We start from the raw sequence: 56,066 nt of genomic DNA on the forward strand, positions 1-56,066 counted from the left end.
AGTGGTGTAGAAGCCAATTCCTACAACCAGATGCCAATTAGGAAATATCAGTCTGTCTAGATGTGCTAATGAATATGAGGTAAATACCATTTTCCAACCTAAAAATAGCTCTGAATAGCAAGCAGTTATTACTAGAAGTATTGTTTTTGTACTTGAAAAAAAAAAGTTTTAAGGGATATTAGAAAGATATCAAAATTAATCAGACTATAAAATGAAATCATGTTTGAAAGCTGAAAGGTTTGCAATCACATGAAAGCCAAACTTCATTATGATGATATTTGCAGGAGAGATATAAACTGATCAGGCACGAGATTCAAACCACCTGGCTATTATTGTGTCAGTCCCACTTATACCACAAAAACAGCTCTAATGCATGGAGAAATGGACTCAATTCCTGTGAGGTGGTTCCTCCATGTATCATGTTTGTCCAGCACATCCCAAAGATACTCGATCGCAACGAGAGGCCTAGTCAACACCTTGAAGTCTTTGTCATGTTCTTTAAACTTTTCCTGAACAATCTTTGCAGTGTGTCAGGGAGCATGATCCAGCTGAAAGAGCATACTGCTATTAGGAAATACTGCTGCCATGTACATGTGTATACTCATAGGCGGTACATGTAGTAACAAAGAAAAGTCCACTTGAATGCCAGGGCCAAAGATTTCCAAGCAGAACATTGTCCAGAGCATCAGATTGCCCAAGCCTTCTTCCCATAGTGCATTTTGGTATCTTCTTTTCTGCAGTAAGTGACACACACACCCCATGATCAAAGTTCTGATGTTCATGTTCCTATTCTAGGTGTTTAAATAGATGGACTGGTTAGTTGTCATAGCCACATGAACCTATTCAGTCTTCACTATCTGATTCTAACAGAATACTATCAGATGAACAGTCAGCGCTTTTGAACTCTCACATCTGGTCAGAAGATGATGATTTATTTTCCATAACGTGCTGTGTAACTTAAGACTAATAATAAACATATACTATAAAAAATTTGTATTAATTATTATATAATTCTTTGTGGGGAGCACGGTGGATTAATGGTTAGCACGTTTGCCTCACTCCTCCAGGGTTAGGGGTTCGATTGATGCCTCCGCCTTGTGTGTGTCGGGTGTTTCCTCCGGGTGCTCCGGTTTCCTCCCCTGGTCCAAAGACATGCATGGTAGGTTGATTGGCATCTCTGGAAAATTGTCCGTAGTGTGTGAGTGTGTGAGTGAATGAGAGTGTGTGTGCCCTGCGATGGGTTGGCACTCCGTCCAGGGTGTATTCTGCCTTGATGCCCAAAGACGCCTGAGATAGGCACAGGCTCCCCGTGACCCGAGAAGTTCGGACAAGCGGTAGAAAATGAATGAATGAATGAATGAATGAATGAATGAATAAATAAATGAATGAATGAATGAATAATTCTTTGTTTTGTAAACTAAAAACTAGAAATTGTTGTCAAACTGCTGTGGGATAAGAGTTGAAAAATAAAAAATGACTGGAAAAGTGTACAGAATTGGTGATATTAGAAAATATTGAACCTGAGGGTGGTGACTATTTGATTATTGATTATTTTCTTAGCACAGCACACACCATGTCATGCTTTATTCCTTACCCATCATGTTCTGCATTATTGACATGCACTCAAAATTATTCACTTCTTTCAACATGTCCGTGAGAGAGATGTTCAACGTGATGTGAATATAATGTGAAGATATGTTGCTTAGAGACCGGTATTATTGTTTTCATGTCCTTTATTGCTCCTGCACTCACTCCTAACAACACATTATTGGGGCAGATTGCAGCTTCATTTGGCTTTTACATTAAACAGTCTGTGTTCGAAAAGAGTCTTGTCGAATTCAGCGCTCTTCAGTCACCCCTGAGGCTCAGCTCAAGTTGCTGATGCTTGCTGAAACTATCAGTAAAATTTCTTTAGAATTGTGTGTTGTGATATTTACATACAAAAGGAGCTCACGTGTAATAATCCCAACACCACGACACGTCTAAAATCATAACAAGAGCCAACTAATATGTTCATTTGCTCACTGATTATATATTCTGGATATAGGCTCATAATTAAAATACCTTAAAACACTTAAGAGTTTGTTTGTTTGTTTGTTTTTTAACATGAAAGCTGAAAAGCTTTTTTTTAAATCGACCCAAATCTAAGCAAAGACACTTTTAAATCATTTTCCCACCATGTATGATTTTTGACATGATTATAAATGAAGCTGCATTTATAAGTTACACCAGTATGTGACTCCAAGGAAAATGAGCAGTGCCTCTAACAACATAGTACTTTTACACTTTAAATGGCAACTTTGTCAGTGACCCAGAGAATAAAGAAGGGTCTATTTAAAATGGTCATATTCTGGCTTGGATGTAACCATGGTTACCAGAAGAGCAATTATCTTCTTTTTTGCTCAGGCAGTTTGGGACTTTGATAAAGAGAAGTGCCAGTCATTGGCTCCACAAGAGCATAATGCATAGCAAAGTAAAATTACAAAGAAGGGAAAAAAGCACTTCAAGGAACAATACAAATCTTTCTCTTTAATCCCTGACAAATGATCAGAGATATCATTGCAAATGAAACCAGTAGTGATCTTACACACTGACTAGCATAAAGCGTAGCGAACCAGTAAATTGCCCCCGGGCAAATGAACAGCAAGTCTGCTAATGGTCTTGTTCCCACCGCCGTATTGATTTAAACTAAACACAACACTAATGGACCTATATACTGTACATGACTATTAAATATCTAGAACCCACTTACTCCCCCACCACCACCACCACCACCACCACCAATATGTTGTGAAGATGGTGTTGCTAAGAGACTGGTATTTTTCTGTAGTGCACTTTATTGTTCCTGCACTCATTTCTCTCTAATGTAAAGGATTACTGGGGCAGACTGCAACTTCATTTGGCTTTTATGTTAAAAGGTCCGTATTAGAAAAGAGCCAAGTGTATTTCAGCCTCAATTCAAGTAGCTGATACTTTCTTTATGTACATATTGAAGCAACACAAGAACAGTTTATTTAATGAAACCATCGCTTAAAGGCTAAACAGAGTTCTTCAAAGTTATCGTGATGTTTATGCAAGAAAGGAGCTCACGAGTCCGAAACCCAACGCTACAACACGTCTAAAAACATCATGAGTCAACTAATGCTTGTTTTCTCGCTAAATGCTTGTTTTCTCGTTAAATAAGCGAGTTGCTAAAATAAAAGTGTTTATTAAACAAACAAGGCTGTGAAGAAGAAAATGGTATATCTGACTCAAATCTGTGCAGAATGTAACGCAATATATTTCCAGTGGTTTTATAGATACAATCTCTACTATGTAAATAGATGTAAGGTTTATATAAATATTTGGGGCGAAAGTACAAAGAGTTATGAAGGAGCGGAGAGGAAAACATTCAAATGTCAGTCCATATGAGAGAGGAGAGAATGAAAGAGAGGCAAAGAAGAAGAGAGAGAAAGAAATATAGGTAGGAGTGTTCTCATGCTTTCGTAATGACCTTGAAGTGTGAATGCAGGACCCTGAATGCTGCAAGTTTGTTTAGAGGCTGTGACGTTTCTATGGCAACCAGAGTTTACTTGTAGAGCATCAGGAATCTGTCAGTTTAAGATTTTATTCCAAACTTCATGTCCTTGATCTGTGAGCTGAATAGTGGCTGAATAAGTGATAGAAATGAGTGCAATTACAACTGGTGCTTTGTTAATTAAAGACTGTAGTCTGGGGGCGACACACTATCCGATCCACCGAATAAAGTTAAATGTGGGAAGAAGATTTGATTTCGCATTTACTACAGTATGCTTCAGAAGAGAGAAAAGCACAAAAACATCTGCACAGATATCTTGAAGCTGTTAGCCTGAAGCAGTGTCAAAAATCTTTAACTACCATCTCATCACACAGTCACAGATTCAGACAGCATTTGGCTCAGACGTTTATACGCTATAATATACTGTATGGTCAAAGGTTTGTGGACACTTGGCATCACGCTTATACTGTATGTAGGTCTTCCTCAAACTGTTCCATAACGCAGGAAGCACACAAGCCAGTTTCTTCCCACAAGCCATCAGACTTCTCAATAACCGAACTGTACTATACTGAGCACAACATACACACACATCATCTGTATGGACGGCACAGACCCTCACAAAACACACACACTGTTTTGCACACTTTTCTGCTGTTTTTGCACATATTGGACAATATCTCAGTCATCTGCTGTTTTTTGCACAACTCCATATATAATCCAAAGGACCTGCTGCTAAGAACCTGCTGCTGTTCATTCTTTTACTGCACAAAATACTGTTTGAACATTCAGTATTTACACCGGTCGGTCGGCGCTGTTTCTGTTACTGTGTATTGTCTTTTGTTTATTGCATTTTTTGTACTTTTTGTATTGTCTTGTAACTTAATGTCTGCACTGTTTTTTGTCCTGCACTGTCTTTTGTCCTGCACTGTCTTGCTTGTCTTGTCCTGCACTGTTTGCACCAGGTTGCACAGTTGCACTTTATGTGGCTAAGACTACTTACATGTCCTTAGCCCTGTCTTTGTTTTATGTAGCACCTTGATCCTGGAGAAACGTTGTCTCATTTCACTGTGTACTGCAACAGCTATATATGGTTGAAATGACAATAAAAAGCTTCTTGACTTCTTGACTCTTGACAATTGTCTAAAATGTTGTTTTATGCTGTAGTGCTACAGTTTCCCTGTAGTGTTACTGTTCCAGCATGACAATGCCTTTGGACTGTAAATAAAGCCAGAGCCACGAAGACATGGTTTGTCGAGATTGTAGTGAAAGAACTCGAGCATCCTGCACACAGCCTTGACCTCAACCTCACTGAACACCACTGGGATGAACTGGAACACTGACTGCACACCAGATCTGATTATCCTACTGTACATCAGTGGCTGATCTCACTACACCTTTTGATCACAATGATCACAAATCCTCACAGTCACACTCCAACATCTAGTGGAAAACACTTATTATAACAGTTAAGTGGACTAAATCTGAAATGAGATGTTCAGCAAGCACATATGGGTGTGATGGTCAGGTGTCCACAAGCATCTGGCCATCAAGTGTACAAAATAAGGTACTCCACATTGAGTAGCGGACTTACTACACACAACATTTTAAGGTGTAATTATTTCCCATACCTAAAGGACAAGAGGCACTCTAAAAGAGAGCAAGGTAGCCATTATGGACCAAGAAAAAAAAACTGGTGCTCAATCTGTAAGCTTGAATGGCCACATGTAACCAAATCCATTCATATCTACTGGATTTGGTGACATTAACAAAATACAACTTAAATTAAATTAGATCAAATATTTCATGTCTATTCCATAAACTGTATGAAAATGGCAATATTTGGGCTATGGTATTTCATATGTTAGATACAAAATAAAACATGATGAGGACTACTGCTATTGATATTCATCAAAAAGTTTATTAATTTCCAATAAGAGAATGTCCTGAAGTTTTATTCAATATTTCTTTATTTTAATAAAGAAAGATGCACTTTTACCTCATCCGGAATTCATCCAGAAAAAACATCCAGTGCAAATTACCGATTTGTTATGAGGACACAAGAGATTCCTTCCATAAATGTTTAATAAACGTATCCATCCTTTTTCTCTCTCTCTCACAAAAATGATCTGCATTTTGTAGTCAGAAACGCTAACTTCGTTAAGAGTGCACGGATCTAAGCCTATGAATCACCAAGCAATCATTAAGACTTTCAGAGATGTTATATATAAAATGAATCTAAACTCCTTTGACCAATCAGATTGAAGAATTCGACAGCACCGTAGAATATATTTTTATGAGCCATTTACAACAGTAATCAGAGCATCAATATCACAGATCAACATCTATGCTTGCACTTGTTATTAATGTTGAAAAAATATTCATTTCACCCCGTGACAGTGACAGATCCGGTGATGTGATTCAGTCATAAGTCTTAAATACACAAAGGATAATATTACCTGTGTTACTATGTCAACAATCAGGGACGTCAGTCTCTGCTAGTTCTCCTACGGCTAGTAGAGGATGAGAAACGTATTGATTCCCATCACGTACAGTGCGCTACTGAGCAGACCTGCTGTACAAGTGCAAAATATTCCAGGCAAACAAACACACTTGATCTTAAACACATTTATATTTGGACCTTCTTCAAAGCTTTTCACAAAGTCACACACAATTGTCTAGAATGTCTCTATATGCTGTAGTGTTACAGCTTCTCTTTACTAGATCTAAGAAGTCCATTTTTTCCAGCGTGATAATGACTTTGTGCACAAAACCACCTCCATGAAGACATGGTTTGTGGAGGTTGGAGTGAAAGAACTTGAACCTCTTGTTCAGAGCCTCAACCTCACTGATCTCACTGAACTCCTCTTCAAGAGAGTCAAGAAGAGTCAAGTAGCTTTTATTGTCATTTCAACCATTATAGCTGGTTAGTACATTATAACAACATAGTGGAATGAAATTACTGCTACTGTGCTGAAGGTGGTGATTAATATCTAACAAAGACTAATCTAAATGTCCTTCCTTTAATACGTTATTTAGGTTTTCCTGAGAGTCAGACAACTCTATCAGGCTTTCATGTACATTCAGTCAGCGTGTCTGATCGTATCTTGTATACAAATGCACCGCTCTGAAAATCACCACTATATACAAGGCTGAACATTACACATGCCATCTCTCAAATTTCTCACCATGTCTTCTTCTTCAAGGAAGCTGAAAATTACTGAAAGTAGAGATACTTTGTTCAGTGGCTTCGAAACGTGATCAAAGTCCTCCTGTGCGTCAGACTAGCACAAAGCAAAAGATGGAGCTCTCACTAAAGCCATTAGCACTGATGGTGCAATAATGGAGGCCCAATTTATAGACTCATACAGAGTGGAGCTGACCCTACGTCCATTTCAGTGAGAAATGGAGGCTCATCTTAACCTTTTAGATCAGGTATTACACTTGCTGGAGCATTTATGAAATACTGTCACTGGTTTCATTGTTGTCTAAATATAAGGTTAGATTAAGTGGACTGCACATTTTATAGGAATATATTTTGATTATTCATGAGGTTCCTAGTAATGTTTATGGTAAGAAGTGAGCAGGAATACTGACATTTGGGTTTTGCTCTCTACAGCACCTTTCAGTGACTGATGTTCTTTGTTAAAGCTGTTTTTGTGCTCAATTCATATGAAATACCACTGATGTCAGTAATCAGGATCTAAATAGGAACTCCCGGCGGTATTGAAAGGTTCATCTGAGCGAGAAGTGGCTCGGCTACAAAAAAACGCCAGGAGGACCCAATCACTCGCTTGATTGTAACACAGCACAGTAAAGACGTATTGGCGATGCTGCACTGTCTAAAGAAGTGCTGTGGATTATACTTTAAAAGATCTTCAGCATTGAACCTTTTGTAATGTTTGTAGTCAGGGGATTACAGTTAAGAGCACAGAGAGATAGTCACATCATAGTGTAATAGAGGAGATTTTCTTGATCGTACGAGGGTCGTTTTCTACATCACTTGAATTTCTATGCATCCATAGCAACCCATGTTGGGGTGTCCTTAAATATTAAGCTAAATATTAAGCTGACCGTACTGTATGTGCAAATCTGTTTACTGACTAATCTGGCAAGTCAATGACTCTCTCCTTCTCTGGATTGTTTTTCAAGGACGATAAGAACCAAATAAAAACGTCTAATCATATGTACAGTACAGAGATGCTGAGGTGTTTTAATGTACTGCTGTGTGTAAGTTCTTAGAGTGTGATGCATTGGGCTGCACTCATTCATCCCATTGTGGAGCTACACAAAGCGTAGGCAGTGTGACACAGAGACTCGGCACACTGTAGAGTCACTCTTGTTTTAATTGTAACCAAGGGAACAGGCAATCCGCTGACCTGTGTTAACAAGCGCAAGGAGAGACAGTCAATAAGGTGAATTGATAATAATCCACCTGACTTGCTCAGGACACACAGGGTGGTCAGACCATCGGATCAACTTTATTAAAGTTAAACGTAGTTTATCTATTTATTTTATTAGAGAGAGAGAGAGAGAGAGAGAGAGAGAGAGAGAGAGAGAGAGATGAAAAATGTAACTGCTCACAACATGTCATTGTTTACAACGTCACATCTGAAAGAGTTAACGCCGCTGCCGGCATCAGTCAGTGCTAATAGGGTGGAAGGTTATTTCCAGCAGGACACAGAGAAAGCATACAGGGTTCCCACCTCTTAGCTACCAGCTTCGTGGCTTGTTTTCCATTTCAGCTAGAGTGTCTGTACACAAATTACTCAGGTGCTGCATCTGCCAGTCCCCCTGCACACTGCACACACAGCATTTGGAGGCCATTTGGGAAATAGTGTAAATTGGACTGTGGTTCAGGAAACAAAAAAATGATGGATACAAGCAGCATCCGACAAAGAAAAACAGATTATGATACATGCAACAATCAGAATAATATATAGGATATATACTGCAGGTAAATGCTAAAGTGCTATAAAGGTCATGTTACAGAGAAGACAAATGGCTGATGTTTTATAGTCAAGCAGTTTTTCCTCTGTGCTTTTTGTATATCTGTGTCTTTAAAATACTTTTACTAATTATAATAATAAAAAATAAAGGTCATATAACATTAAGAATATTAAAGTTATGTGTAAAAAGATATGATTCATTTGGATTAAATTGTACAAGTAATGATACTCCAATGGGTTTGTAAAATATAGCATCTAAACATCACTTCTAAATGGCCAACAGAATAAAACTTTTGCAGAATCTACAGATACTACGTGCATGATTTTAGGACAAAATTTACAAAAGTTAGAAGCAAAAAGTGCATTTTATCCCATATTTCAGGACCAGTATTTGGCGCTGTTCTGACGGCGCTCATGTAGACTGACGGTATAGCTGTTAAAGTTTGGTGTCAAAACCTAGCAGAGATATAACCTCAGATTAATTTTAGCACACTAAGTCTTCAGTTTTGGTCTTCACTGTCTGAGAACAATCTACTGATATATTGTCAACTTCCTGAAAACATTGTAGGAGGTTTGAAAAAGGATTTTAAAAAAAAATTGCCACTCATCTTAGTTCATCTTCTACCAGTGAAACCAGAGATATGACGCATGTTGTTTTGATCACTGTAGCACTAGCATGTGGCCAATAGGAGCAAGGCTTTTTTTGTACCTGAGTAGATCTATTGAGTGCATACCATCCTTCAGTTAAAACTGTAGTCCTTACCATATGGTCTGCACATCAGCTTTAGGGAATAATAATAATAATAATAATAATAATAATAATAATAATAATAATAATAATAATGATGATGATCATGATGATGATGATGATTATCATCATCATCATCATCATGATCATGTTTAAACTACTAATGATAACAAACATTACGTCCTGCTGCTATTATTGTTGTCCTTCTTCGTCTACTTTGGAGGAACTTGGCACCAGGGGTGGAAAAAAAACAAACATAAAATGATACGAAAACGATTTGAGATTATATTTATAATTAAACCACGTTCACACACGTGACACATTCATAGCATATCATCACCAATGAAAATACTGTAAGTGAGGTGTATTGACTATATACTGCATTATATCTGACTTTCTTAAGATTAAAAAAAATAGCTCATGTTAAAGTAGAATAATGAAAAATTACTATAGTATACTATACAATATCAGGTATTTTGAGGTGGGAAAAAAACCCTTATCATGGGTATATCAGTGTTAACCTGCCATTTTCCTCACAGTGTGTGGTCTGAGGCTGAGACACACGAAACATTCATTAAAATCTTTTCTACCTGCAGTGTGCAGTCAGCTCGTTTCTCTTCAGCTCTTCTCAATTGACAAATATGTGCAGGAAGCCTATTTGTGGGTTGTACGTGAAACTACAGTTATGTTTTATTCCTCTGAGAAAAATGATTCACGCACTGGCAATTCTAAACGGTCACATTAATCGACTTGCAGGAATATTAACGTTACCATGAAACCGGTGGAGACCTTCTGTCCATCAGCGAGTCTCGTAGATAAAAGTGAATAAGGTCTGATGATCAAAACATACACACAGAACGATGGAGCGTAAATGCACAGAGAAGAAGCTTTCAGACTCGTTCTGTTCAGTGGCAGATGTTCTGTCTAATGCCAGTTTACTAGGAGTGGAATGCATTATTAAAATTGAATAGATAATGTGTTCTAAATGAATACGAATGCTGAAATGAACAGGAAGTGCATGTTGTTTGTTTGAATAAAAGCCTGCTAGAAAAGCTTCACATTCAGACAAGGTGTGTGTTTTGGGACCAGGATCCTACATGACAAATCAAGCCCTCTGAGAGCACACACGTTTACTTTCAGAGACAACTGAGGACTAGAAGGTTTCAGTAAATTTCACTAAGAACTAGCCCAAAGACATCTAGGAACTAGACAAGGGAGACATTTATTTTTCTTCATTTTTCTCATCTGTGTGTGAAAAATCACATTTTTTCAGTGTTTTGCAATGTTTCAGGAGTACGTACTAAAGAAAAGAAAACCGAACACGACTATTCCGCGTGTATAGACCACGCTCACGTCTGGATTAAATAATGAATGCAGCGGCAGATAGAAATATTTGAGGACTGAATAAATACAGACGCAGATGAAGTGACCTGCGATTCACACAACATTAAAGTAATGTATAACAGACCTTGTAAGATTGGTTTATTCATTTTTAATCTTTATTGGAATGCGTTCTTGTATTACACATAAGACATAAATAACACGAAATATCACTCACTTTGGAAACTAACTTCATCGTTTTATTACAAGCAGGAAAATTCTACCAAATGAGAGTAAAGCCTCTGTGAGCAGTGGCTGCAGATGGACAACTAAAAGAAGACTATACACGTACTATAACGTAAAGCGTATATTCATTAATCATGCTTTGTTAGCTCAGTAATCTTGGAGCAGTCGGTGTGCTCTTATGAACACGAACACAGTACATCGACACAGGATCAAGAGTTTTTTTTTTTTTTTATATCTATATATTTTTTTTCCCCCACAATGCAGCAAAAACAGAGATTCACACAACATCCAGTGATGCGAACACGAGCATGGAGAGAGTTCAGCTGCGGGTGGCTACAGCCGGTGTGGACTGCTCTGTGGACTGCAGCTGTTTGCCCAGATACTCCCTGCAAAACAAGACACAATCGTTAGAAGCCTTTCACACCATTCCCTGTTGCTTCCAGTTTTATGGATTTCTTGAAATCAGCTGCAGGTATGTAGTCGGCACCGCAGCAAGCTTTTAAGCCACTTGCTTCAAGAAGTCGAGAGGGGAAAAAAGAAGTCGTTTGTAGACTAACAAAGAGATATTAATTACACTTTCACTTCCGAAGCAAGTTCATTGTGACCTACATGTAGCTGAACACGTGGCACACTGCAACTCTACTGTATATAACTCACATTTCTGAATGATCTTTTATTCACGTGGATCCATTTTGTTACAGAAGAGGATCCAGGCTATTCAAATCTTTCATAAGCAGGACACAATACCGTTTGGATTTCTTACTATGCGAAACTGCTTACTGTTTAAAAGCTTTAAAAAGCCCTAAAAGCTCGCCATCTTGAACTAGAAAATATCCTTTCCTTCTGGCTTGCTTTGTCTGTTGCTAAGCAAATGACTCGATAACAAGGACAGACCCTTGCATTGACATGTATCTGCTCTCTATTCATTTTCTTATCCGAGAGAAGTTATTATGAATCCTTTAATAAAAAAAAAAAAAAAAAGAATGAATGAAACATGTCCTAGTCTATAAATGGCTGCGATTACAATAGAGCACAGGGACTAGATTCTTTATTTTATTATATATATATATATATATATATATATATATATATATATATATATATATATATATATATATATATATATAATATGCATCAGCTTTGCTTTATTCTCAAGCTGTTGATTAATTTTCTAGAGCAGCAGATCGGACGGAAGTTCCAGCTATAATTCAAACAATAGGCTTGTATTAGTGTGTCCATAGCAACAGCTCAACCACAGGGACTAGTATGGCAGACGCTCCAGATGATTTAAGCAAATGATGAACTTGAGTAACGTTTATGGAACGATTCGGAATCATCACAACTCTGGAATGGTCAGCAAAGGCATCGCTCTAACATTAAATCACATCATCTTTAAACCAAAATACAGGTTCCCCCGAAGAGACAACCCATCAAACCGCTGCTGGGGTAAAAAGAAAAGGAAATAAAAGCGATAACAGCATGTTTCTGTGCACCCCTAGTAATCCCCGAGAGAGCAAGACACCTCAATAGCAGCACAAGCTTAAACACCACGCACACACAGCAAGTGTCACAGAGCTTCATGACCTGTTCTAGGTGGAGTGCAAAATCTGTGTTTATCTGTTACTCTGTAGTACTAGAAGAGCTCAGCGATGGTTACGAAAGTTATGTGAACATCATGTCGCTTTCCTTCCTGTTCATTCCTTTAATGCACAATTTAGTGCCCACAGTTCTACACTGGGGCTTATTGAACAAGACGTCATGAAGCATGTGTGTCAGCCCTACTGATAAAAGACAGAGTGTCCAGTGAAGACTGTCTGTGCTATATATAAACAGTGCATTTCAGTACTAATGTCTGCTAAAAGAACAAACCCATAGCAACTATTACGCCAGTTACACTTTGTCTCTCCTGTGGGTGAAATAAAAACCCTAACACTGAACATGCGCTACAGGGCTGTGTTCTGAAGACACCCTTCTGGGTGACATATTTTTACACATCAGTTTTGTACGCATTGCTGCGGAACCTTTCTTACATACGGAGCTCAATGTCTATGTGAACAGTAAACAGGTTGCCAAGTATTCAGCCCCCTTCACTTTTTCGCACATTTCATTTTACGGTTTCATTTTCAAATGAATCATTTACTTTTTTGGCTATTGACCTACAAACAATTATACATAATTGTATATAGCAAAAGAAAAATGTGTAAGAATTGTTTGTCTCATTTAGCAATGTTTATTAAAATCTCTCAGAACATGGGCTTTGCACTCCAAACTGAGCTTTGGTTCATTTGTGTTTGCTTTGATTACTTGATGACTGCACATGATTTAGAACACACACAAATGTGCACAAGGTCCCACAGTTCTCTGTCGACCACCGTGTTCAAATAGTGTTAAGCCATAGAGCGTGACATGGGTATAAATCCATTGGAAAACATTAAGAACCATAAGTGCAGCCAACTTCAAATAGGTTCTTGGATTTTGGAAAATCTTTTACAGCATGCCGAAAAGGTTATCTTAGACCCACGGAATACAGCAGTGACAACACTGGAATAGCTTTGCCACAAGTCTCTGAATGTTTTCCTTGAGCCTCATAGACCATCTCTGTAGAGACCTGTAGATGCAGTTCAGAGACTCTCTTATCCAATCTGACTGAATGCGAGAAATTCTGCAAGGAAGAATACGAGGATCCGGGCCAAAATCCAGGTGAGCAAAACTTGCAGAAACTTAAGAAGAGTCATCGCTGTAATTGAGGTTAAAGGTGCTTCTCTAACATCCTTCTAAATACATCAAGATCAGCTCTGAATGCTAGTCTAAATGTGAGATTTCTAGTGTTTTCAGTTACTCTGTACAGGTAATTGGGAGCAAATTAATGATCAAATTCAATCCGTTTGAAATAAAACACAATGCACACAATGAAGTGTGCAAAAAGTTAAAGAATCTGAAGACTTTTCAAAGCCACTGGATATGAAAAAAAAACTTTTTAAAAAGCTTTTAAGCTTCTAATTGGTAGGCATTTATAGCACTGCTATCCATCTGTCACATTTACAGCACTGCTATCCATCTGCTGAGACTCCGATAACATTACAGAGAGTGAACAATAAGGATTTCTTTTCTATAATGACCAGGTTCATGCTCATAGATGAGTGCCTTAAAATCTCTTTCTATTCCCTTGATCTCTCTAGTTTGTTCAGACTTGCTAGTAAATAGAGGTAAAAACATTGAGGTAATGTTATAAATAGGCTATTTAAGTACCCCCAAAAAAACCCTTTTATTTAAATTACTTATTATTAGCATTGACTACTGTATATAGATTTTTCATAATCTTGCACAAAGCGATCGTACCCACAGATTAGCACCATATAACGATACAAATGATAGAGCTATAAAGAACAGAGCGATGAACAAAATGTTGGTACTTGAACAAAACAAAGGAATGAAATGAATTTGTTCTTATTATTTGCTTTAATGTGGCAAATGTGAGACACTATTTATCCAGCAAACAGTACGCTTTCACACCTGACCTAGTGCGACCACTGGGTCCTCAATCTGTGTGTAAACAGACACCTGTGTTAACACTGTTCATACTTACCTAGGGGTTAACAGCTAATCTGGCTCTTCATAATCTGTTGTTTCACACTGTACATTCCTACACCCTGTCTTAACCTTCTTATTTACAGCATCCATGTTTAGAGACTTCAACACGATCGCTTAAAATAAATTGTCTCACGCAATCACATCGTTGTCTGTGGTTTGTTCAGTTGAGAAAGTGTTATCTTTCACGATTTTGTAATCTTTTTTGGCATTTTTAAATTTCCTGTGTAGAAAATCCCAGACAATCATTAATATCCAAATTCCGCTTTTTCAGCAAGTTCCTTAAATACTCGATTACTTCTGACTGACGTGCGGTGTGTCCTAAAAAGACTTTTCTGGCAATACGCATAGCAATAAAACTGTTTCCTCTGACACTGTACAAGCTTGGCACTGCAATGCAGGATTAATACTACAAAAGTGCAGGAGATCCATTGCCTCAGGTGTGAACGGTTCCTTGGTACAGGGTTAAAAGCAGGGTTTAGCACGATGATAAACTGTGGTTAAGAACAGCATGCAAAGCCCTAATTAGTAAGTTACAACCCTATTATATATATATATATATATATATATATATCTTCACTGGCTACCTGTTAAGTTTAGAATTAATTACAAACTGCTGCTACTTACTGTATGTACAAGACTCTAGATGGACTCTATCTACAGTAACTAGTCTTCTAACACGCTACGATCCTTCACTCTCTCTGAGATCACAAAACTCAGGACTTCTGGTAGTTCCCAGAATATTAAAGTCTACTAAAGGCAATGGAGCGTTTTCATATTTAGCTCCTAAACTTTAAAACAGCCTTCCTGATAGTGTTCGGGCTCAGACACACTTTCCCAGTTTAAATGCAGATTAAAGACATTATTTCTTTAGCCAGGCATATTCATAATACTTCCCATAATCCTGTGCTCCAGCACATCTGATCAATTGCACATTATTATGTAGTGCTGGTTAATATTATGAACAGCAGCTACGCTAATTCCTCTCCACTTGCTTCTCTTTTTCTACCCATCCAGAGGCATCCAGAGATCGTATCAGCTCTAGTTGTGTTCTGTGTCATAAAGATTATGGACCTTCAGTGAGAAGAAGCCAAACCCTGTGAGGATCCTGACGCATCTAGAGATGTTCCAGCTCTAGTTGGATTCTGCTTCATAAGGATTTAGCACAGTTAAGACTAGATGTCAACTCCATGTGGTTTTTGAGGACAACAACCTCCTCATCGATACACAACTGTCAGATAGTATATTTCTAATCACACCCTCCAATGTCACCCAAATGAGGATGGGTTACCTTTAGAGTCTGGTTCCTCTTAAGGTTTCTTCCTCTTTTTCCTTGCTGCAGTTGCTTCAGTCAACTCAGGTAATACAAACATATAAATAATTCTGCTATTGATCGTGAATCTTTGTATTATACTAAACTTTTGTATTATGTTTCTTATGTTCTGTCAACCTGCTTTGAGACATTGTCCATTGTTAAAGGTGCTACACAAGTAAATGATTTAAAAAAAAAATTAATTCAAGTACTGATATTATCCTTGACCAAAATCAATTCTTCTAACACACATGCGAAATAAGAGAAAAGTGGACAACGAGATGACTGAAATATACGTAATACATTGCTAACAGGCATCCAAAAGGATTGCTTCAATAATCACTCTGATCTGATCTTTTTGAGAAAGACTCCAAAACTTCACGTCTCCGAGTCACTCATTCAAACACATAATGGCTTCATTTATGGTTAAAGTAAGCTCTTTGGGATTAGACATGGATAAGCGAGAGAGCAAATATTTGTGTTTTTCTCCTTCTTCTTCGATTCAAATGCTTTGAGTCAATAACAGCCACAGCATCTACAAAAACTGTTAATGATTTCAATACATCGGCTCTTTCCGAGAAACGCATCTTCTTCGAGTACTACGTGATAAACCATTGGTTTTCCTTAAAATTTTCTCTTATAGATGGAACCATTTTAAAATGTTTCATGTTGTAAAGTATCCTTCAGAATATAAAATACTAGCCAATGGGTATGTGAGATATAAAACATGACAGCATGTATGATTATACTGTAGGTCATTAATCAAAAACAGAGTGGTTTCCCATACCATTTCTTTTCTAATAATCCTACAGTCCTTTAATACAGTGTTTTATTCCTCTTACACCACAGCAATTAGCCAACAATTATATACAATTTTTTTTTATTACATCATGACTTATACTGTTTTTAATCAGTTTATAGTTACATTTCATGTTGCTGAAACCTTGTCATGTTACAATGAAACCATAAAGTGCCAAAAAGTGTCATAAAGTATCTTCTGTCTTTAAGACTCTCCTGTGGTGGGAAACGTACCGCTTATCATAAAGCGTTGACACCCGAAACCCCTTACATAAATCTAAAATAAAGTTCTCTAGGCTTTGCTGCATCGATGACTATTGATTAGTGTTGCTTTCTTGTAAAATAACGTGTTTATTCTTAGCCATGATTTGCGCTGTGCATCTTCTGAGCAAGTCCCTATGAATTAGCTGTTACTATAGAAACGAAATTGGATTAAAATTAGCACGTTATTATGAACCTGTCATTTAAATTACTGCCAGCCATACTGTCTGAGCTGCTGTTACGGAAAATTAACCCTCAACGTCTGACAGCGGTTAGATATCGATTATTGTCCTTTTGCATTTGCATCCGCTGATCGCTTTATTTCAGTCTCTTACACCAATAGCAGGAACTTTAACTTGCCTTGGGTTCCTGCTGCACCATTACTGAAACACTGTACCTGACATTTTAAAATAGTGGGTCTGACATTTTAAATGACTCGGACTGTCGAGCAAAGCTTAACTTACCAGTTATGCACCATCAGCTTCTGAACAGCTAGTAGGGCGTTGTAGCGCACCAGTTGGTCCTCATGATGCATGTGGTTCATCACCAGCTGCTTCCCACCCAGCTGTTCAATCACCCTGACAGGAAAAGGACAAAAAGGTTGATTTAATCTTCTCATCTAAACATTAGTAAGTCTAGACACTGCTGCTGTTAAAATGCTATTGCTGTTTACTTCACTTCACTAAAACATCTGAAAACTGCTCATTTCAGGAGTCATTCAGCTGAGCATAAAGGAGCTGTATTACAATAACACTGAGTCTAATCATGTCTAATTCCAAGTCACACTAATAATTTCCAGCGAATCAATTTGGGAGCATTTAAAATACCTGGCTCATAAAGCTTATAAAAGTCATATAAAAGGCTCATGAAGTCATTTTTAATTACAGGGTGATGGCACACTTTTTTTTTTTTTCAATTAATCGTTAAAATTATACAGAATAGAAAACTACTAAAGAAAAAAATGCATGAATAAACAAATGCCCTTTTTCAAATGTGACAGAAAAGACACAAAGGATCGTAAGAACTAGTAAGGAAAAAAATTAAATGGCAGTAATTATCCTGGATTATTCCTGATCTCCGGCAGTGCAGACCTGCGAGACTAAATTGCTCTGGAACGGTCGAATTAAAGGGTTAGTACCCGAGGTGATACTTAACATTGAGCACCTATGGAGAGCAAGAGAATGACTTGGGCACTGTTAAAAGCAGTGCAAATGTGTACACTTATAGTGGACACCCACAGATAATAATCACCAGGAGAGTCTCTTCCTACTTCTTGGAAAATCACCTACTGTTGGAGGTTGGAATGGAAACAATCAGTGACAGGGTGGTGTGATGCAGTTGTAAACCCCCTGAAGTTTATTATTTCCCGATAACAACACAAGAGCTTTGCCACCGTGGCTCTTCCCTGCGTGAAGCATCCCATATGGAAATGTTGTCGTGCCGAGAACGTACACATACATGTGTGTGTTTGTGTGTGTATGAAGACTAAAAGCTTAAAAAAAGGAAATTAGAAAGATTTAGACTAGTCTATTTGTAGAGGAGTGCTACACCAGCTTACCTTTTGCCACGAGGGTAATGTCTTACATACTCCCCCACATCGTGAGCAGCCACAGCAATAACCTGAGGGTCATCAGACATCTCTAGCAGCCTGGTCAGAATCCTGGGACACAGTAGTACAAATAAACACTTGTTTCGTTACTGCAATCAACTCTGGTATCTGGGGGAATATAAACTCTGATGCCGGTTTTAGCCTGCGTGTCTTTTGAGCGTGTCTCCTGGTCACGCTGTATGTGAGGATCCTAATAAAATTGTAAAGAGATTTCTAGAAGCGACTGTGCAAAAACACATAATGTGAGCTATTATGAGAAAGATACTCTAACAACAGACCTGGGACTGAAGGGAAAAAAATTATATATATGTGTGTGTACATATGTTCTGTACACAATCAGTTGGATCTTGACAAAAACAAGGTCTTGGTACTGTATAATGGTAGCAAAGCTATGTCAACAGAAATGTCTTTGAAAACGTGAAGAGGAGTGATGGCAGAGTAAAAGATGACAACATGAATGGCAATTCTTCAAAGTGGACTTTCAGGATATACGAATCTATAATTCATCCGCTATTTCATTTCATGCTGTGTACGTTTTTGCACTGTCAAGATTAAACTCTGATGTGACATCAAAGAGACTCTCTGCTGCCACAATTCAACAACCTGTTTTCCATTTTAATCCCCCATTTCATTTCACGTTTGGTCACTGCCATACTTTCATGTCTTTTGGAGATTTTAATAAAAGATTTCATGACTTTTCGGCTGAAGATGTCACGATCGTTCGTTCACGTCCGTGCATTCTACGACCGTAATCGCAACTGATGACCAATGAGTTCTATATTGTGTCTTGACATTTATCTCTGTAACAAAAATTGAGAAATCTATACGATGTATATCTAGCTTAACACGAGAAAAATATAAGTTTAGGTGAGTCACGAGCCTAAAGGTTCTCTGTCTTATAATATTTAGGACAAGAGAACTGTAGTCAGAAGTGTCCGTTCAATGGAAAGATAAAATACAAAGCCATGCATCAAGAAGGATGTTCTTTATACAGGCTCTTGTTCAAAGCAGTAAGGCAGCAGCAGCATGTGATTTAAGATGGAAAGGACACATAAAGCTGCTGTATTTCTGTGAGGATTTGAAAAGAGATCGTAAACAACAAGCCAAGAATGAACTGGGCTGCAATTACAAAGAGCACAGGTAATTAGAACAATTGTGCAAGACTATATAATAGGCAACTGAAAGAGAAAGACATCCATTTACGACGGAGACACAAAATCATCTACAAGTAGATAGGATCTACAAGGATCAGTTGTCGCATCAGGTTTAATGCCTTAAAATCAATGTGTGTGTATACACGAAGCATAATAATCATGTAGCTACAAATTAAGAGCTTCGTGCTCTGATATCTTTCAGAAACCGCTGATCTCCTGAAATATTTTAACAGAGTTTAACAGAATGGTGAGAGAATGTTGATGAGAATTCTTGTTTGATTTACCTCAAAGCTCAAATCAGTGGGCTCGTGCATACCAAAATCGGTCAGTTGAGGACTGACAAAAGATTTGGTGAGTCTGTGCCCAATTAACCTGCTGTTCATGGCTGACTGGAACTCTCTGTGGTTTTCTGTCAGCATCTTTTGTGATCTGAGATGCTTTTCTGCTCAACATGTTGTAAAGAGTGGTTACTGCATTGCACTGCTGCAACATGATTGATGAATTGCTGACTGATTGCATGAATGAGCAGGCAGGGATACAGGTTTTTATATTAAAGCGCTCAGTGTGTATGTTTGTGTGTATGAAGAGAATGTTTAATTGACAGATAGGTAGTGAGAGAGAGATAGAGATAGAGAGAGAGAGAGTGAGTGAGTGAGAGAGGGGGGGTAGAGAGAGAGAGAGAGAGAGAGAGAGAGAGAGAGAGAGAGAGAGTGTGAGTGAGTGAGTGAGTGAGTGAGTGAGTGAGTGAGTTCAGTGAGTGAGTGAGTGATAGATAGAGAGAGAGAGCGCGCGCGCGCGCGCGCGCGCGCGCGCGCGCGCGCGCGCGCGCGTGCGTGTGCGCGGGCGCGCTCGCGCCCGCGCGCGCGTGCGTGCGTGTGCGCGGGTGCGTGCGCGCGCGCGCGTGCGTGCGTGCGCGTGCGTGCGTGTGCGCGGGCGCGCTCCCGCCCGCGCGCGAGTGCGTGCGTGTGCGCGGGTGCGTGCGTGTGCGCGGGTGCGTGCGCGCGTGCGTGCGTGCGTGCGTGCGTGCGTCTGCGCGGGCGCGCTCGCGCCCGCGCGCGTGCGTGTGCGCGGGTGCGTGCGTGTGCGCGGGTGCGTGCGTGCGTGCGTGCGTGCGTGCGTGCGTGCGTGCGTGCGTGCGTGCGTGTGCGCGGGCGCGCTCGCGCCGCGCGCGTGCGTGCGTGTGCGCGGGTGCGTGCGCGCGCGTGCGTGCGTGTGCGCGGGTGCGTGCGCGCGTGCGTGCGTGGGTGCGTGCGTGCGTGCGTGCGGGCGTGCGTGCGTGCGGGCGTGCGGGCGTGTGTGCGTGCGTGCGTGTGCGCGGGCGCGCTCGCGCCCGCGCGCGTGCGTGCGTGTGCGCGGGTGCGTGCGCGCGCGCGCGTGCGTGCGTGCGTGCGTGCGTGCGAGCGTGCGTGCGTGAGGGCGGGCGGGCGGGCGTGCGTGCGTGCGCGAGAGAATTTACTGTTATTGTGCATTATGCATACTTATCTAATCCTCATTATTTATTGTAATATTCAGGACAATAAAACCACACAAGTCCTCTTCATTCTGTGCATATTAGATTCATCACAGCACCAAATGTAATTAAAACATTCAACAGAAACGATGTCAACAGCAAAGTTCATACAATTTGGTCATGCTACATTAGCCACCCACTTGAGTAGTTCGTAGTTTTTCTCATTCAGACGAACAGCATTCTCTCTCCAAAACTTCTCTGACTTGTGCACCGGACTCCACTCAAGTCGACCAGACTTCAGCTCGGAACTGTACTCGTCGAAGGAGCTGTGGAAGATAGAAATAAGAAGGATAAACTCATGCCATGAAATATGCAGACAGAAATAGTATCATCATTCCAGAAATTGTTTTTAGTATCGGATCGTGCACTTGACCAAGTACAGCGATGACTGCATGTGGAAATGATGAAAAACATTAATAAAAGCCACACAGCTGATTTCATTATTGTGCAATGATGCTTATTAACAGAAAATCTAATACACAGGTGACATTGTGGGTAAACAATCTGCTACTTTGCACAATGTCACTCCCCTTCTACCCTGTCAATTATTGAACAGGAACGAGGCCAGAGACGGGATTCCGCACTATTATATAAGACAGCAGTGACACTGGCATGATAGTGCGTATAAAACATACATAAGGCACATTGACAGTATCGCTGGACAACCTATTCCACAATTACAGACTATGGCTCAACATTTTCCAATTATCTACCTGGATATTTCTGTTTGACAGACTATTTTCAATCCAGAACTGTGCTAAACCAATCTTAAAAAATTACAAGCTCTTAAAAAGAAGCCAGTACCGGCCATCGCAAATCTAGTGATGAGAGAAATGAGCAAATTAACGAGCAAATTAAGAATAAAACTGTACTCATCTGCAGCCCATCTGTTACTATGTACAATTTGTCTGCCTCCCACTGCCCTCAGAATGCCCTCCTACCCAAATAACATCTGTTCTATAGTGTTCTCTTAATGGACAAGTAAAATGGGGCTGTCAAACTATAGATAGCAGCAGATGGGTGGAGAAGTAAACAATTACATCTAAAGTGACCTATGAAATTTTACCTGATTAAAATTTTGTCCAGAGACATGAGCGTACTTGGCTCAGATATTAAAGCAGATATTAAAATATACACTGAAAAAACATCAGCTTCGTGTAAACGAAGAGAGGCATATTTTAATATACCCAACATGCTCTGATCAGGTATTCGCAAACCTTGAATAAAATGGAACGGTGAGATATTTCTACTGATATTTCAGCGATCATGCTCACTTTACATCATTCAATCTAGGAATTAGAAACTTCTTTAAACTTTATTTAATATAAGAAATGAAGCAATCTGGCTGAATGTGTATTCTTTTTGTCCCTCTCAGAGGAGCCACAAGAAATGATCTGTTTGACAATTAAAATGAAGAGCTGGTACCTGAGGTCTTGGACACTTTCTCCCAGACTCTCCAGAAGGAACTTGATGTCATCAGTAATGTCCTCATCATCATATTTCTGCTGGTCCAGATTCTCCAGTTGTTTCAGGACCTTGCACTGGATCATAGCCAAAGCGTACTCCTGACGAGTCTCTCTCTCTGCAGACTTCTCCAGCAGGTTCTATTGGTGACATGCAACAACACAATTAGGCTTATTCATATATTTTAGACCATATCTTTCATATCATCCCATTTTAAAACACCACCACATAGAATTTACTACTGAAACATCCTACATATGAGCTAGCATATATTTAGTTTAGCATATCTATACTATAAATTGTTCAAATCATTTTTCACAACACTTCATTAGTGGGCTCATAAATGTTAATCAAATGTAATTAGTTTTAAAGAAACAAAGCCACCAACCAGCCAATTCTGGCTTAGAAAAAAATAAAATAAAATGGATTTAGACTGTTTCTTATAAACCACACAAAGCATTTTAATGGATCATTTTCAATGGACTACAGGATGAAAATACTAAGGGAGAGTAGACCTTCACAAAAGCACAAAATAATCATTACCTTAGTGAATGAAAAACAGGGGAAAAAACACAGGAAAAAACACATTATACAAGCCTCTTCCCCTTGTAGACTAAAATAAAACCTGAAGTGTGAGAGCTATTGGGCATTCTAGCAAAGATAAAGGTCCACTCCTGCCCCTAAACATTCATTCTATCATACAAAATTGTTAAACCAGAAATATCATAAAAATCCATTTACTGCCCCCCCAAAAAAAGTACTTTAAATGTGTTTTCAGCTATTCAGTAAGGTCTGAAGCCACTTTAAACCACTTCTAGCTTTGGCAAAGACACAATGAACTTATATTTATCCTTAATTATGAATATTTAATCTTAACAAACAGAATGCTCTTCCACTAGCTAGTAAAATATTGATCATTGATTGATTGATTGATTGATAACATTTTCACATTGTTCATTCATTCATTTTCTACCGCTTATCCGAACTTCTCGGGTCACGGGGAGCCTGTGCCTATCTCAGGCATCATCGGGCGTCGAGGCAGGATACACCCTGGACGGAGTGCCAACCCATTGCAAGGCACACACACTCTCTCATTCACTCACACTATATGGACAATTTTCCATAGATGCCAATAAACCTACCATGCATGTCTTTGGACCGGGGGAGGAAACCGGAGTACCCGGAGGAAACCCCCGAGGACCCGAGAACATGCAAACTCCACACACACAAGGCGGAGGCGGGAATCGAACCCCCAACCCTGGAGGTGTGAGGCGAATGTGCTAACCACTAAGCCACCGTGTCACATTGTTAGTCTTAATCAATTTCATCTATATGCCTCAATGAATAAATACATGAAGTTTTCGATGTTAAAAGCTCTGTTACTAATCAGAACGTTTGAGGTTTAAGCCCCAGTACCACCAAGCTGCCACTGTTGAAACGTACAAAGAGGCTGTTTAGAGACCTACAGAGACATTAAAGGAGCTTTAGAAACTTCTGGCAAGTTCTGGTTACTACAACACGACAACACTCTTGTTACATTCCACATGTTTATACTGTGGTATGGTGGCTAGAAGGAAAAAACTCTGAGCCTGCCTAAACTTTACTGAACCATGTGGCAAATGTATTATGGTTGTATAAGAGCAAGGTAAAGTGATTTGGCATCGTTTTTAAACCTTTTAAATAACCTTTCAGCCAAAAAAAACAACATGGCCCCAGTATGAAGCATAGAAATAGCAGAATTATGCCATGAGGCTGCTGCTCTTGACCTGGAACTGGGCTCATTTAAAGATAGAGAGAAGAGTGTATAGCTATTTTGGCAGGAAACCTGCTGAAAATGGTTTTCACCTTCCAGCAAAATAGCAAAGGCTTCAGAAGAAGAACACCAATGTTTTGGAAATGATCCAGCTGGAGCCCTAAAAGTCGAAATCCTATTGAAAATCTATGACTTGAAGAGGGCTGTGCACAGGAGAGAGCCCTACACTCTGATACATCTAGAGCAGTTGTGCGAGGAAAAAAGAAATAAAACTGCAAAATTAAAGACGTTATAAGTTGCACATCTTAATACCCCAAAACCATAAGTGCAAAGTAAAAAAACCTAAAAAAAAAAAGAAATTTCTAGTTGTATTTCACTTAAATTGTGTTGATTGCTATATTACATCAAAGCTGGAAAACCATCTGACATTATTCAACTAAAAGAACATTGCAAAAAAGGGGTCTGAAGAGTTTTTTTTATCCCCAGTAAGTAAATAGGTTCTTATCTTCCTCTGTTGGGAAGCATCGATTGCATTTATGTTTCAAAAACAAACTGTGATAAATGACATTGAAACCAATAATAAGCAACACCGCACAGATGGACTGAGGAAAGCAAAATCCAGGAAGGTGATTTTTAGGCACTATAATTACTTGCTCTGGGCAACTGCTGATTGACTGAATATTAGTGGCATATATACATAGTACTATGCAAATGTTTTAGGCAGGTGTGAAAAAATGCTCTAAACAAAGAATGCTTTCAGAAATATAAATAATGAGTGTTTATTTCTGTCAATTTACAAAATGCAAAGTGAGCAAACAAAAGAAAAATCTAAATCAGATCAATATTTGGTGTTACTAACTTTTGCCTTCAAACCAGCATGAAGTGATGGCACGGCCCCCCACAGAGCCCTGATCTCAACATCATCGAGTGTGTCTGGGATTACATGAAGAGACAGAAGGATGTGGGAAAGCCGACATCCACAGAAGATCTGTGGTTAGTTCCCCAAGATGTTTGGAACAACCTACCAGCCGAGTTCCTTTAAAAACTGTGTGCGAGTGTACCTAGAAGCATTGCTGCTGTTTTGAAGGCAAAGGGCGGTCACAGCAAATATTGATTTGATTTAGATTTCTCTTTTGTTCATTCACTGCATTTTGTTCATTTATGAAAATAAATGTTTAACACTTCCATTTCTGAAAGCATTCTTTGTTTACAGCATTTTTTCACACCTGCCTAAAACTTATGCACAGTACTGCATATATATATATATATTTCTTTTGGTCTGAAGCTTTTATATATATATATATATATAAAAGCTTCAGACCAAAAGAAATACAGGATGTGCTGTTAATACATGTGCAAATGACAGCAGAAAGCCGTCATTTAAGGTAGTAAATTACTTTTGAGCGAACCATATTAGCATATTAATCTGTCACACAGAAGTGCAGCTAACGAAAAGGCTAAATTGGGAATTGCAGTAAGGCGACTTGACAGGCTGTGATATATCCTCTAATAAGATGCACGGTGTACTGAGGAGCATTTGTGCTGCACAGAAGGAATTTGGAGATTTTAATCATAGCGCCTACTACAGACAGTTGCTCATATTGTGCACAAATTGAAAAGATTAAAGGTCAGGTCTCCGTTGTTTGAAAGCCAATGTTGACATATGAAATTACCAAAACAAACACGCCCTTAACCCAAATGGGTCCCACCCCTGTTTTGATAGCTCCGCCCCACACATACACCAGACAAGTATTATGAAGGAACCTGTTGGGGCAGCTGACCGAGGGTATATTTATATTGATAAATGAACTCAATGAGTAATACTATGGTAATACAAATGTGTTGTTGTAGTACTGTGTGTTGTACCGTGAAAGGTTTATCTCCGTTTCACGCGGTAGATGTTCGGTTCTCTCCAGCACTGGAAAGCTGATCGTATATTAACACATGTCCTGCTTCTTGCCTTATCGTAAGCCTTTCTTCACTTTCTTTCTTTGTTTTTGTCTTTGCCATGTCAATGTTAAAACTGCTTTCTGCTAATGTCACACACTGAACACTCTCTCCGCCCATATTGACAAGACACGCCCCTTTCTGCTAATTGTCTAATTTTTTATTTTTTAAACCCAACGTTTCTCAAATAACGGAGACACCACCTTTAACAGTTAGGAAAGCATGCGGTGTGCCAAGTGACACTGAAATCTAAAGACAATCCTACATTTCAGTAGGATTTTTTTAACATTAGTTGAGGTTACAAACAAAGGAATCTGGGGATCTGAAGGGAAAAAATAAAAAATGTAATAATAATAATAAGTGTTGGGAAGACTATATAATAATAATAATAATAATAAGTGTTGGGAAGACTATACAAATATGTAAAACCCTTTTTCTGTAAAGAGCAATAGACAGTAATAAACTAAAAGTCAATCTGTGTCTGAAAAATTAATTTAACATCCTTTATTTTACTGAGACACAAAATGTTTCTGTAACATTTAATTTTTTCCATGAAAAGTAAAGTAAAAATTCTACATATTTTTTTATTGATTCAGTAATTCCAGTCTCATAAAATAATCTATTTAACCTATGATACAAATTTGTTGTTTTTTTTTTTTAATAAATAAAAATAAGGTGGCTTTTTTACAGTATTGTGTCTTACATCATAACGGAACCATTTACTGATGACTACAGAAACATTTCTCTAGAAAGGGGGGAAAAAAACAGAAGACAGACAAAAGTATCATTTCAACATAACCTTCAAAATGAATGTCATGTAATTATGAGCGAGCACCGAGATAGTCTCTCAGTTGATGATTTTAATTAGATCTCAAGCAGGTGAAATGAATGAAATGCAGAACTCTAATTCAATACTGAGAGAGACATGAACAATGAATTCATTACCAAACGCTAATGCCTGTGATGGCTTCCAGGTCTCTGGGCTAAATCAAATACTGTGTCACGCTCATCAGGCAAACGTATGAATCACAGAGTCAAAATAACCGGTATTTTTCCTTCCACTAGCTGCACTGATTAATTGCAGGTGCACCTCTCCTAAGATGGCGTTTGATAATAATAAGAAGTGGGAACAAAATCAGATTGCGCGAAGCCTACAAGAAATGCAAGTACTGTATAATGGCGGTGGTGTGGAGCTGCAAGCACAGAGGCAGAGAAACAGGAGAAACGATTCAAAAGCACACTATTAGCATTCTGGATCTTAAATAAAGAAAATAATAGTGTATTCTGTAATTACATAATGAAGCCTCTAGAAATGATCAATGTTTTTTAGATGAAATGCATGATGTGGTTCGAGTGCCAGTCTACAGAGATGGAAGGGAAATAAATAAGGGTTGGAGAAGGGGGTAAAAAAAAACCCCACAAAAACATCCTTGACCAAATGTCTTTTAAACACCATCTTCCCGCTATTATGTGGAGATGAGAGAATATTTAAATAATTAATTTATGGGAGAGAAGAGAAAGTGTTGTGCGCATGTTGATGGCAGTATATCTATCCTCAGGCAGCTACAACCGTGTTTTGTGTAGTAACAGTGTTTAGCTCAGGAGTTACTGACTCGGGAAATTCAAATTTACTTCAAATTACTTAAGACGCCGAGGCGCTTTTTTCCTTCTCGATATGTGAGTAACGTTGGTTTTGCTTTGTTACACAGAACTAATATATGCCTTTGTCCTTTACATGATTATGCTTGTGTGTCATTTTTGCTTGTTTGTTTATCTGCAATCGTATTGTTCTTCCCTTCAGCTATGATAAAGACACATTTCTTTCCATTAGTTGCCTGGGTTACGTATGTATGTGTGGGCGGAGCTATCAATACAGGGGGGGGACCCATTTGGGTTAGGGGCGTGTTTGTTTTGGTGATTTCAAATGTCGACATTGGCTTTCAAAAATCGGAGCCTTTAAGGGAAAAAGCCACAAGGTGAACAGATTGCGGTCGGTTGTAAAAAGTTCTGCCTTCTGTTGATTCATTATTTATTTATTTGTTTGTTTGTTTGTTTGTTTTAATGATTAAAAGATTTCAGAAAAGCTCTGTGATGTGACAATCCCATGACTATATAGAAAGGTCAAACGAGCAGCACCATTACTCATGATTTTCTAACTTCAAAGCTCAAGCAGTCTTTATTACCACTAATAAACTTTGAATAATTCTAATCTAGACAGCATTTGATATTATTTAACTGATAGTAGCTAGGACTCGTAATATTGTTGTTATGGTTACTGTGTTTATGTGCACTGAGGCCCTCTGCCAGGGCCCCCACATAGCCTATAAAAGGCTTTACATCTCAGTTGATGGGTTACCAGATGGTCAAGGTGCACGTACTCTGAAAGCAGCCAGGATGATGCGGGTGACCTTTTCTTTGACAGACTCCTGCAGAATGTCAGACAGGGCAGGCACCACGTTGTAGCGGCGCAACTGCTCACACAGCTGATTGCTGAAGGCCAGAAGCCATACGCAGAAGATCATCTGGTATTGCAGCTGGAAGCCGCACTTGTTACTCAGCACTGCCGTGATGCTAGAAGAAGCACAGCACACTCAGCTTACTCATGATGTACATTCATATTTTGTTAGTCTATTTACAGACATCAACACATGGGACCGGCGCATTGCTGCCACATGCTCAGAATCGTTGGACAATGTTGTGTGGATAGTAGTCTGAGAAGATGCAGATGGAGGAGTGTGGATGTGTGTGTGTGTGTGTGTGTGTGTGTGTGTGTGTGTGTGTGTGTGTGTGTGTGTGTGTGTGTGTGTGAGTGAGAGAGAGTGAGAGTAAGTGTGTAGTGTGCAATCTGCCAAAATGATGGGAAACAGAAACAAATATTTTAACAATTTAAATAACTTTCATTATTTATGTGACGGCTCATTCACTCAAAACAAAATGCGTTTTTAATATCCCTGTGAATCAGTCTAAAGTCAGGTAAATAGGCCATTTAATAAACCTTCTATTCTATTCTGCTATTAAACAGTGAAATAATGAATGAAGTATTGAGTCTTACCAGTTCACTCCGTCAGCTTCGACCCAGGCAAACCTATACTCGTTCACCCTCAGCATCAGCTGCAGGCAGCCGGCGACACACTGAACATACTGAGAGCTCTGGGCAGGGAAAACACACACACACAAACAAACATACACAGACACACACAGATTGACATGCACACGAACATAGACAGACAGGACAAATCTGTCAGAAGATGAGCGACACTAACCATCCACAGAAGCAGGAGAAAGGGCGTATAGGATAAGGCCATATTGTGTAGGACATAGCAAAGGAAACACAATGAAACAAGGCCACCTAAAGTGACACGATCCTTTTGCATTCGTTTATGCACGTGCAAGACCTTAGGAGAATCCTGAACATGCAAATTTAAAGAGACAGACTGTCCCACAATGCAGTAGAAACAAGACAACCTGGATGGAAAGAGGTTAGCAAAGTGGCTTAGAGAAGAAAGAAGATTTAATTAATCACTGCCAGAGAAAGGGAGATGCAGAGAGAGAGAGAGAGAGAGAGAGAGAGAGAGAGAGAGAGAGAGAGAGAGAGAGAGAGAGAGAGAGAGAGAGAGAGAGAGAATGTTGCAGACCAGCATGTAGAAATTATGCATAAAAGCCAAGTGCTCAAGGAGAAAGGGAGAGGTTGTGAAAAACAGCAAATTAGTTGGCTGAAATTTTGTGAATGCTGATAGGAAATTGAATTAGGGATTAACCAGCTTGCATCATACCAGCAGATTAAGGAATGAAATAAAAAGAAAAAGCCTGCACATATTACAATTATTAATCCTTATTTAACCGGAGGAAGATTGTAATCTCAATCTTCTCTTGTTCCTTTAACTTACAGAGAAAGTCTCAGATAGGAAAAAAAAAAAGTCAGAATAATAAATAAATAAATAATTATTTGACCGTAAATAAAAGTAAAATATATATAGAGCCCCGAAAGCGCTGTGCGGGCTCAGCTAAATAAAAACTAGAGCAAGTGAAGCCAAGGAGCATAGCTGGAGTAGTAAGAGAAAAAGATCGAGTACAGGTGAATGAAATAGAGATGCAGCAGAGCTCAGTTAATGCCACGCTGAGCACAGACGCTCTTCTGTAAGCTGGCCAACACCCCTATGTGACATACTCACTTCACTGGGAGAGATGGTTCCGGTTCCTGTTTCTGCACCTGTACCATGTAGTTTCTAACAAAAGATGCAAAAAAAAAAAAGAAAGAAAGAAAGAAAAGCATGTGTGCTGAGATACCGACATAGATGGTGATGCCTTTAGAAAATTTAGGCTGTATGGCTGGCCATTGTGGAAACCTGTAGAATTATACAGGAATCCAAAATGGGAAAAAAAGAAAAAACAACCGAGGAATGACTCTGAATGAAGGATCTTTCTGCAGCATACAAATCACCAGCGTCGACACAAACAGCATACATAAGTGTAGCTCATCTATCGTGCTCACTATTGTATGACATACACGGTGTCCTATAGAACAACTTCAATTACATCGTAAATAAATGAATACGTTATAAACTGTCAGCTAAATAATTTAAGAAAAACCTGCAACATGGATGTTAAATCTTATATATCAATCGATGTGCGTTCAGCATGAACAGAATCATCATGTGTGGTTACGTACAGTAGCTAGTTATCCTACATGCGTAGGCAGCATATAAATAACGTATGTAAAAGTATCTAGGCAGATTTTCATTCACTTTGGCAAGTGGACAAGTTAGTATCTCTATTCCATGGCTGACATTTGACAATACTAAACGTTTCCTTTGCTATGTTGGTTTAACGGCAGCAAACTTCAACCGATTCATATACCAGTGACTAAACGCAGTGATTCAAGCAATTAAACTCCTCACTGAGCAAAAATACACTCTGAGAGCATCTTTGTGACAGACAAAGATTTTCTGCCTATTGTTGTCAATCATGCAAATATGCTACGTGTGACATCATCAGGAGACGGAGATAAAGATTACGGCTACAGTGGTGTGCGGATTAGTGCATGTAATTCGCTTTAGAAATGCGTTAATCACTGCTTTTACCTTCGCTGATGACACTTCTGCTCTGCTAGCTTTATAATTTGTCAAGGATTATGATTTGTCCAGCACTAATTTGATTTATGGAGAGTGAATCAAACAAGAATATAATCACTTCCGGTGGTCTCAGAGTTTAAAGAATAGCAGACAAATTGGAAAGATGTTTTGAAAAGGTTAGTTGTCCCCCCCCCCCCCCCCCAAAAAAAAAAGAAATTCATATTTTGCTTTTCTATCTAGCATGTTCAATTTGCTTGATTGCAGTGAGGTGTTTTATTAGCATAACTGAAAATGTAAGTGCTTCCTGCTGTCACATGCCCTGCATATTGGAGGAATACAATAAAAGATAAGAGGCAGAAAAGCCACAGAAGGTACTTTCATTTAAGAGCTACGAATCGTAAGCAATATGTTTTACAATGTTTTCAAATAAAATGCATTAGTGCTCTGCAAAGAGATGGGGCGGGCAACATTATGGCTCGATCTATACTTCATAATCAACAATAGATTTTGTGTTTTAACCTCAAATCTGTCCATCATATATGATTAGGTATAATATATTAAAGGGTATACACACAAACAAAATACATTATACAAAAAAATGCACTGCAGTAACCATTAAAAAAAATCTAACCTAACCTAAGCTTAACCCTAGCTTCTCAAAGTGAAAACAGAAGAGCATTACCAAACTAGAACGTACATTTCCTTAAGAAAATGTGAATGGTGCTTGCACGTGGCAAGTTTCCCTCATCGTGCTGAGAGTTTTGATATGTCACATGTCCATGTTGTGCTAAATTTTGATTTTCACGTGACGCCACGTGACGTGACCAGAATACACGTGAAGAAGTTCCCCTCATTGTGTTGAGTGTTTTGATATGTCACATGTCCATGTTGTGCAAAGTTTTTTGATTTTGCATATTTTGGGGGCGGGGCCTGCGGCACAACCGATAGGCCAGTCGGTACACTAATATAAAACTTTGTTCAGAGTATCACCCTAATGGAGCTGGCCGAGGTTGGTGTAGATAGTTCGAAAGCTTGCCGAGTTATAAACCTCCAAAGTTTATAATGGGAGTCTATGGGAAAAAAGGCGGGACAAGTTACGCACCAAAGTTTTGCCCAGAAGAATATGCACAATGGTAAGAATGTTGCTTTGCAAGCACCATTAATAAACCTTGCAAATCTATTAGCAAAATACAGTTCATTTTAACCATCGTTATCATCAGACGTCGACTTTGACTGATTGGAGGGGGTTGTAGAAGGAGTCGGGCCACACGATAGAAGTATGGCACTGAACTCAGTACAAAATAATCATCTTAGAAGTACATCAAAACACACATTTTATTACCTGAATACATTTTATGATGCAGTCATTTTACTCAGGCCTTGAAATCTCAATAGTACTTTGATCTCCCTGCAAGCCACTTACTGTAGGTTCAAATTAAATCGGCTTAGAATGAAAAACAGAGAAAGACCTGACAGACTGGACAGCATCAGACGTCACACCGAACACGATCGTCGAATTTCATCGATTAAACGCGATGACGCGGACTGTGTGTAGTCAAATTACTTTTGAATGCACCGATATGATCGTTATGTGGCAGGTTAATAACATCAAGCAATGTAAAATTTGAGAAAATGATCTCTCTCTCTCTCTCTCACACACACACACACACACACACACACACACACACACACAAACAAAAACAGCTGATTAACTTTATGAACTATTCAAATATTTCTCCTGTTCATATAGCAGTAATAAAGCATGTATGCATTTCTACCTGGGAGCTAAGCTGAGTCTTGATCCAGTTGAAGTAGTAGTTCAGATCACTCCCTTCCATCAGATCCCGGCCCCAGGCCGCCAGCTTGGCGATGATCCTGGCAGCCTGCGAGAAAATGAAAACATTTACATTGTCTATCTGAGATAATACAAAAGAAAAAGCTGTGAAGTCGAGACTGAAAGAAAATAAACTGCTGGCCAAATATTGTATGCTTGCGTACATTCATGCCATGTAAAGTTCCTAGTATCACTTGATTTAAGGTTTTGCTCAATCATCCAGCAACAGAGTTCAAACGTTACAGCCATCTATAACCCAAGAGAGCATAATAAACCCTGTTCCCTCAGCGGGAATAAGAGCTCTCGTCTTTCTATTCCATGTCAATTATAGAGTGCTCATGTGGCTCAGGAATATAGCAAATGGCAGGCTGCAATCTCCATCATGTGTGTTCAGAGTGACTCCGATGCTGTGACTTACAGCAGTTAAATATGATATAATTGATCTTGTTTTGTTTACGTGTTGTAGAGTGTGAAAGTGGTAAAGACAGAGTACTTTGATGACCGTCCATAATTGTCCATTCGGACACATCATCAATGGAAGACAACGTACCGCTGAGCTACAGCTTGGGACTTAACTGGGGTTAAAAATACGGTTACACGTACAGCGACTCACAGCGACAAATTGCCTGAAGACTTCATTTTTAATGAGAGCTGGTGACTTGTGGTGGCATGAGGAACTGTGACTGTTAGTGACAGATATAAAAAAAAAATGGAGTTACACTTGTTGCATGGTGAGTAGTGAGATTTTGACTCGTGGAACATGGAAAAACGTTGAGCTTGTGATTTAGGAGCCAAGGTCATACGTAACAACGGTGCATCCACAAATGTTGCACGAAAAGGTTTTATAGCCGTAACATTTTCTGTAATTATTTCATCTTCACAGTTGCATATAGAAGTCAAAAAAACACTCTCTGGCAGAAGATGTCCCCAAAATATAGCGTTCAGCGTCAGTTCAGGCAGGCCACATAGTCAAGCTCGGCTATCAGCTGATGTCAATTTTCTAACCCCGCCCATCAGCTGATCTGATTCCTAAGCGCGCTATTGGTCCATTTCAAACAGGGCGCCCTATTTAAATGCTTTTTCAGTCTGTCTGCTTGGCTGTTTCCTTTGCATTGCTGCAACCCACCTCCTCCCCTAGCTCCTCCTTGGAACTGTGTTTAACTTAATCAGTGTCATTCTGTTGTCACTGATGCAGGCTCTGTTCTAAATGGGGGGGGATTTTGTCTGGCTGCTTTCCCAGTTAATGGGAGATTGTCCCCCCACGAAGCTGCTGCTGTTCCCTGACTAGTTTTCATGGAGCTCATGAAAAGGAAGGGGAATTCAGAACAGAGCCATACCGCCAAATGTAAATTTCATAAGCTTGCAAATAAAAAATTTAAATATTTCAAAGAATTGTCTTTATTTTGACTCAAGTGGTCCTGACTGAACTGCTGCTGGCACTTTTGACGAGTTATAAGCATACAATGGCTGAACAGCACTAACAGGTTAAAATTAAATACATACGACGGTTGCTAAGAAGCACGATTAATACTAATATAGAATTCAAATCCACACTTTTATGAGGGTTCTTCCATAAACTTTTTTGTAGACTGAGACACGTTTAATGCAGCAAGTGCTTTGGGCTGTGTGCATGTCCAGCCAAGAGTCGAAACTGAAGCCTCGGTGGTTTTATTTGATTTATTTATTTATTTTCAGTCACCCTTCGCTCCCTGGGCTTTCAATTCACTGCTTGATATCCACACTGCCCAAGGCACTTGTCATGACTGGTCAGAGACACACAGCTGCCGCTTCCAATTTGCATCTAACTTTTTTGTTGCACTGGCTGTTCCACAATCCTTTTGTCATAAATAAACGTCAATGAAATATCGGGATGGTGAAATTGCATGAAGCGTGCATGTAACAAAACAGCAAGGAAAACCATTTAGCATGACCAGGCTTTCCTTTTAGCCGACTTTGGAGCTCTATTTCCGCTCAGGAGCTCATTTTGTTTCTGCTAATCAAGTCCCCATGTTAAAGAAACGTGGATGAATGTATAAATTACATTGTTTTATTTTTAATATATCGTGAACCTGTTGCACATTTGGTTTCAAATCTTAAACCTACGTTTGTAGACGTTTAAATTGATTGATTTAGTTTCATTAGACACGTTTACGATTCAGAAATTTAAAAAAAAAAAAAAAAGCGTTTTCTTTTAGTCAGAATTTTTCTTGATATATATTTTGTTCAAAATATTCAGAGAATTATATCAAATCGAAAAGAATTGTGGCCGGAGTGTATCATTACACCACTACTTAAATAAACAAAAAGGCTTGCAAATATTCTAGGCTGAAGAAACAAACCCAGGCCATTTCTCTGGGTTCCGATCTTATTTTCTCTTGACCTTTAAAGAAAAAATCAATGTCAGTTAGAGTGCTTCTCCCTCAGACCCGGGAAAAAGCCCCCGAGCTGCAAAGCGGTAAGCACAATATTTCGTCGTATTTCAAAATTTCTTTCAAAAAAGATTTCAGTCCATAGCATTCTGTGTAAAGGTGTAGCATTACTTCATTTTCGTTATGAAGTGCCGTTACTTTCATAAAGTATTTTCACAGAATGCTTCTCTGTGTTGCTTTGTTTCCTAATATTTCCATCATCACGTAGCATTAGTATCGTTAGTCACCCGTGGCCTGAACAATGTCAGTGTTCACGCCTGCGTGCTTCTGAAATCTATTTTCTTATTTGTGCGCATAACATCCAAGATCTTTAGGCCAGCGACAGCACACGCACTCTCATGAATTCTCAAAACTATCTAGCGGGCATGATCATGAGTGATGGCAACAGTCATGTGCAGTGAAAAAAAATAAATGAAGGTTTGTCTAATCTCGCCGGATGGCACGTTTTATGTTTCATGGTTTTTGGTGATGGTAATTGCAGATGATGTCTTTAGCACAGACTCAATATCGAGGACAATCTCTGTAAGTAATTAAAGCAGACAATGTACTCACAGCAGAATGTCTGGCTGCACTTAAGGTAAATGAATTTGGTGTTTGCTTTAATAACAACTTACCATGTGAACAGTGAAAAGGTCCTGGCGGTTCAGCATAGGTAGGAAATATGACCATGCCGTGTTTTTCGTCTTCTTGGCATAATCGAAGAAAATGTTGACACGTTGATGATTTTCCTGGGTTTGGGAGGAAATGTACAAGTTTCTTAGTGACTTTCTGTGAATAAATGGGTTTAAATATGTAAGAGCCTAATGACAAACTCGATTAAACCAGCGATTAGCAGCCATGGTGACACATTGTTAAAGAACTCAGCAAAGGTTTAACAATAGAGGAAGCGAAATCGTTTCAATGCTGTTGTAAAGCGGGACAAATTCTTCGAATTTCAAAGCCTGTTGGATAAAATCGTCCAGTGACAGACATGCGTTGGGTGCATGAATGCCTCGTTATCAAAAGATATCCATAAAGAACATAGAATTACAAAAACAGGGAACAGTTTCTTAAAAGACTTTTCTACTAAAATCATATGTTTTTATGTATATGTAAAAATGCAGTTTAGCACAAACTTTCCATGACTCATAGGGCACAACGATCATACACCCGTGTTGGCTGCACAACGCATAAATCATGCACATACATGTCAAGAGCTTATGATAATGTTAACATGCGAGAGTAATTTACACACTCTTTACTAGCATGGTGAGCAGAAAATCTTCCCACAATGCGAAACGTGTCAAATTTTGAGGCCGATGGGTTACGACGGTAGACGATCCTGTCAGGTTCCCTGCCTGTGCTTAGTGTATTTACATAAGCCTGTACTTGGCTGACAGAAGTGGAACCTTCTGTAGTCTGGTGCTGTTATAATCCAGCTCATGTTGTATCTTAACTCACAAGACTAGGACATGCTGCCCATCTTTCCAGATCACGGTCTGATCTGATGCTCAGGTCAAACTATGTTTGTACACCGAAGTAACCGCAAAACCTTGACTGTCACATGGTTCTTTTGTAGGCCTTCAAGACTCCCTTTAACTCCTGATTAATCAGAACGTTTTTTATTTAATCATCTTTAAATGTAGCTTTGGTTATATTTTCCCCATAATTAAGAGTGATAACATAATTCCATATGGAAACTCCAATTATAAGCATGCTTTTTATTCAATACTTACTTTTGTGCAAATTAGTGATGGACTTTGTATGAGAACATAAAATGTGGAGGGAACACGGATAAACAAACATATGCTTCAGTCTGATACTAGAATATTAGCTGAAGTGACTGAATGTTTACATTTTTACAGCTTCTCATTTCCTTTCCTTTAATAGTACGCCAAAGAAATATATATCCATGTTGTTTTTAGGTTTTCTGCCTCCATGACGCCTCACTTTTTATTACAACTTTACGTACTGTATAAGATCTGTAAGTCGCTCTGAATAAGACGAAATGACATAAATGTATTGTAAATGTAAATCAATCTCAATGCTCGAAACGACAGAGAATGAGTTACTGTCTACTTCCTGTGAGCTCCAAGCAGTCTGGACATTCTCCTCCGATTGCTCTCTTAAATAAGGGGCTTTGTGCCTACAAATAAAAAATATGTTCTGATGTTTGATGTGAATATTTCAGACTTCTTGATCTGTATATGATTTTATGCACTGCCACCTCTGCCACATCACGGGCTGATCGAATAACTGCATGAATCATGTGTACAGAAGTTCTTATTAACATGGCTCAGTGACTGCATCTTAGCAGGTAGAAACAACACTGTGACCTCTGCAAGAATGACAATGGCAGAATAAAAGTACAATGTACTAAAGCAAATAGTCAGCATTTATTATAATATGCACATAGTGTGTGTATGTGTGTGTGTGTGTGTGTTTATTATACCTGCAAAGTGTCATCGATCAGGGTTAAGATGTACTGAACCGTCTGTTCCTTTGATATGTGAGCCATTAGGTTGAGAAAGGTCTTTGCACACTGCATTCAAACATTAATTAACAGAACACAAACATAAAAAATAAATTTTCAGAAGACAGGAATAACTTCCGAGTAAACAATTAGACGATCATTACGAGCATTAACGTTTTATCTGCAAAATTCCAGTAAAAAATATCAAGGATGTGTTCAAATGTTTTAACCTTCAATACTTTTACATAATAATAGGTCGTTACTGACTAAAATATTGCATTGAATCATTACATCATGAGAAACATAAAAGCAGTGAATATATAATCATATCCTACCTGATGTCCTTCATTTGTCAGAATGGCCTGTTTCTGCTCGGAATGAGCGACTTCAAATTTCTTGATGAACTCACAGTCTTCTCCTGTGATCATCTGGCCCCTAAACAAAACCATATTCATGTAAACGCTCTGTAGTTACTAAGGGAAATATGCATGATATAACACTGGTAGTCATTAATGTGGAACTTCTTTTATTTTCTGTGACTCTAATATGATAGAGTAAAATGTTCAGCCAGCTCTGCCTAGGTTCGATACCCAGGCAGTGAACCAACAGAGCTGCTGAGAGCTTAACTCCCTGTGCCGGTACCAAGCCCAGATAAAATGGGAGAGATACAATGGGAATGATATGCGGCGTAAAACCTGTGTCAACATCAAATATGCTGATCAGATGATCCACTGTGGCGGCCAAGAGCAAGGAGCAGCCAAAGGACAACAGCAGCAGCAACATACTGAAAAGAATCTAACTTGTATTGGTCAATATGGTAGAAAATCTCTGGGGTTGTTTTCCCACAAATGGCTCTGGGAAGCTTACTCAGATACATGGTATAAGATACAGCAGACTCTGTATGACCTACCTGGAGAATTGAAATGAAAATTTGTCTGCTCTGTAGAGATGAAGCTACCACTGGTTTGCGGATGAATCTTTCAGAAAGTCAATAAACCAAAACATACATCCATATCAACAGAAAATGGTTCACTTGGCCATAGAATCAAGCTTCAGGGTCCTGACCTAAAATGCATTGAAAACTTCTGCCTTGTTTGTTAATTTGAACAGTTAACAATAAATACGGTGAAAGTGCACATTAGATCGTGATGATTACAAGTGCAGGACCAGGCAGTGTGTCAATAACTACAGAGAGAAATATTACAGTAGGGTCCTAGTTCATAAAGCTGTCATGAACCCCTCATTGCAAAGACAAACACACATTTTAGAGTTCATTACTACAAAAGTCATAAGCACTTGAGACACCAATGTGAGGGCAAAGTAAAAAAAAAAAATCATTTTACCATAATTCTGACAAACAGATGAAATAATCTGATGTATACTGACAGAACAAACAAGCCTGAATGCTAAAGCACTGCAGTGAGCGAGCCATGTGACTCATGCAATGGGGACATGGTTTTTGCTGGCAGGGTTTGGATTCACCTTGTCCTCTTAAAGAGAAGGATCAGTCTAAATCAATACAAAGTTGTCCTTCAAGAGGTATTTTTTCAGGCTGATAAGAGAGCTGGGCATTGACCTGCTGCACAGCGTTGGTGGAGACTGAATTAACCATGCAATGCACACCATTTATTAAATAGAAAACCCTCTGGGAGCAGAAAGGAAAGAGATTACAAAAAATAATAATAATAATAATAATAATAATAATAATAATAAAAGAGAAAACGAGCCCAAGTACAGCTCAGAACAGAAAACAAATGGAAATGATTCACGAATTGAGAGCTCGATGAATTATTTCAGCATCTGCAAATCTGAAATATTTTTAGAATAACAAAGCACATTTAACTTGCTTGTCTCATCATCAGCTTACAATGGACAATGCCACTGTAAATAAATAAATAAATAAATAAATAAATAAATAATCTAGCTGCAAACGCATGCACACCCTTTAATAATTTGATGCCAGTTCGTGTTCAGAGTGAACTAAGGACAAGCACAATTTTTAGTTATTACGGGCATTTATTCTGATTAAGTGATTATCTTAATAAAGTGACTCTGATTAAGTCCAAATATATCTCAGCTGTTCTTGTAGGATTTCTCTCACATCAGGAGAGGCATTTTTCGCTCAGGCTGTGGAACATTTTTCAAAACCATATAGGATGGAACGTAGAAAAGACGGTCAATGACAAGTGGAGAAAAAAGACGCAACAGAGCACATCAGCAAAAGTACATCATACCAATAGCACAGCATGGTAATGGCAGAATGATGCTTTGGAGCTGGGGCTTTAGTGAAGGTAGAGAGAATCATGAATAGCTACAATCACCAGACAATTTTGGCACTGAACCTTCTGGTATCTGCAAGAAAGCTGCAGATGAAGATGTACACCCTCCAGCATGAGAGTGATTCAGTGCACACATCCAAAACAACAAAAAATGGCTTCATCAAAAAAATTAATGGTTAGGAATGACCGGATTGAATCCAATAATAAACCTGGGGGCAGGGCACAAAAACAGGAGATGCCCTCCCATTCTGAAAGGTCTGGAAATTTGAGTTAATCAGAGTCACTTCAGTTAAAGCTGAACCTGTAATAACTACTTTAATAACTACTTTGTTTAATTATAATCATCACAAAAACCTGCTGTTTTAAACCCGGTGAGTAGATTTTATGTATCATGCATTTCTTTAAGGTTCTTTTTTTTCTTGAAATGCAAAATGATTTTTAAAAGCATTTTAATTTAAATGCTGGTACATTATTCTCTCACTCACTCATTTTCTACCGCTTATCCGAACTACCTCGGGTCACGGGGAGCCTGTGCCTATCTCAGGCGTCATCGGGCATCAAGGCAGGATACACCCTGGACGGAGTGCCAACCCATCGCAGGGCACACACACACTCTCATTCACACACACAATCACACACTACGGCCAATTTTCCTGAGATGCCAATCAACCAACCATGCATGTCTTTGGACCGGGGGAGGAAACCGGAGTACCCGGAGGAAACCCCCGATGCACGGGGAGAACATGCAAACTCCGCACACACAAGGCGGAGGCGGGAATCGAACCCCGACCCTGGAGGTGTGAGGCGAACGTGCTACCCACTAAGCAACCGTGCCCCCCCTGCTACATATATCACGATAATAACGTTCACACCAAACGTACAGGAAAGGCAAGGCCACAATTTTGTTTCTATACACTGAAGACAATTGGGTTTGAGATCCAAAAGATGAATATGACATGACAGATCAGCTGAGAAAACAGGGAAAATAGCTCAGAGCCACTGCACAAGCATTGGGCATAGACGATACAACAATTTGGAATGTTGTCACAAAGAAAGAAACCACTGGTGTACAAATGCCCAGACATGGAACACATAGGCAACAGTAAAGAGCAGCTGAGAGAAACATTGAGAGAAAAATCCAAAACAACAGTCAATGACCTCAACAACCTGCACAGGGCAGGGATGAAGGGATCACAATCCATTGTACTAAGAAAACATCAAGAGTAAAAATATAGAGACCACAGCACTGGATGTAAACCCTCAACATCAGTAAGAATCAGACGGCCAAAAAAAAAAAAAAAAGGCTCTGCTCAGAATCCAAAACATATCATGTGTGAAACATATCAGTGTTTGAGCTTGCATCACTGCTTCTGAAAAAGACTCACTAATCATTAGTGATGATGTAACTCATGAAGGTAGCAGCAGAATGAATTCAGATGTCTACAGAAACACGGTCTTCTAATTTACAGTGAAATGCATCCGATCTAATTGGCAAAAACCTCGCTAGAAGAACTTTACAAGGAGGAAAATGTAAGGTTTAAGACTGGCCAAGTCAATCACAAGACCATGACCCGATTGAGAAGCATCTCGAAGAGGATACTGGAGGAAGAAGCCCTACAATACAAACAATAACACAAAAAACCTGTGATCCTGGAAAAATATCTCAAAAATAGTTTGATGAGGCCATCCTTAAAAATATTTTCTTAACACTAGAAAAATTCATTAAAACAGCTCGACACCGCTTTAACTTGGCACGAAGTTCTGGGAAAACTGTGTCCAGCATCAGAAGGATTGCGATGATGCGTCCGAAGGCACGGGTTAAAGACCCAGTCAGTGACATCATCACTAAAAAAAATAGACCTACCTACCGACCCCCTACTTTTTTTTTTTTTTTTTTTGTTACTGCAAACCAAAATATTTTTAAGGATGGCCTGACTTATCATTTACTCACAATGAAAACTATATATATATTATATATTAGTTCCTTTTAGAATTCTGCTTTCATCTAGGAGTAAATATCAGGAAATTAATGTGAAATCCTGCTCTATCTTCTCCTATTCATCCTTTCATCTCAAACCCACATATCTTCAGAATACAGAAAGAGAGAGAGAAAAAAAAGAAAAGAAAAAAAAAAAAAAAAAAGGCCTTGCAGCTTCAATACCTTCCAATGTGAAAATTACTGTTCTAATACACTCTCTACCTCGAACAGTTTCGTCCCACCTCGTGTGAGATAAACAACAATTAAAACATTACGAGGTATTCTGAACAATTGCATGTCCTTAAACAAATCTCTCAGGGTGAGAGGAGATGATAATGATGATTGGTGTTTCAAAACAGCACCCAGGCTCTTTCACCCAGAGCCTTTTTTTTTTTAATAAATCAGACGACTCAAATCAGATCAAACCAAACATTATTGTTATCATTTTCTTCTGCAAAAAATTGATACAGAGCAGCTGGCTGTCAGTAAGCCAGCAGAGTCTACTCTGTACTCAAATAAACATCCAGAAGGCACAATAATCCAAAAACATTGACAAGTTTTACTCTACTGGGTAAAACAAGCTTTATAACTTGATGAAATCTTCAAGACCAGTAACAGGTTGACTCGATTCAATATCATCCAAGCTTATTTTGGAATGATTATAAGAGATTTGGGAGGCCTTACAATAGATTACAGAAATAAATCAGAGCTTGTGCCATATGGACACATTAATACTAAATCTAAACACCTCAGATCAAGAAACCGCATTCACGACTGCTCCGATTTCTCTAATCGCCGTCTAATCTTTAGCACACTTTCTATCTAAAAAGCTTGTCAAGCAGAGCTATAGAGCTATAGGAATAACATGCATCATTTCAGGATTTTACTCTGGCATCAGGAGGCATTATTTACTCATTCTGTGACCTACTGCTTGCATTTGATTGTGAACGTGATTCTGGTTTGATTCAATCCGACATGAATTCAGTATTTCATGCTATCGACCGTTATAGATTGCCAGGTGAACATGCAAGAAAATTTGTTTAAGTCTAAAAAAAGATTTGGACTAGGGCAGAGGTTCAAGACAATGACCCTAAATATATAACCATAGCTACACTGGAGTGGTTTAAAACCAAAAATGCTAAATGTGTGTTAGAATCTATGGCAAGGCATGAAAATCACAGTTTATCATCAGTCTGCATCCAATATGTTTATCATCGGTCATCAGTCGTTTATCATCGGTCTGCACCAATATGACAGAGTAACTCTCCCCAGAAGAATGAAGGGAATCAGGATTTATTCGCGCAGACGTTCCCCAGAAGACATCGCAGCCGTAATTGCTACCGAAGATGCTTATACAGTATAAAGTACTGACTCAGGGGGATGTACGCTTGTGCAACCAACACATTTTGGCTTTTCTGTCCAATTTGAAATCTAAATTTCAAAAGAACTCCATTATAACTTTAGGTTCTAATAATACAAAATGGGGAAAGTTTTTTGGGTAGGACATTGAAATCTTACACTTCTATACTCACTGATCACTTTATTAGGAACACCGGCCATTGTCACAAGCCGCTTTAAAGAAATATAGAAATTCAGGATGCAAATTTTACATTTAGAAACGTATCCCTGTGGAACAAGAAAGAGGTGATGGTAGCATGAAAAAAAGAATCCATCCTCATCTGAGTTACACCAGGCAGGGTGATTATTAATCCTTTTAGCCAGTACATAAGCATCCCATTACCCTGGTGGACTGGAAATCCAACATTATCAGACATTATCAATCATATCGCTCTGATATAAAATGAGTCAGGACACTGTTGGCTTTCAGAATGAGATGTTTTTACCTCTGTTAAGATAACGTTACACAGAAGTTTAGTGGTTAAAGATAACACCTTCAAATTTTAAAGTACCCAGGGTATCTCAAAAAGCAGAACACCATTTACAAGATATAAACATTTGCGGTGTGAAAAAAAAAAAAAATCTAAAACCATATCCATGTCACTAGTAGGTTATGTAAAAACAGACATGCATAAGAAAAATTACAAATTCTTAAAGCTTTGCGTGTGTACTTTCATATAAGCCACTTTCCCCAGGCAATCACCCTGATTAACAACTCACCATAATTATATTCCCTGCTTCATATCTACAAGTACTGCTTTATCAGAACTGTCAGTCATCACATCATCCGTGTATGTTGCACACACTACTTCTGCTGCATATTGTACAAAAAGTATAATATTGCACGATATTGTTATTTGCACTCCCCACACTTTATGTACATAACTGATCAGTCATATATTCTGTATTCATATTTAATACTCATAATGTCTATTGTATCACATCTGCATTGTCTTGTATAGTCTGTATTATCTTGTATCTTGTTATTATCTCGTGTTATTTATGTCTGTACTTTTGAGTGTCACAAACACCTAGAACCAAATTCCTTTTGTGTGTCAACAAACCTGGCCAATAAACCTGATTCTGATGCACCAAATATGGACCGATACGGAAATATCCAAAACCAAAAGGAAAAAAAATGACATAACTTCCCTTGTATAACTATATGGTCAACAATGCCCGTTGTCAAAAATGAAGTCTGTTGTGTCTGATGGAGACAACAGAGAAGTGCTTATACAAACATGATTGGACTACACTGAATGCCTGGCAGTGTAAACATATTTTAGAGGCCAGGTAACAGTGTGAAAATTAGACTCTAATTGAAAAAAACCTAAGAAAACAGCAGGGATATTTAAATACATCATTCATTCCTTTCAGCAGTTGTAACAATCTACAACAGCAAATTATGTACTTGGGTATGTATTTAATACTTGCAAAGCTGCTGCACATGTTGTCATAGTTTCCAAAACTCCTTAAGGCAGTATTTAATCACAGTTTGTTCCGTTTTCATAGCCGCCTAGAAATGTACTTAATTTTCTCAGTCCTTAGTCCTTTGTCGCTTTTGGAGTAAAACTCCTCCAAGCACAATTGAAGCTCGACATCAAATAACAAAAGAAAAAAACAGAACCACGATCTTTAATTACTGTTCATGTCAAGCTTTTCAATAGATGCTGACCACGACTTATTCATTTATTTCACGCTGCCTGTGATTCATTCATTTTATATTTGTCTGCCTACGACCCGTTCGTCCAAGTCACACCGGCTGGGATGTCATTTATTCAGTGGAGCCCGAATCTTCATGATATCAGCAAGTTATATCATGCAAATGATCTGTAATGAACCATCACATTATCCTAACCTTCTGCAATCGAATACCATTTATTAGCTTAATAAAATAAGATTAGTGCACATAGAAACACTTTCCCAGCATTGCATTTCTATAAAGCATAAATCAGTATTTTGAGCAAGTGGTGCTGCTATAATGAGTCAATAAGCTTTTAACCGGTATATAATTACCTCGCATTAAAACAAACTCAGAACAAGAGAAAAAAAATCCACAAGACAAAACAACACAGCCTGTGGCTCATACAGAAGCCAGAGACTTTCTGCTATTAAATTTTAAGCACAAACAATTTTCATGCTCAGAATTAACGTACTCTCTGGTTTGGTGTCATGAGTATTTAAGCGGTGAAAATGACTAAATCACACATCTTGTTCAAGTTCAGAATATAAAAAAAAGATTGTCTTTCTGACTCTTCTTACTAGTACTGTAAGTACCTCAGGACAGCTGGTGGCATTTAAATCAAAAAAAAAAATCAAAATTCAATTGTGGGAAATTTAGTGTTATTTGTCTTAAACATGGCGTTCATAATATGAATCGACAAATGAATGTATTACTATTTGTAGATTGCTTAATTAATGTGCCTTTAACTTTGCTATAGTGTACAATACTCGATACTGAAGTGTTGTCTAAGTAACGGAGATTTTAGTGTCTTTAACAGCAAAAGAAATGCAGTATTTTCCAAACTTACGCAATACAGACAGATTTACATCACTTGATCTGCTTTATGATACAAAAGCAAAAAAAAAAAAAAGCACATCTTTTGACTGTGAAGCTATTTAACAAACAGCCTTGAATACGATAACACACTGTGAAGATGCTGTGTGTATATACCAATAAAATTAGAGGGAGAAAAAAAAACACAACATAAAGCCTGGGCTGAATTTGTCTTCACCGGTATACTAGAGTCACGCATTTTAAAATGATATCAAATATATAAATTATGATCTGATTAACTATTTTAAAGCCTATTCCAATCCTGATTAAAAATGGACATAAATGAGCTGCATACACACACAAGGACAGAAAGTCACAAGACACTGACACCATGTTTGTAAATCAGTTTACTTCCCCTTTTTTTTTTTTTTTTTTTTTTTAGGAAAATCCAAAGGAAGTATTAAGAAATATATTCGGTAGATTTGCAAGAGCTAATCAAATAAAATAGAAATTTGTACATGCAAATATATATACTTGACATATATATTCTTGACATATATATTCATCAACACAAGAGACAAAGGTTTGCTCCATAAAAGGCATCAAAAAATAAATAGAAAACGACAGACAAGCAGGGGAATGAAAAGACACGAGCTTTACAATTTCCTTGAAGATCTTTGTGTGTGTGTTTGTGCCTCACAGTGACTTACTGTAAGTAGGACTGCCAGTTGACCTTGTTAGCTCGGACCTCAGCAGCTTTAGCAGCGATGATGTTGGTCGGTACAGCAGCGTCCACTGCTCCTCTGATGTCCATGTCTGAATACTGGCTTGATGTTCACCTCGAGAAATCTATAGAAATATAAGAAAAACGAAATAATCACAGAGACACTTCTTCAGATAAAGTGGGACAACACAAGGCATTAGCTAGAAAAGTTCTATAACAACAGCTTCACTGTCTCAGGCAACAGCTGGACTGTTCTATAACAGCTTCACTGTATTGGGCAACAGCTGGACTGTTCTATAACAGCTTCACTGTATTGGGCCACAGCCGGACTGTTCTATAACAGCTTCACTGTATTGGGCCACAGCCGGACTGTTCTATAACAACAGCTTCACTGTATTGGGCCACAGCCGGACTGTTCTATAACAACAGCTTCACTGTCTCGGGCCACAGCTGGATTGTCTTATAACAGCTTCACCGTCTCAGGCCACAACTGGACTGTTCTATAACAGCTTCTCTGTCTCAGGCCACAGCTGGAATGTCCTATAACAACAGATTCACTGTCTCAGACCACAGCTGGAATGTCCTATATCAGCTTCACCGTCTCAGGCCACAGCTGGAATGTTCTATATCCGCTTCACCGTCTCAGGCCACAGCTGGACTGTCCTATATCCACGTCACCGTCTCAGGCCACCGCTGGACTGTCCTATATCCGCTTCACCGTCTCAGGCCACAGCTGGAATGTCCTATATCAGCTTCACCGTCTCAGGCCACAGCTGGAATGTTCTATATCCGCTTCACCGTCTCAGGCCACAGCTGGACTGTCCTATATCCGCTTCACCGTCTCAGGCCACAGCTGGACTGTCCTATATCCGCTTCACCGTCTCAGGCCACAGCTGGACTGTCCTATAACAACAGCTTCACCGTCTCAGGCCACAGCTGGACTGTCCTATAACATCAGCTTCACTGTCTCAGGCCACAGCTGGACTGTCCTATAACATCAGCTTCACCATCTCAGGCCACAGCTAGACTGTCCTATAACAACAGCTTCACTGTCTCAGGCCACAGCTGGACTGTCCTATAACAGCTTCACTGTCTCAGGCCACAGCTGGACTGTCCTATAACAACAGCTGCACTGTCTCAGGCCACAGCTGGACTGTCCTATAACAGCTTCACTGTCTCAGGCCACAGCTGGACTGTCCTATAACAGCTTCACTGTCTCAGGCCACAGCTGGACTGTCCTATAACAACAGCTGCACTGTCTCAGGCCACAGCTGGACTGTCCTATAACAGCTTCACTGTCTCAGGCCACAGCTGGACTGTCCTATAACAGCTTCACTGTCTCAGGCCACAGCTGGACTGTTCTATAAATGTAATACTAACAATGCTAACACGTCATTGACAGTTGAATGCTAGCTCAATTAGCTATCAGCAGACACACAAACACGCAGTTTGAATCACTCCTAGCTCGCTAGCTGTCTAGAAGATGAAATCGCGACGACATGAAACATAAACATTCATTTTATAAAAAGTGTCTAGCTGTTTTGTGCCAATGTCAGTCAGCTGACCAGGTTACATTAGCCGGCTAGTTAGCAACACAGCTAGCTGTCTTTGCGGTAGCGTCCGTCAATATGCGCTCTGTTTACATTTTAACTGCACGGTATTATTACTAAAGAAAATGCAGAAACTGTGTAAATTTTAAAGATTTAATCCGTTACCTGATTCCTCGGTTGTCAAAACCCAACAACACGTCACGAGACCGATATCACGTGATACCCTCACATGCAAGAGGCAACATTAACCGTTTCCTGGCAAGGAGAGCTGTGGAAATTATGAATAATTCATGAACGACTCTGGTTTTAGCCAATCACAGGGCACCAACAATAAAGCTCTTTCTCATTCTGATTCTGATTCTGATATATTTTTTTTATTTATATATATATATAGACCACTTATTCTACATTCTACTCTGGGTCGCTTGTGGCATACTAAAGCCTGCTTAAATCAAGACAAGAAGCTTTTTATTGTCATTTCAACCATATATAGCTGTTACAGTACACAGTGAAATGAGACAATGTTTCTCCAGGATCATGGTGTTACATAGAACAAAGACAGAGCTATGGACTTAGTTAGTCCTAGATACATAAAGTGCATCTGTGTGACCTGGTGCAAACAGTGCAGGACAAGACAGAAAGACAGTGCAGGACAGAAAGACAATGCAGAACAAGACAGAAAGACAGTGCAGGACCAAAGACAGTGCAAACAAAAAAATATAAGACAATACACAAAATACAATAAAGAGAAACAGTGCCAAACAGTGTAAATACTGTACAGCATGTTCAACAATATTACGTGTTCAGAAATACTGGAGTAAACACAGTGTTATAGCAGCAGTTACATGAGATATTGTAAAGTATTGTGCAAAACAGCAAAATCAAATCATCAAATCATTTTGATTTGCTTCGATTTGATTTTGATTTACAAAAAGATTTTGATTTTGATCTGATTTGATTTTGATTTACAAAAAGGCCATGCAGGACAAAAGACAATACACAAAAACAGCACAGACCAGTGTAAATACTGTATGTTCAAACACTATTACGTGGGTAGAAATACTGGAAGGAACATATTAGTATTACATGCAGTTACATGAGGTATTGTACAATATTGTGCAAAAACAGCAATCAACTGAAATGTGAGACAGAAGAGGCAAAAATAGCAAAAACATTGTTCAAAACAGCATGTAAACAGTTTCATGGATGTATAATGGAAGAGTGTTTATATGGTGTATGTCTGTGCAGTCCATGCAGTTGATGTGCGTGTGTGTGTTGTGCTCAGGACAGTTCACTTCAGTTGTTAAGGAGTCTGATGTCTTGTGGAAAGGTTAAGTAGCTAGTTAATTAGGCATGTTTTAGAAAGTCTTTTACATTGATAATGGTATTTCATGTGTAATTCTGAAAGTGAAGTGAGTAATTTTCACCATCTTTTACCTATAGTTACATTCAGCTATGTCGTTAATTACATTTGGAAGAAACTTTGCGTTGAATGGATTTAAAAATGAATCAAAGTTTTCTGTCAAAGTAGTACACGTAAGTTTAAAGGACATAGATGCTCTAATCTGCACTAGCATATGATTTATGCATTCATCAGTTCGTAACATGTGAGTCACTGCAGACAACAAGCAGCTTGCTATTCTTGCTGGCTCTATAACTGGATGACTCCATTCACACTCATTAATTATTCATGAGCTATCCCAACCTTTTCTAGGAAAAGAATTACCACCTTATTGGAAAAACAGATATTAGATAATAAAAAAAAAAAGGTGGGAGTCTGCTATGCCTGCTACGAAAATTGCAAGTAGGCCGTCCTGTAATTTCGAGTGTAAGGTATAAAAGCTTATATTTGATTATACATTTGATTGATAGTAGCAGACATACATTTTATGCCAGAAAAACAACATGCAAATACAAGTACAACCCCTTTCTATTTTAATCAGTCCTAAGCCTGTGAGATGCACTAAACCACAGTGGGACAGAGCTTAATGAGAGTGTGACCATAATCCCCTTTTGCCCTCTCCATTAAGAATGTACTTACTGTTTTGAATTAGGTACTTGGCATGACTGTTGCCGGATATTTTCATTTGACAAGGACCTATATTTAAGTGATTCTGCAAACGGTAATGTGCTTTACGGAAAGATTATCTTCTTTAGGGCTCGACATCTTTCTGGCAAGATGGAAAGAAGCTAAATAGAGAATGCCACATGATGGGATTGTCATAAAGTGGGAAGTAGCTTCTGTGGTGTGCTGTATCAACTACGCACCCTTTTTAATGTGTGGGAAGTTACAGTGGATGCTCTTGGCCTGTCGGAATGCTGAAAGTTACCAAGCACCAGGAAGCTCGGAAAATGACACTGAATATGGAAACAGATCTGAGCTTCCTATATCCTTTCAGGTAAGAAAAACAATTGGTTTTTGATATTAATGAACTTAATTCTACAATCTGAAAAATAACAAACTATATAATGAATATAAATACATTATGCAATAATATATTAATAACACTCACATGTTTTTGTACTCCAGTCATTTTACATAAGAAGGTGTGATATAAACAGCTTTCTGTGTGAAAACTTCAGCCTCTGTTGTTTGTTAATATAAATAGAATTACATGTATCATTCTATAACATCAGGTTTATGCAGCAATTATATATATGTATATCGAGATGTTACAGTGAGGTATAATAGGTTAAAGTAGGGCTACAAATTGGAGTGCAGTTGTGCTCACTAGTTGATTCCTAGCTACAGGTGTACCCACTTTTTCTATTTTGTTTTCCTCATCCTCAAAATTGACCTATCTATAGAAGTCATTAAGTCCACATGAAAGGTTGCATAATCAAATAAGTGGTGCGCAGCATTTTCCAAGCTGTAGTCTGCCGTTGAAATCAGCTGCACACTAAAACAAGCTCATTACTGTATATATAGGTAAGGATTAGCCATTCTACGTGTTCATTTGCATTTCACTTATTTAGAAGCAATGCACATTATAAAGACTTGTAACAGAACTTTATTTCCAATAGTTAATTATAAATGTGGCATCATTCTCATATTAAATCCTCCTGAGAGAATACTTTGAATGTTCTCATGTCAAATTTAAATTTAACACAAAATGCACACGACTTTCAAAATAGGTAATGGCATATAAAAATAATAATATACACCCTGTAAGCGTGTAGTTTTATGAACACGCATTTCAACTGGAGAGCTGTGTACAGCCGTGGTCATAAATTAAACTCAAGAACAAAAGAGAGAAGAATGAAGCCTTCGCTCTTTAATCTTCGAGAATGATGTGACCGGGAGAATGTACTGAATGCCAATTACTTCACTAGGATAATCATTTATTCAGTGTTGATCCATTTAATGCTAATTTCATCATTTTGAAACATGTATCTTAAAGGCACTCAGCCTTGAAACAGAGAACAGACAGACTTGAGGGTCAGAGTAATGCCACAGTGTCCTCAGGAGAAAAAAAACACTACAAGGGTGTAATCACACCTTTACCCCATGCAGTGTTGAGTCATCTCATGCAGTGTTCAAAATAAAATACTAAATATATTTCCATTTTCTTATTAGCTGCAAAAACCTTAGACAGGTTAAAAGCGGAAATTATAGGAAATATATGTTTGTCAGACAGTTCTATATAAATGACAATACAGTACACAATGTAGTTACACTGCTAGTGATGCAAAAAACTAGGGTAAAATGAATGCAAGATAATCATACAAGGGGCATACGTGATCAATTGAGCATGTTTTAGGAATATCTACCATATACCAGCATCAGAATAATATAATTAATCATGAGAACTATGAGTTTAGGTAAAGGAGAACACACCTACTGTACATATAAGAGAGATTGCTGTGAACTTGCATTTGCATCAGTGTTGCAAAGGTATCAGTTGACAAACCTGGATCATTTGCTCCATCATTAAACTGGACGGTTGCCCCATCCAGAGAAGTACAAGTGAAAAGAACCTGTCTTACTTTAGCCATTTTTTGATACATGTAGATGTTTATTACCAGGTACAATTCACTCAGAGTGTAGTGATGAGATTGGAATACTGCCCTTTGTAAGTGATGCTTTGTTAGCTTTTCTGTAAGCAATTATACACAACTACAGGTAGCCAGTGGAGTAAGATAAGATGAGATGAGATGCTTCTCTGTGATTTCACATCAAAAACTCTTAAATACAGTCTAAAATGGGGGTCTATTAGACAGTCGAAGGTTTTCAGTTTTTAAAACCAAAAATATGTAGGGTTTGATACTTAATATATTATATAAGTCTAATTTTATTATAATTATTACAGTATTTTCAGGTTTGGAAAGGTATGTCCATTAACACCAGCATTTATTCCTTACACATTGTTTCAGGGTACAATTATCATAAAGGTCAGATAGAAGAGTTCTGACTTAATTCTGACCTAGATCAAGGTAAATTGGAAAAAATGTTCCCTGACATTCAAGTAATGAGAAAAAAAATGTAATGTTGGCTTCAAATCTTTATATTTTCAAATCTTTTATATTAAGTTCAAGTTCAAGTTCAAGTTTTGCTTTATTGTCAAATCTTCCACATGTACAGGAAATACATGCAGAGAATTGAAATTGCGTTACTCTCAGTCTCAAGGCGCATACAGATAAAACTAACAAATAGAAATGAAATAAAGCGGCGCAAGGCACATGGCAGATAAAGTGCAAATGAGCAGACCAATGCTGCACAAAGTGACTGGTGCATGTAATCGTATGTTAGTGGGAGGGGGAGTGGAAGGACCTGGGAATGTGGGATCTGGAGGGGTGGGGGTTGGTTCATAGATCTGTGGTGCCTGGGGCAGAAAGGGGGGGGTAGTTGGGGGCCAAGTTCGAGAGCGAGTTCAGCTTCCTGACAGCCTGATGAATGAAGCTGTCCTTCAATCTATTGGTCCTGGCCCGGAGACTTTATTATTTAAAAAAATAGTTGTTGAGACACCAAAATGATTACAATATAGAGGATATAGGCAAGGTAGGAGTTAGGTAACTTACTAACTAATTAACTGACTTATTGATCTATACTGCTCATCCATGTTGGAGTAAGTGTTAGTTACAGCTACTGTATCTTGTGCTTTGTAACACACTGAACTCAAGATAAGACTGAGGATCAATGTGCAGACAGTGTTTATACACAGAATCCAGGCTTGTCAAGGCTTGTACAAACAAATACAATGCAATATTTAGAGCAGAGCAGGTAAAGGTCAGACACAGTAAAGGGCTTTAAATATACAGTACATATACTATATAGACAGGGCTATAAAACCAACAAGAAGGGTAATCCAAAGGGTAAACAAGGACATAGCAACAGGTCTGTACACATTAACTCTTGCAAATATTGGAAATTTTTAGACACTGCATTGTGCTATAGCCACACACACACACACACACACACACACACACACACACACACACACACACACACACACACACACACACACACACACACACACACACTTAATGTCCTCTGCTATGGCCCAGGAGCACAGATCACAGACAGTATATGAGGTGACTCCACGTCTTGTAGTCAAGCAAGCTCCACAATGATCTTCAGGGGTAGGGGCAACTCAAAGTTGGTTCCAGGATAGATTGAAATATTAATTTCAGTAATGACAAATGACATGCCATAGGTCACAGTATTAACCACTCTGCTTAGTGTCAAACCCTTACACTTGATATTCTTGAAGCTAATGTCAAGAATATATCCCTCTCGGACACCCAGCCCATCTGACCCATCTTTCAGGCTGCTTGAAACATTCAGGGTCTTACTGCTTGTCCTGCATTCAGTGGTCACTTTTCCTCATACACTCAAAAGTGAGACAGAACTCTGGTGGATCTCCAGATTATGGAAATAACGGACTGATAACACACAGGAATGGAGTGAGGTCCATGAAAGAATGACTGAGGGAAATTTGATCATATTTTCCAGTGTTGCTGATTGTTCCAGCAGTGGTATATTGGTATATAGTGGTATATGAGGTATATTGGTATCCCTGGTTCAAACACTCCACTTGACTATTCATCTGTGGAAGATACCATTAAGAAACTCTGACTCTCATGTTCAGCTCTGTAAGCTTCCAGACATGTAAGTCTTCAGGGATGCCATAGTGGCAGGAGTTGAATGTCAACGTTAGATTCTTTTCAGTGATATTACACAAATTTAAAAGTCTCTGGATATGGACAGATGTTTACTCACAGGTCAGATAATCTATATCTATGTGGGAGCAAGAGAGATGACTTATGGTCTGTTTTTCTGTAGTAAAGGTTTACTGAAATAATTACGAAAGTACATTCTGCTCTCTTTATCCAATCCTGTAGAGCTGCCTTGATGACCAAAAATTCACTGTTACCAAGGCACAAGGATGTAGTTTAGTGAGACTGCCATGGCAATGCAACTGAATCAGCTTTATGACATTTTAAGAGGTAGTGGGGAATCAGGGTGAGGCTTGAGTACTAGTGAAATGATCCTTGAGACTTCAGAAAGCTGGAGGAGTGGTGCCAAAACCCTATATAAAGAGAATGTGGCAAATCCTGGACACCCCTGCAGTTCCTTCGTTATTTAGGGCTAAGATCAGGATGGTATTGCATTCAGCTTGGTCTTATCTGTTGCAACTTTATGGGCATCCAGAACGTATCTTAAGAATTTTACTGAAAGGTTGAGAAACTCGCTGAACAAAATTCTAGCTCTTTGGTAAGGATTAGTCATATGTTCTTGTTCTACAGGTGAAAAAAGAACATAATGTAGATACAGTAAATGCTATAAAAAGTGGTTCCATTCCTGGAGTACTTCATTATCACATTCGGCAGCCCATAGGACTTAACCAATCATTCATAATGCGCTGAAGAGTTGATGACTGGGGCTTTCCATTTTTTCTCCTCAGTGCTTTAAATGAGGCTATGTAACATGTAAATTGAATTCAATCCCAGAACCTGAATTGGGTGCTGATGGAACCATTGGCAAGAGATATCTGTGCTTGACAGTAGCTGCAATCAGGTCCGTGTTGTCAGTGCAAGCTTTGAGTTCTCTTTCATTTTTCTTATAAAAAAAAAGAATGGTCTGTGGTCAGAGAAGCAGAGAGAGAAAAATGGCTCAGATCTAGTGCTTCCTTCACATTATTTTCCATTTTCTTGGTTTCTGGGACTTACAGCTGATAGGCAGTTCTCAGCAAGTTCTACTTAGTACATGACTAGACAAAGAGACCAGGAAGGTAATGGTTTCTGACTAAATTACTTCAGCGTGCCTAGTTATGGCTTATGGTGCTTGTATTGGTCCATTGTACATGCACAAGTCCTCCTTTGACTAGTAAATGCTTTTGAGTTCAAATTAAATAAAGAGCAATTGATTAATTCTTTATTAACTGGGTTGATACGTGATAAAAAAGCAATATATTAACAGTAAGTGGAAAGCTAAATCTATTCTAGTGTTCCAGTGATGGTGACCTCAGCTGGTGAGATACAGTAATATCCTAGACAATTGTCTTATAAATTTTGAATTCTTGAATTATATTTCCTGAAATATATTTTGCCTCACTGTATTATTTGGTGCAAACCATATGTCAAAAGAATTCATGCAATAAAATACAGCAGAGAACAGTGTGTTGTTTCTGGTGAAGGTGTCAATCATGTTGATCTGGACAACTTTAATTTGTATTATGA

At 38.7% G+C, this 56,066-nt stretch overlaps 1 protein-coding gene across 2 annotated transcripts; it reads right to left on the bottom strand.

Moving 5' to 3' along the window:
- Positions 1-11,028: 11,028 nt before the first annotated feature.
- On the bottom strand, positions 11,029-48,708 carry atp6v1h (ATPase H+ transporting V1 subunit H). 2 transcript variants are annotated; one of them, XM_027169204.2, is made up of 14 exons: positions 48,552-48,708; positions 46,823-46,961; positions 38,296-38,395; positions 37,940-38,029; positions 36,123-36,236; positions 33,024-33,128; positions 30,346-30,399; positions 29,226-29,323; positions 28,552-28,744; positions 22,435-22,613; positions 21,150-21,275; positions 18,295-18,396; positions 17,201-17,314; positions 11,029-11,163 (listed from the first exon to the last, which is right to left on the bottom strand). In XM_027169204.2, exons 2-14 carry the CDS (start codon positions 46,924-46,926, stop codon positions 11,097-11,099), a joined length of 1,446 nt encoding a protein of 481 aa, XP_027025005.1. In that variant the 5' UTR covers positions 46,927-46,961; positions 48,552-48,708; the 3' UTR covers positions 11,029-11,096. The 2 variants fall into 2 exon arrangements, with proteins under 2 accessions (XP_027025005.1, XP_027025006.1); XM_027169205.2 differs by lacking the exon at positions 30,346-30,399.
- Between the last annotated feature and the right edge of the window lie 7,358 nt (positions 48,709-56,066).

This window comes from Tachysurus fulvidraco, chromosome 1 (assembly GCF_022655615.1).
Source record: "Tachysurus fulvidraco isolate hzauxx_2018 chromosome 1, HZAU_PFXX_2.0, whole genome shotgun sequence".
In the NCBI taxonomy this organism is placed as follows: domain Eukaryota; kingdom Metazoa; phylum Chordata; class Actinopteri; order Siluriformes; family Bagridae; genus Tachysurus; species Tachysurus fulvidraco.

Bases quoted from the DNA above. Each gene is read 5' to 3' on its own strand.
- atp6v1h (XM_027169204.2), bottom strand. From the start codon at position 46,926: ATGGACATCAGAGGAGCAGTGGACGCTGCTGTACCGACCAACATCATC. The intron at 33,129-36,122 runs GTAAGTTGTTAT...ATTTTCTCGCAG, and splicing joins ACCTTTTCACTGTTCACATG to GCTGCCAGGATCATCGCCAA. The intron at 18,397-21,149 runs GTGGGTGGCTAA...ACTGTGTCCCAG, and splicing joins AAAAACTACGAACTACTCAA to GATTCTGACCAGGCTGCTAG.